The sequence below is a fragment of the Rana temporaria genome, chromosome 4 (genome assembly GCF_905171775.1).
Source record: "Rana temporaria chromosome 4, aRanTem1.1, whole genome shotgun sequence".
NCBI lineage: Eukaryota > Metazoa > Chordata > Amphibia > Anura > Ranidae > Rana > Rana temporaria.
In genome coordinates this window covers 50,418,344-50,490,432 of record NC_053492.1, presented here as the reverse complement: position 1 = coordinate 50,490,432, position 72,089 = coordinate 50,418,344, and the positions used below count along the sequence as shown (strand labels likewise).

Here is a 72,089-nt window from a genome sequence, read left to right as displayed (position 1 = left end):
ATTTGGTAAAAAAAAATTTCAATAAACATATATTGATTAGTTTGCACAATGGTTATAGCATCTACAAAATAGTAGATAGATTTATGGCATTTTAATTTTTTTTTTTTTTATTAGTAATGGCGGTGATCTGCGATTTTTAGCGGGATTGCGGCGGAGAGATGACATTTGACACTTTTTGGGAACCATTGACATTTATACAGCGACAGAGCTATACAAATGCACTGATTACTGTGTAAATGTCACTGTAATGTCAACACTAGGGGGAGATCAAGGGGATAAATGTATTCCCCCATGAGTGTTTCTAACTGTGGGGAGATGGCACTGACTGGAGGAGGAGACGTTTCGCTGTTTGTAATTACTACGAACATTAGATCTGTCTCTTCTCTCCTGTCAGAATGAGGATTTGTGTGTTTACATGTGGTCTAGTACCCACGGTCGCGGGTGGCCGGCGGCGTTCCCCCCTGCCGTGCCTGCTATGCAGAGCTTTTTTCTCAGAAAATAGGTGCAGGAACTCAACCACGACCCTCGTCAGATTTCACAAACAGTAGAAGGGTCTTAAAGGGGCATTAAATACCAGGATTGCATTACATACAGACTGCAGAGTTCAGGGGGGTTACACACAGAGTGCAGAGCTGTCACTTGTAAACACAGAAACCAGACTTCTGTGTTTACAAGTGATTGCAGTGAGCAGGCACCAAAGGGTCTGAGCCAAAGGTGGTGGAACTGAGTTCCCCCAAGTTCCCCCTGAAAAAAAGCCCTGCTGCTATGGCTCTTAAAGGAGCCAACGTACTGGTACGTCGATTCGTGGGAATGCACCACTTTACCGACGTATATGTACGTGAGTCGGTCGGCAAGTGATTAATTTCCTAATTTTCCAAACAATTTCTGACAAAAAATTACATCTAGCTATGCTTCTAAATGCCTTAGACTGTCTACTTTCCCAAAAGGGGTCATTTGTTTTTGTTTTTTACTATCTTGGCATTTTAAGGGCCTCAAAAAACAAGATAAACCGTCAGTACAGAATTGATCAATTTTCAAATATATTTTATTTGTTTTTTACATATTTTATTGGCTGAACTAGATGGACTTGTGTCCTTTTTAAACCAGACTAACTATGTATATACCATATTTTGTAGACTCTATCACTCTCACATAAATCAATTCATTTGTATTTGTTTTTTTATCAAAGACATGTAGCAGAATACATATTGACCAAAATGAATGAAGAAAGTTGATTTTATTGAATAAAAAACAATACCATCAAAAGAAAGCTCTATTTGTCTGAAAAATAAAATATAGATTTCATTTGTGTCAAATAGTTAGGTTATACAAGTCAAAATCCACTTGTAAATACCTTGGCCAGATGATTGCTACTTTGCATGCATTCTGAAAGGTAAGAAAAATATAAATATAAAAATATTCAATTAAATCTGACAGCTCAAAAAAAGGACAAATGCAACTGGTACAAGAAAATGTAACTTAGAGAACTTTCCTTTCTTCAAGAGCATTCTAATTCTTTAAAAACAGATTCCATTTCTATGAAAGGTTGTATAGATTTAATAAAAAATGTTAATGAAAAACAAGCATGAACAAAAGAAAAAAGGGCAAATGCAATTATATAAGAAAATGTAACTTAGGGGAGAACTTTTTTTTTTTTTTTTTTTACAAAAGCAAATGCTTCAAAACAGTTAATTTCTATGAAAGGTTGCATAGGCAAAATGTACAAAGTGAAAAACAAGCATGAAAAAAACTACTGTAGATTTGCTCCTCTGCACAATGAAGTTAAATACACTTGAAACACAAGTACAAAATAATTTTTTGGGTGAAAAGTAAATAATCAACATAGATATGTCATTTCGTAATGGCAATTTGTTATATAAAGGTAAATAATATTTCCCAAGAATATATAGCTAATGCTTGAACTCTGGAGAATAATTACTGTTGCAAGGAAGAAAAAATACACACTAATTATTAACAATTAACCTCTCTGGTTGTCCATGTTTTCTATATCTGCTCCTTTTCAATTGTTGCAGCCTCCATAAGACTCTTCCGCATTTAAAGTGATATTAAAGGCAGATTTTTTTAAAATAACAAGCATGTCATACTTACCTGCTCTGTGCAGTGGTTTTGCACAGAGCAGCCTTGATTCCTCCACTTTTTGGGTCCCCTGCTGGCGCTCCTGGTCCCTCCCTCCTACTGAGTGCCCCCATAGCAAGCAGCTTGCTGAGCACCTGAGCCGTTGCTCTGTGTGCCCATTCACACATGGAATGTGGCTCTGCCCGTCCCACTCCCTCTTCACTGGCTCATTGGTTGTGATTGACAGAAGGGAAAGCCAATGGCTCCAACTTCTGTCTTTGTTAATGAGGAGGAGAAGATCAGGGAGAGCTGCTGCTCTTGTGCACATCACTGGACTGAGATGGGGCTCAGGTAAGTATAAGGGGGCTGCTGCACACAGACTTTAACACTTCCAGGAATGGATGGCTGTGTCTCCCTGCTTCACCCTGTGATTCCATGCTCCAACCCCTATGTCATTACTGAGTCCTGTAGTGATATAGGCATCAGAGGATAGAACCACAATGCAGTGACCATGTCCTGGAGGTGACAGTGTCACTTAAAAGTCAAACTCCAGTGTTAAAATAATAAATAATTACCCCTCTAAGAAACAAAATTAATATGACAGTATGGAGTCCAAACCTGACAATCAGCTATTCTCTTAGAAATCTCAGACTGCTGATGAGTTTCTTGTTCAGGTGAGGCTTACAAACACATTAGATTTAACCTAGGCTGATTCAAGTCTTCATGGATACATTGCTCAATAGACTCACTAATCTTATCAACAAAGGTACAACGATCCAAATTTCTTCCTCATCATAATGAGGTTGATTTACTAAAACTGGAGAGTGTAAAAGCTGGTGCAGCTCTGCATAGGAACCAATCAACTTCCAGGTTTTGTTTGTCAAAGCTTATTTAACCACTTCCCGCCCAAGGACGTCATATGACGTCCTGGACTTTCAGTGGGGATATCTGAAAGATGCCTGCAGCTACAGGTACGGAGTGTCTTCTCCCCGCTATTATGGCCTATGACCGGTTTGTTGTTAGTACCCAGTTATATTCTGTGCATTTAGGAAAGTATCTAGGCCTTTCTTAAAGCAATCTACTGAGCTGGCCAGAACCACCTCTGGAGGGAGTCTATTCCACATTTTCACAGCTCTTACTGTAAAGAAACCTTTCTGTATTTGGAGATGAAATCTCTTTTCCTCTAGACGTAAAGAGTGCCCCCTTGTCCTCAGTGTTGACCGTAAAGTGAATAATTCAACACCATGTTCACTGTATGGACCACTTATATATTTGTACAGTAGGTGAACCTGATATTGTGTCAATCTCGCTCTCTTTCTCGGCGAGATTGAGCACCTACGAGCCCCATCGCGGGAGCCAGCGCCGAGCTGGCTTGCCGCGATGGAGACAGAGCCGTCATAGAAGCGACGGGAGATCCGACTTGGATTCCCGCCAATTCTACACGTGTGCAGCGTTTGTTATGAATCCTGAGGGGGAAGTCCACGCCGGATTTTAAATAAAAATCCGGCATGGGTTCCCCCCTCAGGAGCATACCGGGCCCTTAGGTCTGTTATGGGTTGTAAGGAGAGCCCCCCTACGCCGAAAAAAACGGCGTAGGGGGTCCCCCTACAATCCATACCAGACCCGTATCCAAAGCACGCTACCCGGCCGGCCAGGAAGGGAGTGGGGACGAGCGAGCGCCCCCCCCTCCTGAGCCGTACCAGGCTGCATGCCCTCAACATGGGGGGGTTGGGTGCTCTGGGGCAGGGGGGTGCACTGCGGCCCCCCCACCTCAGAGCACCCTGTCCCCATGTTGATGAGGACAGGGCCCCTTCCCGACAACCCTGGCCGTTGGTTGTCGGGGTATGCGGGCGGGAGGCTTATCGGAATCTGGGAGCCCCCTTTAATAAGGGGGCCCCCAGATACCGGCCCCCCACCCTAAGTGAATGGATATGGGGTACATCGTACCCCTAACCATTCACCTGTAGGAAAAATGTAAAAGTTAATAAACACACCACACAAGGGTTTTTAAAATAATTTATTTTTCTGCTCCGGAGGCCCCCCCTGTCTTCTTTATTAGCTCTGTTTACCAGGGGGGGCTTCTTCTTTGACGTCTTCGGGTGGGTGGGGGCCACCGTCTGATTCTCTTCCACCGCCGGGGGGGGTCGCTTTTAAAAAAGCCCCCACCCCCCGGCGGGTTTCCTCCGGCGTCTTCGGCGGGGGGGCTTCTTCTTCCGCTATCCCGACGGGTCTTCTCCGCTATCCGGGGGGTCTTCTCAGCTCTCCGGGGGTCTCCTTCTATGTTCGCCGATCTCCGCTGTGAGTTCTTCTTCCGTGCTGTGACGTCATGTTCTTCACTTCTCTTCTTCTCCCGATGTTGACACGTCGCCTCTCCTCGCTGCAATGCCGGGTGCGCGGGTGCATCGGACCTATATAGACCTCACAATCCCATCATGCTCTGTACCTACCCATGTGATACCTACCCACGCGGATCTCCCGTCGCTTCTATGACGCGCTTGCTGGGATGTGCTGTCACTATTCCAGTGAGTGCGAGATGTCGGCGAGATCTCGGCACCATGTCGCCGAGAATCAGCGCGATGCTGTCGTGCTAAAAACACAATATCACAAACACCTACTGTACATGTTGATCATATCCCCCTCTTAATCTCCTCTTCTCAAGAGAGAATACATTCAGTTCCTCTAATCTTTCCTCATAGCTGAGCTCCTCCATGCCTCTTATCAGTTTGGTTGCCCTTCTCTGCACTTTCTCCAGTTCCCCGATATCCTTTTTGCGAACTGGGGCCCAAAACTGAACTGCATATTCCAGATGACGTCTTACTAATGATTTGTACAGGGGCAAAATTATATCTCTCTCTCTGGAGTCCATACCTCTCTTAATACAAGAAAGGACTTTGCTCACTTTGGAAACTGCAGCACGGCATTGCATGCCATTATTGAGCTTTTGATCTACCAAAACCCCCAGATCCTTCTCCACTACAGATCCCCCCAGTTGTACTCCCCTAGTATGTATGACGCATGCATATTCTCAGCCCCCAAGTGCATAACTTTACATTTATTATCATTAAACCTCATCTGCCACATAGTCGCCCAATTAGAGAATTAGAGAGCATTGAGGTTGGCTTGTAAATTGGAGACATCCTGTAAGGACGTTATTCCACTGCATAGCTTGGTATCATCTGCAAAGACAGAAATTGTATTTTTGATCCCAGACCCAATATCATTTATAGGGATATTAAAAAGTAAGGGTCCCAACACTGAACCTTGGGGTGCACCACTGATGAACGGGGAAATGCTAATGTAAACACGCATTTCCAAGTTTTGCCTAGTGACAGGACACTGATCACCGCTCCCTGGGATCGGTGATCAGTGTCATGTCACACGTAGCCCCACCCCCACACAGTTAGAACACATCCCTAGGTCACACTTAACCCCTTCAGCACTCCCCTACAGGTTAACCCCTTCACTGGCAGTCACATTTACACATTAATCGGTGTATAAATGTGAATGGTCCCAAAATAGCACCAAAAGTGTCCGATATGTCCGCCATAATGTCACAGTCACGATAAAAATTGCTGATTGCCACCATTACTAGTAAATAAAAATGCCATAAAACTATCCCCTATTTTGTAGATGCTATAACTTTTGTGCAAACCAATCAATAAACGCTTATTGCAATTTTTTTGACCAAAAATATGTAGTAGAATACGGATCGGCCTAAACTGAGGAAAAAAAATTATATATTTTTGGGGGATATTTATTATAGCAAAAAGTAAAAAATATTGCTTTTTTTTCAAAATTGTCGCTCTATTTTTGTTTATAGCGCAAAAAATAAAAACCGCAGAGGTGATCAAATACCACCAAAAGAAAGCTCTATTTGTGAGAAAAAAGACTTCAATTTTGTTTTGGAGAGACGTCGCACGACCGCGCAATTGTCAGTTAAAACGACGCGGTGCCGAATCGCAAAAAATGCTCTGGTCTTTGGCCAGCCAAATAGTCCGGGACTAAAGTGGCTAACCACTACTCTCTGAATTATTTTTCTATCTATTTATAAACTGATATTTCCAAGCCTGTAGACTTTACCTTTACTTTACACATTAGCTGTGTGTGGGGAACGCTGTTGCAAAATCCAAGTATACCACGTCCACAGCCACCCCTCTGTCCAGGGTTTTACTTACCTCTTCATAAAAAGAAATCAGGTTTGTCTGACAACTTCTGTCTTTCATGAATCCATGCTGTCTGTTGCTTAAATAGTTTTTCCCAACTATTGAAGTTAAACTGACAGGTTTATAGTTACTTGGTAAAGACTTTGTTCCCTTTTTAAATATAGGCATCTCATTGGCTCTGCGCCAATCCAGTAGTACCGTTCCAGTCCGTAACAAGTCCCTAACAATTAGATACAATGGCTTTGAAATTACAGAGCTCAATTCTTTTAGGATATGTGGGTGTATACCATCTGGTCTAGGCCCACATAGCATGAATCTATCCATGGCTGCCGCTTCCACCCCCTATTTAGGTGCCTGTCCCCTTTTCGGGCCTCGGGCACCTGAATTCCAGTGGCGGGGGGTGTTTTTGAAGCACCTAATTAGAGCCATAGGCTCTAATAGGCATAAAAAAAGGTGACCTGCGAGCACCATGCTTGGCGATCGCAGTCCACCCAGGTGTGTTGGAAAAGTGAATATTCGCTTTCCTAACACTGAACCACCTCGCCACCAATCAGGTGCTCGGGTCTCTTACACATCGCCTGATTGACTGAAAGAACAAGCGCTGTGATTGGACACCTATCAGGAGGAGAGGACAGGAGGAGACACATGGAGAACACCGCGCACCGCCGTCTCCCTCGGCCCCACGAGACAGGGTAAATGCCGGGCAGATGGCGAGCGGGCGGGGGGTCACAGTGGTGGCATTCGATGGCACAGTGACAGCATTTAATGGCACAGCGGCAGCATTTGATGGGCACAGTGGCTGAGTTTGGGCACGCTGGCAGCATTTGATGAGCACAGTGGCAGCATTTGATGGCACAGTGTCTGCATTTGATGGCACAGTGGCTGCATTTGATGAGCACAGTGGCGGCATTTGATGGGCACAGTGGCAGCATTTAATGGGCACAGTGGCAGCATTTGATGGCATAGTGGCAGCATTTGATGGGCACAGTGGCTGCATTTGATGGCACAGTGGCAGCATTTGATGGGCACAGTGGCAGCATTTGATGGGCACAGTGGCGGCATTTGATGGGCACGGTGGCTGCAATTGATGGGTACAGTGGCGGATGATGCCGCGACCTCAGTTATAAAAGTACTGTCAGAAGAACGGGAGCGTCACATGGCGGGAACTTTAATTGCAAGCGGGTCGTCCGGGGAAGAAGAAGCTGGTGCAAGATGCGGACGAGAAGACCCAAGAAATAAGCAGAGGAAGAAGAAGATGGAGGAAGAAACCTGAATCAATGCAGAAAAGATGAAGATGGAAGAAGCGAGGAAAGAAGACATTAATAAAGGAATTGTCAAAAACCGTCTATTGTCTTTTTTTACATTCTTGACACTTTTTTGGTGAAATGGTAGAGGTACAGTGTACCCCATTACCATTTCACACGGGGGAGGGATCTGGGGGTCCCCTTTGTTAAAGGGGTCTTCCAGATTCCGATAAGCCCCCCGCCCCCAGACCCACACAACCACAGGCCAGGGTTGTGGGGATGAGGCCCTTGTCCCCATCAACATGGGGACAAGGTGCTTTGAGGGAGACTCCAAAGCACCCTCCCCATGTTGAGGGCATGTGGCCTGGTACGGTTCAGGAGGGGGGGGCGCTCTCTCGTCGTCCCCCCTCTTTTCCTGCGGCCGGCCAGGTTGCATGCTCGGATAAGGGGTCTGGTGTGGATTTTTGGGGGAACTCCACACCATTTTTTTTTAAATTTGGGGTGGAGTTCCCCTTAAAATTCATACCAGACCTGAAGGGCCTGGTATGGATATTTGGGGGGAACCCCACGTCATTTATTTTTTATTTGACGGCGGGGTTCCCCTTAATTTTTATGAATGAATTTGCTCTGAATTGCCGGGAGCCGACAATTCATTATAGCCGCGAGTCAGTTTTAAATGACTTTTTAAATGACTTTTTTTCCATCAGAATGTCATTTTGTGCAGAGACATGGAAACATGCGCTCATTTACAGGCATATTATACACCCCCCTAGGTACGAAATTAAAAGGAATATTTCATTTTATTGTTGCACTTTAACCCCTTAACGCCCGCCGCACGACTATTTACGTCCGCACAATGGCACGGACAGGCAGAAGGGTGTATATATACGTCCTTGCCTTCTAGCGGGTGGGGGGTCCGATCGGGACCCCCTCCGCTGCGTGCGGCGGGCGGATCCCCTCGGGGAGTGATCCGGGACGACGGCGCGGCTATTCGTCGCGATCGCTCCCCGGAGCTGAAGCACGGGGAGAGCCGTATGTAAACAAGGCTTCCCCGTGCTTCACTGTGGTGGCGTATCGATCGAGTGATCCCTTATATAAGGGAGACTCGATTGATGACGTCAATCCTACAGCCACACCCCCCTACAGTTGTAAACACACATAAAGTGAACACTAACTCCTACAGCGCCCCCTGTGTTTAACTCCCAAACTGCAACTGTCATTTTCACAATAAAGAATGCAATTTAAATGCATTTTTTGCTGTGAAAATGACAATGGTCCCAAAAATGTGTCAAAATTGTCCGAAGTGACCGCCATAATGTCACAGTCACGAAAAAAATCGCTGATCGCCGCCAATAGTAGTAAAAAAAATAAAAAATAATAAAAATGCAATAAAACTATCCCCTATTTTGTAAACGCTATAAATTTTGCGCAAACCAATCGATAAACGCTTATTGCGATTTTTTTTACCAAAAATAGGTAGAAGAATATGTATCGGCCTAAACCGAGGGAAAAAAAATGTTATATATGTTTTTGGGGGATATTTATTATAGCAAAAAGTAAAAAATATTGATTTTTTTTCAAAATTGTCGCTCTATTTTTGTTTATAGCGCAACAAATAAAAACCGCAGAGGTGATCAAATACCACCAAAAGAAAGCTCTATTTGTGGGTAAAAAAGGACGCCAATTTTGTTTGGGAGCCACGTCGCACGACCGCGCAATTGTTTGTTAAAGCGACGCAGTGCCGAATCGCAAAACCTGGCCTGGGCATTTAGCTGCAAAATGGTCCGGGGCTTAAGTGGTTAAGCATTATTAAATTTGCTGCTCCCGAAATAACGGCCGTTTAAAAAAAAAATGCATTGATATATGTCCCCTGGGGCAGGACTCAGGTCCCCAAAAACTTTTTAGGACAAAAACTAGCATATTAACCTTTAAAATGAACACTTATGATTTCTCCCATAGACTTCTAAAGGGAGTTCGGCGGCTTTAAATATTAATTGCATTGCACCCTCTGCTGCGCCGGTTCATGCGCTCAATTAAGGATTTATCCGGCGTGTCAATTAAGCCATGAACCGGCGCAGGGCAATGTTTTTACTAAATCAGCCCCACTGTGTTATATGTTCCAGGCCCCTGGAAGAAGTATGTTTTTTACGAAACGGACGTAGGGCGAGCAGCGCGCTGTCGTCACCCAAGAAGCTCCTGCCGTTCCCCCAGTGGACGAGTGCCTGAGAGTTTTGTGTACCGGCCGGCACATTAGATTCAAGGCAAATTTTAAACTGCATAACTGTAAGTGCAATTTTTACTTTTTAAATACATTTCTACACATTTAATGCACTACGTGGAGCTGTCACTGTTTTTTACATGGTGGGCATTGATATTGCTGGAATTTCCTGGAGAACGAGATCCATCAGGACTGTACATCTGAAACCGCGAGGTTGGGACCTATTATATGCTGTTTCTGATCCCCTGTCATAAGGGATCATGGGAATGCGGTAAGAGGCCAATCTATAAGTCTGGTGGAGAAGATAACACATTTTTTATGACACGTTCATAACTAATCCGCAATGTTGCACAGATGCACGGGTGTTTGATATACTACCTGCTATCCAATGGACTTTTTGCTGTCAGCATTTTGGACTGTGTATTAATTCATTCAGAGCCAAAATGTATATTCAGTTCATTCAAGTTTTTATTTTGTTTCGTTTATTGTATTTGTAAATCACCACCACTATGATTGTTGAGGGATTTTGAGGTAGCTGCATGTTGCACCTTAGTGGCCATTATAGGTCGCTTCTGACATAGCAGCCAACCTTTCACTCATATCACTATAGATCAACCACTTGCACATGTTTGTGTCTGGCAAGAAGGGTGGTTGAGGTAGCGCGATTAATATTTTTCTTATATGTTGTTTATTACTGCACTCAAACATGTTGTATGGACTGAAAGTGGAGGAGGTTGAACGGTGGAAGAGATGGGACTGGAGGAGAATGACATGGGATGCAGGAGATGGGACTGGAAGAGGACATGGGATGGAGGAGATGGGACTGGAGGAGGACATGGGATGGAGGATATGGGACTGGAGGAGATGGGACTGGAGGAGGAGGAGGGAGAGGAATTGGGATGGGGGAGATGAGACTGGAAGAGGAGGACATGGGATAGGGGAGATGGGATTGGAGGAGGAGGAGGATATGGGATGGGATGGGGGAGGATATGGGATGGAGGAGATGGGACTGAAGGAGGAAGAGGAAGTGGGATGGAGGAGATGAGATTGGAGGAGGAAATGGGATGGAAGGAGGAGATTAAACTAAAGGGGAAGGAGGATATGAGATGGAGGAGATGGGACTGGAAAGGGATATGAGATGGAGGTGAACTTGGGATGGGGGAGATGAGACTGGAAGAGGAGGACATGGAATGAGGGAGATGGGACAGGAGCAGGAGGAAGACATGGGATGGAGAAGGAGGAGGATATGGGACTGGAGGAGGAGGACATGAAATGGAAAAGGTGGAGGATATGGGATGGAAGAGATGGGACTGGAGGAGGAAGTGGGGTGGAGGAGATGGGATTAGAGGGGGAGGAAATGGGACAGAAGGAGAAGATGGAACTGGAGGAGGATATGGGACAGAGGAGATGAGACTGGATGAGGAGGAGGAGGACATGGAATGGAGGGATTTACCTTGCTTGTACGTGATTGGATGATGGAAGTTAGCAGAGATACTTCTCATTCGCTAAACTCTGGGGATTAATCCCTTGCAAAGTGAACAGCTTATTTGTAGTTAGTAAATCAACGACATTGTCTGTTTCTAGAGTATTAGAAAATATTTATAGTAACTGTGTGTGTAACTATGACTTGCATATTGTGTTGTGGTTTCGGTGTGTGTGTGTGTGTGTGTGCACACATACACATAAATGTTCAGCTACTGAATGTCAATTTCTTTATAAACTTTTAATAAAAATAAACTGTAAAAACTGAAGGCAAATTCCTTGTATGCCTGTGTATACCTTGTCAATAATGCTGATTTTGTTTCTGATATATGATGCTAGTATACAGTATGTCCCTACAATACATCAAAATAGGGAAAGTAAAGCATATTATCAATACTAAAAGTTCTCTTGAAAAAAACATGTTCACAAGACAATTTCATCCATCACAAGCATGAATTTTCTATTTTCCTGGAGGTGATCTAAAAGGAGTAAGGAAATGTTCCAACAAAGTTTTTTGGAAAGATCTATGGAGTTCCATTGCGTGTGAAAAGGCATTGGGATAAAAAATATTGTGGCAATGCTTGGTATGGAACTGTGGAGAGGGTTAGATGAGATCAATGTGTGTGTGTGTGTGTGTGTTTAAGTATGTGAATGGAGAGAGGCAAAAATCTGAAGTTTAATCCACCTATATTTTGTCCTGTATGGTACTTCCTTCCCACCTCACAGTTAAAAAATAACACATTTCATTACATATCTTACTCTTTTCCCAGTGGTGTCATCTCCTTGGTCTTTGTGATTCTCTACCCAATGCATGCAGATCATGACCTGTGGGAGGGGCCAGCACTGTTTTGTTATGTTTTTAAAACATCATAGCACTCTGCCTTAGAACTATTCATGAACCCTTAACCCTGATGCAAGCAATGGTCTCACTTTTGGAAGCAGTTATGCAAATATCAGAATGTCCTGATTGGTGGATGTCAGTTTGGAGAAGTAGGCATTCAATTAGTAGGCTGCGATTGCATGCAGTTCACCCTAGGTAAAACCCATGTGTGATGCTGATCCTCCATGTAACATTTAAAGCGGAGGTTCACCCTCAAAACTAACTTTTTTCCATGCTATCTGCAGCCTTAATAAAGGCTTGTAGTGTTGTCATTTTTTTTTATGTGGACACTTACCTGTCTTCAGCCTCACTTCCGTGTCTTCTTCCTTGCGGGGAGTGGGCGTGTCGCTCCTTTTCCCCGACGGGGAGCTCTGCACAATGTCTCCTGGGAGTGAGTGTTGATCCTCCCAGGAGACGATTGACGTGCGGGTAAAGCGTGTCACCTCATTCCGATAATATCCGACGGGGACTCGGCTCTTTACGGCGCCTGCGCCTTCCATGTAGAGCTGACTGTGCAGGTGCCGTAAAGTGCTTAGTCCCCCTCGGTTATTTTCGGAAGGCGATGACGCGCTTTACCCGCACGTCAATCATCTATGCGTCGTATTAGGAACGCCTACTCCCCGGGGGAGCGAGAACCCGGAAGCCGGGTGAAAACAACGAAAAAATGTAAGTACATCGAAAAAAAAAAAAAAATCCAGCATACTGTTGATGTCAGCAGTATGCTGGATGTAAAGGTATGTAGATGTTTTAGTGTGAACCCCCGCTTTAAATACAATGAATGAAAGGAGTGGACCACGGACAGTTAGGTTGGGTTGAAAAGGACTAGATGATGTTAGTATCTGTTCAGCCAGGAAATGTGGCAGGCTCTATCTGAACTGCTTCAACTTGTAATGTACACTATGAGATGATGACAGTGTGCAATTAAATCAGAATAAGTAATTTTATAGGTTCAGCTTCAATTCACAGCTCTACTCCAAATGCTAGGCAGGTTTTCTGACATCACATATCTGTGTCCACCACCGCCCTGAGAACCGAGTGATCAGCCGGCGGGGGAAAGTTACAGCATCAGACCAATGTTGCATCCAACTAGGTAAGTATGATTCGGGGGGAAAAAACTCCATACTTCTCTTTTAGTCCAGTAATAAAGCATTCAATATTTTATTGCAATTTAAACTTTACTTCACACAAAAATATTATACCAAAGTTTCACTTTGAAATTCATGATGTTGTGTTTGAAAGACGTTTCCTCAATGTTTCTTTCACTTCTTTGTTGTTTAGGCTGTAAATGATTGGGTTTAACATTGGACAAACAACATTATAAAAAACTGAAATATACTTCCCTTGGCTTGTCGCGTAGTCTGATGATGGTCCAAAGTACATAATCATCCCAGTCCCAAAGTATAAGGCCACTACAGAAATGTGGGAGGTACATGTGGAAAAAGCCTTGGATTTGCCTGCAGATTTAATCTTTAATACTGTGGCAATAATGCAAACATATGTCACAATGATATAAACAAAAGGGAGAAGGATACTAGCAAAACACAAAATAAGTATGGAGACTTCACTTGAGGGGACACGATCACATGTCAGTTTTACGATGGCCAGAAGCTCGCACATATAATGGTTGACCCGATTCGGATTGCACAAGGCCATGGGTGAGGAAAGTGATGGAAAAACAAAGAAGAAAAAGCTAATTATCAACAAAAGAGCTACAAGTCGATAACAAACACTCCATCTCATGAGAACGGAATAATGGAGAGGCCAACATATGGCAATGTATCGGTCGTAAGCCATAAGGGCAAGAAGAAGACATTCGGTACCTCCAAAGAGCATAACAGTGTAGAACTGAAGAGCGCAGGCTCCAAGTGAAATGGATCTCTGAGCATCAAATAAGTCAGACAGCAGCCTAGGAACCACAGACGATGAACTGCACAAATCCAGAAAAGACAAAATGCACAGGAAAAAGTACATTGGAGTTCTTAAATGAGGATTAATAATAATCATTAATATTATAAGACAATTTCCCATAAGAGTTATCACATAGATCAAGAAAAACAGAACAAAAAGTATAATGTTTGTCTTTAAATCTGTAGAAAACCCTAGAAGAATTATTTCAGTGATAATCGTCCTGTTCTTGAAGCTCATGACACAAACTTTACCAAAAAATTGATAATCACATAAAGATTACAATAAGCTCACTCTAGGAGTAGGCCTGTCCAATAGTAAGGTATGGCAACAATGGACTTGTGTTCAATATATTTTTTGTAACAATATTTAGTGGCTTTTATTATATGGATAAAAAATTGAATGGTTAGGAAAATGTATATAATATTTAATAAGAAAGCATTTGAAGTCTTAACCAACAAATGCATAAGCATAAAAAACAAAAAACACTCAAGGCACATAAATCATTCAGAAGTTTCTGGTTATTTGCAATAGATATTTATTGGAGACTAGCAAACCTTCAAGCAAATGTCATGATCCAATTTCCTTGACATTATTCACACTGTTTAACTCCCAAATCGCGATTAGCTTTTGACTTTCAGTAAGCCAGCTTATTTTCATTATGGGAGACATTCTGAATGATCATTTCCTTCCTTCAGAATATGCATAGAGTATTTAGATACCAAACATGTATCAATTACAATTTCAAAAAGTTATTTTAAATACAAATAATAGAACCATAAAAAAATTCACCATTTCTCCTCATTTAAAAAATTCCAAATATCATAATTAATCATCGGCAAAACATAACATGCTAGTCATAAATAGCAAATATTCAATTTGTTTTTGTTAAGGAGAAATAATGCCTAAGAATCTTGGTAGTCCATAATTTTACAATTAGAGTATTATTTGAAAAACAGACATTTCATCAATGCATTTTAAAGACAATGTTCACTTTATTAGGATGGACACATGGAGGTTAATGTCCAACATCTGCATTGCTCAAAAAAAAAGGTAATAATTAATATGGATATACAAACTTTCTTACCTACTGTGTTTTCATCTTGTTTCCTTTGTTTCTACCACTTCCTCCCTCCTGCTTATTGCCTATAATTTCTACATTTTACTATATTACATTACATAAAATATAACATTTTAATTAAACCCAGCTTGCTTATAAGATGTCAATAAAACAGACTGAACTTAAAAAATAACTTAAAACATATTGGCCCAGATTCAAGAAGCTATTGCGCCCGCGCAACCATAGGTTGCGCGGCGCAATAGCTGTTTTGCTCCCGCGTAGCGAATGCCCCTGATTCAGGAACATCGCTACACGGACTGCAGCCTAGGATATGACAGGCATAAGCCTCCTTATGCCTTCATATCTCAGGCTGCATTCTTGCGTTGGCCGCTAGGGGGCGCGGCCATTGTGATCGGCGTATAGTATGCAAATTGCAAACTACCACCGATTCACAAAAGTTGCGCGGGCCATACGGCGACTTTAGCGTAAGGCTGCCCCTTCTCATAGTAGGGGCAGCCAATGCTAAAGTATAGCCGCCCTTCCCGCTCGTGAAATTTAAATTTCACGTCGTTTACGTAAGTGATTCGTGAATGGCGCTGGACGCCATTCACGTTCACTTAGAAGCAAATGACGTCCTTGCGTCCCCTTTTACTCCACTTTTTGCACAACTGCTTATTACCTAACTTTTGGATTGCACATACAATTATATAAATACTATTTTATATTAAACCCAATAAAACAGATTGAACTTAAAATGAGGCAAATGGAGTAGAACACACACAAGGCAGAACAAGGTCAGATGTGTCAAGATGTGTCACTACAAAGAAATGCAAGATACTAACTCAAAATCTAACATTGATTAAGGTGACTTTTCACTTTACTTTAAAAGTTTACTACAATCTGCCTTCCCAAACATAGTTAGAACAGGTCAGTTGAGTACATTAAATGAGAAATGTCTGCAAGGAAATCCGGTCCAAACTGAACATGGAAGTAATTAAAATAGGGTACTTTTGAATACATTACCACCATAAACAGGTTTATGGGTATGGTATAGAGCAATTATATATACTGTAGAAGGCTTGAACATCTACAAAGACAATAAACAAAAGGGAAATATCTAATCTTGATTAAGGTGACTTAGCAAATTAAAAGATTACTACTATCTGTGTTTGCAAATATATCAGAACAAGTAAGTTGATTACAGTTACACAGAAATTTGTGTGAAGAAATTGGATTCAAACTGGACATGGATGCACTCAGAATCAGATGCTTTTGAATACATTGATACCAAAAAAAAGTCCTTAGAGCCAGATGTCTTTAAGAAAACAGGTTTATGGATATGACGAATAGCAAACTTATGCAGAAGGTTTGAAAATCTTCAAAAGAAAATGAACAGAAGTTGGAGTATTACTCTGTAAATGGCTGGGGCTCAAAGCTTGTCTGGGCATTTGATTAATAAAAAACTCACTATATCTGGTTGTCTGTAGTCAGGGATGGATTTCTGCCTAGCCAGCCTAGGCCATGGCCTGAAGCCTCGTACACACGATCAGTCCATCCGATGAGAACGGTCTGAAGGAGCATCTGAGCATGCATGGATTTTTAACTGATGGTCGTGCCTACTAACGATCGGTTTTGACCTACCGGTTAGGGATCCATCAGTTAAATTTAAAGCAAATTGGCTTTTTTTAACCAATGGTTAAATAACCTATAGGGCCCACACACGATCGGTTTTGACTGATGAAAACGGTCCATCAGACCGTTGTCCTCTGTTTAACCTATCGTGTGTACGAGGCCTAACACTACTAAAGTTGTCATAGGTAGCACACAACTATCCATGCATATTTCTGCTTGTTAGTAACTAAAGCCCTGTACACACAATCAGTCCATCCGATGAGAACGGACTGAAGGACCGTTCTCATTGGTTAACCGATGAAGCTGACTGATGGTCTGATGTGCTTTGGACCACCGCGTTGGACTCGATCGTTTTTTTAACTGATGGTGTGTAGACACCATCATTTAAAAAAACGATCGAGTCCAACGCGGTGACGTAAAACACAACGACGTGCAGAGAAAAATAAAGTTAAATGCTTCCAAGCATGCGTCGACTTGATTCTGATCATGCGCGGGTTTTTAACGAATGCTTTTGCGTACTAACCATCGGTTTTGACCTATCGGTTAGGCGTCCATCGGTTGATTTTTAAATCAAGTTCTACATTTTTGGACGGAAGGATAACTGACTGATGGGGCCCACACACGGTTGGTTTGGACCGATAAAACGGTCCTTCAGTCCGTTTTCATCGGTTTAGACTGATCGTGTGTACGCGGCCTAAGGTTTAGGGAAGACTTTGAGTTTGGTCTGAACTTGGGTTTGGACCAAGCGGTCACTTCCACACACAGCTGCGCATACACAAAGGGGCAGGGATGCTTGTGACACCATTGACCTAATATGGCCATAAGCCCATAAAATTTTTGTATGACCACTTTTCGCGTTGATGTGAGTGGAATAGTGTCCAGTGTAGTTATAGTTCACCCACTCTGACTCTGTACACCAGAACCAAAACGTTTTCTCTATTCCTTCAGTCATCAGTTCTAGCTGTATTACAGTCAGCAAACTGTCTCTTTAATCATTGGCCTCAGTATTTCCTATGTGGCAATGGTATCTGAACGTAATTTGATACTAAGGCTAGCTAGGTGATTGGAATAAGCAAAAGGCATATGCATGCCACATGCATCGCCATTGCTACTATGCAGGTCGAACCAGCGGTACTTGTTAAAAAAAATTGGGCTACATACAGGGATGGTGCCTTCTGTGACCTATGTGGATGTCTAGTGGGGTTTTCATCTTAAGCTATGATCATTATGCCCTCCCCTTACATTAACCTGGTCTAGGGGTTTTAAATAGGGCTATTCTTATGTGCAAGGAAACTATGACTTCTTTTGATACCATCTCTGTGGATTCCACTTTATCCGCCATTTTGGGTTATTATTTTGTGAACACCAAGTGGACCATGAAGAATCTCAATTTGTGTGAAACAAGTTGATCCCACCATCGGTTCTGTTGGTTGTATAACAAACTTGGCAACATTGTCCACATGATTTTAGATTGTACTGTTAGATTTTAACCCGTGTATCACAAATATTGTTGTTTTTAAGTACATTGTTATTTTTGTGTACTATTGTGACAGGCATGCTAAAAATCCCCCATATTAAAGGGACAGAAAAAGAAGGAAAACCTCCCTCAATCTAAAAAACTGATGTCATTAGTAGCAATTTCCTTTTAGAAACAACAGCTAATACTGTAATTCAAACAACCATAATAAAAAATAGAAAAAAACAGCAAAGAAACAATACTTATAAGTTATGACATGTTAAAACAGACTAAAAGAAGTCAAGGGCCACAGGCTATTAACATTATTGCCTATAGACTCCCTGCAGCTTGTGCCTCATTTTGCATTGTGCACTTAAAAAAATATTTTCGGTCAATGTACAAATGTAATTAACTTCCCTTAAAATTTTAATAGAACTAGATCATTTTTAAACTGTGAGAATTATGGGAGCTGTATCATAACGGGATACAAGTATATTTTCAGTATATTTATATTTATTTATAAGTGCAAACCTCAGCTCAAATACCAGCTAATTCTAAAAGCATATATATATATATATATATATATATATATATATATATATATATATATATATATATATATATATATATATATATATATATATATATAAGCCACACTCCACCCTTAGCTCCTCTTGCCATATTTATTAATTGTCAACAAAGTGACTGCATACAACAATGTCCCTAGAAACAAATCTTCCTTGATGTGTTTCATCACTCCTGGCTTGTTCACAAGGATAGGGGAAGGAGTTTCACCAGGAGTGCTGCTGTGCGGCTGATACATTTTTTTTTTTTTTTTTTATATTTCTTTATATCTTGAAGTGTAATTACCTTTTCTTTTCCTTAAGAATACAAATAAATTGTTTTAGCATCCAATACAAGAGAGAGGTATAAAAATAAATGTATTTTTTACAAAAAGGGTAGGTTAGAAAAATAGCAGCAACCTTTTTATTTCAAAATAGTAAAATTAAAAATCATAAGAAAAATTATAAAAGAAAAAAATATCAAATTTTGAAAACTCTGATGTTGCTCTGGTCACTGCCAGATTAGCTTATAACATTATCACTTATAATCACAGAATTTATAATCAGTTTCTGACCCCTTGAGATCAATTAATATAAAACGGTGCAATTTTGTTCATTACAAAACTCATTGTGATTTATTTTTATTTTTTAATCATAGTTAAACTCTTGGTAAATAATACCATTAAAATAACCTAAACGTATGAGTATGGGGAGTATGTTTTAGATTTCTAGATACTGTATTAGGCATTTTTCAAGGCTGTGTTTTCGATTCAATAGCTGTAACTAACCAATCCCCCCAAAAATTCATTAATTGACCTAACACTAATTAATGAAATAATCTGCCTTAATTAAAACACAAACCTATTAACTAACCATTGGAAATTAAAGTTTAATAACTACCGTATATACTCGAGTATAAGTCGAGTTTTTCAGCACATTTTTTTTGTGCTGAAAATGCCCCCCTTGACTTATACTCGAGTCACCTTTTTGCGCCTGATCTCCCGGATTTTGGGGACCTCGTACCGCCAAGTTGTAGGTCCCCTGGACCCCAAACTTGGAACACATGTATCCCCACTCTTCCTCTGCAAGTGTGCAAAGTTTGTTTTCTCCGGGGAACCTACGGCCGGGGAGCACCGATTCTTCCATAGACTCCCATGTTAAACGGTAATTTCTCCGGTGATTTTGGGGATGCGGTACCAGCCGGTCGTAGGTCCCCTGGACCCGGAACTTGCCACACATGTAGCCCCATTTCTCCTCTATACGTGTGCAATGTTTGGCATGCAGATGGACACCCTAGGCTTATACTCAAGTCAATATGTTTTCCCAGTTTTCTGTGGTAAAATTAGGTGCCTCAGCTTATATTCGGGTTGGCTTATACTCGAGTACGGTATATTAATTCCGAGTTTGTATTTTATTCTATATTTGTGCACTTTTTTCACTATGCCTACCCATTACACAAATCTTCTCTTCAACCGGCTATAACTGAAGTAAGTCAGGAAAGATAGCATGTGGCAAGGAAGGTCTGCATACTGTCTCTTCTCCCTGCTTTCTCTTTCTCTTAGTGATCACTAGGAATGAATCAAACACACCTGGGTTAGGTTCGAGGTGGGTTTAGCGAAGTACATTTTGTTTAAAAAATAAATAAATAATAAAATAAAAATGATTAAAGCGCCCCCATCCCCCCATGCTTGTGCGCAAAGGCAAACACATATGTATGGTAGGTCATGTATGCATATGCAAACTGTGTTCGCACCACACATGTGAGTATTGTCACAAATGTTATGGCAGCAGCAATAATTCTAGTACCACACATCCCATGTAACTCTAAACTGGTAACCTTTAACCACTTCAGCCCCAGACCATTTGGCTGCCAAATGACCGAGCCACTTTTTTGCGATTCAGCACGTGGCTCCCAAACAAAATTGACGTAATTTTTCCCCCACAAATAGAGCTTTCTTTCAGTGGCATTTGATCACATCTGCGTTTTTTATTTTTTGCGCTATAAACAAAAATAGAGCGACAATCTTTTAAAAAAAGCAATATTTTGTACTCTTTGCTATAATAAATATCCCAATTTTTTTTTTAAAAAAGCTATTTTTTTTTTCAGTTTAAGCCGATACGTATTCTTCTACATATGTTTGATAAAAAAAAACTGCAATACGCGTATATTGATTGGTTTGCGCAAAAGTTATAGCGTCTACAAAATACTGGATAGTTTTATGCCATTTTTATTATTATTAGTTTTTTTACTGGTAATGGCGGCGGTCAGCGATTTTTAACGTGACTGCGACTTTATGGCGGACACATTGGACACTTTTGACACATTTTTGGGACCATTGTCATTTTTACAGCGATCAGTGCTATAAAAATGCACAGAATACTGTAAAAATTACACTGGCAGTGAAGGGGTTAACCATTAGGGGGCACTGAAGGGGTTAAGTGTGTCCTAGGGAGTGATTCTAACTGTTAGGGGAGGAGCTACCAGTGACATGTCAGCGATCACTGTTCCCGATCTCAGGGAACAGTAGATCCCTGACATGTCACTAGGCAGAACAGGGGAATGCCTTGTTTACAAAGGCATCCCCCTGTTCTGCCTTTGCCGACCGCAATCGCGGGCCGCCTGGGAACATCGAGTTCCCGGGACCCACGGTGCACTCACGAGGTACGCGGTAGGTGCACGCGCGCACGCGTGTATGCTGGGCGGTAAATATAAAGGGACGTACAGGTACGCCCATTTGCCTGCCCGTGTCATTCTGCCGACGTATATCAGCGTATCGCGGTCGGCAGGCGGTTATAGGCTTATAAAGCGTCACCTATGGAGATTTTTAAGTACTGTTGTTTGGCGCTGTTCCACAAGCGTGGAAAATTTTAAAGTATGACATTTTAGGTATCCACTTACTTGGCGTAACATCAGTTTTTATATTTTACCAACCAACATTTACATATGAGTGCACAACCTACGTATGCTTTTGCACGGGGGGGATTGGGGCCACGTTACATTTTTTAACATTTTTTTTTACACTGTCCCTTTAAAAAAAAAATTAAATCACTTTTATTTCTTAACATCCCTTGTAATAGAAATAAGGGATTACAGGTCCTATTTATGGAGATAGCTGAGGTCAATAAGACCCCACATCTTTCCTCTACTTTTAAAAGCAAAAGATTAAAAAAAAATGATCTATTGATTTAAAAAAATTGAAAAAATTCTTCCACCCTAGACTGGAAAACAATTGCGTTTGAAAAGCTACTGTGCAAATACCATGTGACATAAAAAATGTCACCGCCCATAATCTTATTCTCTAATGCTTTTGCTTTTTTGAGGGTTTTAAGTAATTTTCTAGCCAAAAAAAATAGATTTTTCATACAGTATATGTGAGAAGCGTCAGAATTAGCCCATTGTTGAAGTAGTTAAAGTAATACTAAAGTCTAAGGGCCAGATTCACAGAGCAGATACGACGGCGTATGTCCTGATACGCCGTCGTATCTGTTCATAGAATCAGTTACGCATAGATAGCCATAAGATCCGACAGGTGTAATTGTTTTACACTGTAGGATCTTAAGATGCAATACAGCGGCCGCCGCTGGGGGGAGTTCGCGACGTAAACCAGCGTCGGGTATGCAAATTAGGAGTTACGGCGATCCACAACGGTTTTTCTCGTTCGCTACGTCGCCGCTAGTCTAGTTTCCCGTCGCAAAGTTTTTTTTGGTGCCTTAACTTTACACAGCAATCGTATTGCTGTATAAAGTATGGCCGTCATCGAAATTTAAAAAATAACGTCGTTTGCGTAAGCCGTCCGGGAATACGGAATTACGCTACGCGCGTCGCCGTTCGAAGAAATTACATCACTTCGCGCAAAGCACGGCGGAAGTTCGGAAACGGAGCATGCGCGGTAGGTCCGGCGCGGGAGCGCGCCTAATTTAAATGGCACACGCTCATTTGAATTGGCCCGCCTTGCGCCGGAGTAGGTTTTCATCGCAAGTGCTTGGTGAATCAGGCACTTGCGATGAAAAATTGCGGCGGTGTAACGTATCTACGATACGTTACGCCGCCGCTCTTCTAAGTGAATCTGGCCCTAAGCTTTTTTCTTTAAAAATAGCAAATATGTTATACTTACCTGCTCCAAGCAGTGGTTTTGCACAGAGCAGCCAAGATCCTCCTCTTCTCTGGTCCCTCGCTGGTGCTTCTAGCCCCTCCCTTCTGCCAAGTGCCCCCACAGCAAGCAGCTTGATATGGGGGCACCCGAGCTGCTGGCTCATTGACTTTGAGTGACAGCAGTGGGACTCAATGGTGCCACGCTGCCATCTCAGCCAATGAGGAGGGAGAGTGGCTGGCAGCCGAGACACTCCTGCAACATAGCATGATCAAGAGGGGGCACAGGTAAGTATTAGGGGGGCTGAGGAGGGCTGCTGCACACAGAAGGGTTTTTATCTTAATGCATTAAGATAAAAAAAAAACTTCTGACTTTACGACCCCTTTAAATTGATAAACGACAGCTCCCACTTACTTTCCTACTTTCCTGCCGATCGCAATAGGTATAAATACGTTGCCACTTGCAAGTGGTTTTCTGGGGTTATGGCTAAAGCTATCAGTCATAACCCTGGTATTTTCTTTCAGCCGCCAATTGGCTTTTTCATGGAAGTAGTCTGAGTGGCTAATTAGCCGCTGGATCGCTTTTCCCCCTTACGCCGATCGCCGGTGTTTCTCTGGGTTACCATTTTTACCTGTATATAATGTCTGGGGTTTCTAAGTAATAATCTAGCAAAAAATACTGTTTAAACTTGTAAACAAAAAGTGACAGAAAAGATTTTGTTGGCAAGTGGTAACTGTTTGTAAACAAAGCAGATAGGGATTCCCTTCATCTATACCATACCCTTATATTAGATGAGAGTCTGAGATAGGGTCAGGAGTCAGGAATTTTATCTTTCGGCGGAAGTCAAGTGTTATTCTTTGTGATTGACATGGATCTGCATTACTGGACAACATGATTAGCGATGGCTCTATATCATTGGACATTTTCTTTTAAATAAAGGACTTGTGAAGTCCATGTATATACTTTCACTATTTTTTGTGTGAATGAGTAGGGGCAGAGTCAGAGAAATGTGAGTCTTATTTAAAGTGTAACTATAGGCAAAACTTTTTTTTTTTTTTGGACAGAGCAAGGGAGGGTTATAACCTCTGTCAGGTTTTTTTTTTTTTTTTTTTACCAACTGTGTCCCATAGTGGAGATTCCCCTTCACTTACTGTCCCATAGCCAAACAGGAAGTGAGAGGAAATACCTTGAGGACCCCCAGGTCACCAGAACTAGTGTACCCCATGACCTAAACTAGGTGGCCACATGAGGAGCAGAGTGTATGCAAGGACCCCAGGAGAGCCAGAAAAAATGATAAGCTTAATCTGAAAAACTTGAAGACTGGTCCATATCAGCCTTTTGCGTCCTGATGGGAAAGGAGGAAGAGATGGGCTTTTAGGAACCCTAATAGGCTTAAACTGGTGTTACATAGTGTTGCTCACGAATATTCGCATTGCGAATATTCGACTCGAATATAGCATATTCGAGAAATCGCGCTATATTTCGAATTTCGCGGTGAATATTCGCAATTCCGAATATTCGCATTTTTTCAATTTGATTTTTAAAACAGATCACATCCCATCGACGTCTAAAAGCATTGCTGGTATGATTAGAGACCCTGGGCCGAGTAGCTAAGCTGAGGCGATCTTTTTATGTTGCCAAATTGAAAAAAAAAAAATTGCGATTTTTCGCTAATGCGAATGCGAAAATGATTGCGAATTTTCGATAACTGTGGTAGGAGAACTCTGATTGTCTCTGATGCAAAAGGGGGGGGCTTTGTGTATGTTTCTGTTATGAATATTTGTATGTTTGATATTATTTTTTTTTGTAAGAAGGAAAAAATTGCGCATACCTTAAAAAAAGGGGAGAATACAGCAGCAACTCAAAAATGTTATACAACATAATTTAATACAAGACAGAAAATGGAGTCGCTCTACAAGAATAAAAAATATGTCTAGTGACAAGACATGTGGGCAAATTATAAAATAAGCAAGCGCAAATAACTTGTGAAATACACAGTGAAACAAATATATAAAGAAATATAGTCCCAATAATAGAAAAATAATCTTTCATAAAAATGTCTTTGATATGTGAAGTGAAAAAAAGTCCAAAGCATGCAGCATGAACGTGTTCAATCTTCAAGGTGTTTGATTGACAAACGGCTGTGACAGATGGATAGAGTAAAGAATCACCACCAATGCAAAACACTTTTTATTTTCTATTGTAAAATATCACGAATATTCTGAGCCAATCAGAGTGCTCCTTCTGCATTTGCCGAATATTCGCAATTATTTTGTATTGTAAAATATCAAGAATATTCTGAGCCAATCAGAGTGCTCCTTCTGCATTTGCCGAATATTCGCAATTATTTTGTATTGTAAAATATCAAGAATATTCTGAGCCAATCAGAGTGCTCCTTCCGCATTTGCCGAATATTCGCAATTATTTTGTATTGTAAAATATCAAGAATATTCTGAGCCAATCAGAGTGCTCCTTCCGCATTTGCCGAATATTCGCAATTATTTTGTATTGTAAAATATCAAGAATATTCTGAGCCAATCAGAGTGCTCCTTCCGCATTTGCCGAATATTCGCAATTATTTTGTATTGTAAAATATCAAGAATATTCTGAGCCAATCAGAGTGCTCCTTCCGCATTTGCCGAATATTCGCAATTATTTTGTATTGTAAAATATCACGAATATTCTGAGCCAATCAGAGTGCTCCTACAGCATTTGTCGAAATTGCGCAGTAAATATCGCATTCGCATGTTGCGATATTTCGATAAAATATCACGAATATTCTGAGCCAATCAGAGCGCTCCTCCAGCATTTCTCGAAATTGCGCAATAAATATCGCATTCGCATGTTGCGATATTTCGATAAAATATCACGAATATTCTAAGCCAATCAGAGTGCTCCTACCGCAGTTATCAAAAAATCGCAATTATTTTCGCATTCGCAATAGCGAAAAATCGCAATCATTTAATTTCGATAAAATATCACGAATATTCGAATTTAGCGAATATATCTCGAATATTCGAATATATATTCGAGATATATCGCGAAATCGAATATGGCATATTCTGCTCAACACTAGTGTTACATAGTTACATAGTAGATGAGGTTGAAAAAAGACACAAGTCCATCAACTCCAACCTATGTGTGTGATTATATGTCAGTATTACATTGGATATCCTCACTTCCTGTTCTCCTGTCTGTAACTCCACACAGTAATGCAAGGCTTTCTCACTGGTGTGGAGTGCCGTGCTCGCCCCCTCCATTGGACTACAGGAGAGTCAGGACGCTCTCTATGTTGCAGATAGAGAAAGGAGCTGTGTATTAGTGGGTGTCCTGACTCTCCAGTAGTCCATGGGAGGGGGCGAGCACGACATTCCACACCAGGGACAAAAGCAAAATCGAAGGATGAGGTAAGTGAAGGAGGACTGCACTAAGGTAAAGGAAGCTATTTAGGAAAACAAATTGTACCTTTACAACCCCTTTAAACTCCCTTCCGTGAAAAAGTTGTATCCCTATTGTGGGGTCACCAGTACGGTATTTATAAATCTCAAGTGTCTCTTCTCAAGAGAGAATAAGTTCAGCGCTCGTAACATTTCCTCATAATTAATATCCTCCAGACCCCTTATTAGCTTTATTGCCCTTCTTTGTACTCGCTCCATTTCCAGTACATCCTTCCTGAGGACTGGTGCCCAGAACTGGACAACATACTCTATGTGCGGCCGGACACGAGTCTTGTAGAGCAGGGGAATTATCGTTTAATATCTGGAGTTGATCCCCTTTTTAATGCATGCCAATATTCTGTTTGCTTTGTTAGCAGCAGCTTGGCATTGCACGCCATTGCTGAGCCTATCATCTACTAGGACCCCCAGGTCCATTTCCATACTAGATTACCCCAGAGGTTCTCCCCCCAGTGTATAGATTGCATTTATATTTTTGACACCCAAATGCATCATTTTACATTTTTTCCACATTAAACCTCATTTGCTGTGTAGTTGCCCACCCCAGTAATTTGTTCATATTTTTTTGCAAGGTTTCCACATCCTGCGAATAAGTTATTGCCCTGATTAGCTTAGTATTGTCTGCAAATACAGAGATTGAACTGTTTACCCCATCCTCCAGGTCATTTATGAACAAAATAAATAGGATTGGTCCCAGTACAGAACCCTGGGGGACCCCACTACCCACCCCTGACCATTCAGAGTACTCCCCATTTATCACCACCCTCTTAACTTGCCCTTGCAGACAGTTTTCAATCCATATACTCACCCTATGGTCCGTGTCAACGGACCTTATTTTGTACAATAAACATTTATGGGGAACGGTGTTAAATGCTTTTGCAAAATCCAGATACACCACATCTACAGGCTTTCCTTTATCTAGATGGCAACTCACCTCCTCATAGAAGGTTAATAGATTGGTTTGGCAAAAATGATTCTTCATAAATCCATGCTGATTACTGCTAATGATACTGTTCTCATTACTAAAATCTTGTATATAGTCCCTTATCATTCCCTTCAAGAGCTTGCATACTATTGATGTTAGGCTAACTGGTCTGTAATTCCCAGGGATGTATTTTATTTTATAAATATTGGTGCTACATTGGCTTTTCTCCAATCAGCTGGTACCATTCCAGTCAGTAGACTGTAAAAATTAGGAACAATGGTCTGACAATTACTTGACTGAGTTTCCTAAGTACCCTGGGATGCAAGCCATCTGGTCCCGGTGATTTATTAATGTTAAGTAGGGATGAGCCGAACACCCCCCCCCCCCCCCAGAACCTTCGAATGGACCGAACGTTCGAGCGAACATTTAGAACCCCATTGACGTCAATGGGACTTGAACGTTCAAATTCAAAAGTGCTAATTTTTAAGCCCAATATGCAAGTTATTGTCGGAAAACATCTTTGAGAACCCGTATCAATGGACATGAACATGTATCAATGGAAAAAAAAGTTTTAAAATGGTCGTTTTTTCTGGAGCAGCGATTTTAATGATGCTTAAAGTGAAAAAAAAAATGAAAAATTCCTTTAAATATCGTACCTGCTGGGTGTCTATAGTAGTGGCACGTGTTTAGAACTGTCCCTGCACAAAATGATATTACTGTAAGAAAAACAGTCTGGTCCCTGCAATATGGATGAAAATCACTGAGAAAAATAGCATGGGTTTCTTTAGGTGCAAACTACATAGCACAAGTGCAGTACTGGTACACACCAAGTAACTTTAGGCGCAAACTACAGAGCACAAGTGCAGTACTGGTACACACAAATGGGTAGATTCAGGTACGAGCGCGCTAATTTGCGGCGGCGTAGCCTAGCGTGTTTACACTACGCCGCCTTAAGTAAGAGAGGCAAGTACATGATTCACAAAGTACTTGCCTCCTTACTTAGGGCGGCGTAGTGTAAATGCGGCGGGCATAAGGGCGCCTAATTCAAATGGGTTGGGGGGGCGTGTTTAATGGTAATGAGGCTTGACCTCACGTTTTTTACATTTTTTTGTCACTGCGCATGCGCCGGGCGACTACATTTCCCAGTGTGCATTGCGGCTAAGTACGCCGTACGGGCCTATTGATTTCGACGTGGTCGTAAACTACATAAATCCCGATTCGCGGACGACTTACGCAAACAACGTAAACATTTAGAATTTTGCGGCGGGAACGGCGGCCATACTTGACATTACTATTCCACTAGAGCCTAGCTCTAACTTTACGTGGCCTATCTCTTACGTAAACGGCGTAAAAGTACTGCGTCGGCCTGGCGTACGTTCGTGAATCGGCGTATCCCCTCATTTACATAATCTACGCCGGCCGCAATGGAAGCGCCACCTAGCGGCCAACAGAAAAATTGCAATCTAAGATAGGTCGGCGCAAGCTGCCCTATCTTAGATATGTTTAAGCGTATCTCTGTTTGAGCATACGCTTAAACATACGGCGGCGTAGATTCTGAGTTAGGCCGGCTTATCTACTGATAAGCCAGCCTAACTCTACCTGAATCTACCTAAAAGTAACTTTAGGTGCAAACTACAGAGCACAAGTGCAGTACACACCAAGTAACGTTAGGTGCAAACTACAGAGCACAAGTGCAGTACTGGTACACACCAAGTAGCCTTAGGTGCAAAATACAGAGCACAAGTGCAGTACTTGTACACACAAAGGGCCAGATCCACGTACATCGGCGCATATATAGACCGGCGTAGCGCATCTCATTTCCGCTACGCCGGCTCAACTCAGAGAGGCAAGTACCGTATCCTCAGAGCATTTCCGTCCAACGTTGCGCCGGCGCGACGTAAATTCATAGGCGTAAGCCATCGTAATTCAAAGTAGGAAGGAAGTGGGCGTGTTCCATTTAAATGAACCGTGACCCCATGCAAATGAAGGGCCGAACGAACGGCGCATGCGCCGTGATGCGGACTATGTCCCGCGCCCATCTGCGCATGCTCAGAACTAGGCCCGGCGTAATCTCTGAGATACGCCCAGGGCAAAAATACACCCAGACATGCGCCCGTCGAGCGCAAAAGTACATCCGCTTGTTTCCCCCCTGAAGCAAGGTACTTTTTGCTGGTGTTTTGAGTAGGCATGTGCACAAGTAAAAATTTCGTTTTGTTTCGTTTCGTTTTAATTCGTTATTAAAATAATTTCGTTAAGTTAGGTTCGTTACATGTGTTTAATTCGTTTTCGGAATTCGTGTTCGGAATTAGTTCGTTTTCGACCGAATTTCGAAAAATACGGTCGAATCCGTAAATATTTCGACTGGAGTGGATTCGATAATATTTCGACCGGATTCGAAACAAAAATTCGATTCGATTTGGTTTTCTGAAATTCATTAGAGAAAAGATTCGACATGATAGAAAAAAGATTCGACATGATAGAAAAGATTCGACATTATAGAGAAAATAGATTCGACATGATAGAAAAGATTCGACATTATAGAGAAAATAGATTCGACATTATAGAGAATAGATTCGTCATTATAGAGAAAATAGATTCGACATTATAGAGAGAATAGATATAGGGAGGGGCTCAGGGTGGCGGTTTATTATTATAGATTCTGAATCTCTAGTTTTATTTTTAGATTCTATATAGATTGAAATTCTAAGTACACATGTAGCCACTAGCCAATGCCATCTTACTTTTACTTAAAGTGGAGGTTCACCCAAAACAAATTTTTTAACATTACATTCAGACGAGTTGTCCTAATGACAATCTGCTGTTTTTTGTTTTCCTGTACATACCGTATTTCACCGCCGCTTCCGGGTATGTCTTCTGCGGGACTGGGCGTTCCTATCTGATTGACAGGCTTCCGACCGTCGCATACAGCGCGTCACGAGTTGCTGAAAGAAGCCGAACGTCGGTGCGTAGGCGCCGTATACACTAGAGCCGCACCAACGTTCGGCTTCTTTCGGCAACTCGTGATGGTCGAAAGCCTGTCAATCACAATCAGATAGGAACGCCCAGTCCCGCAGAAGACATACCCGGAAGCGGCGGTGAAATACGGTATTTACGGGAAAAAAAGTTGATTGTCATTAGGACAACTCGGCTGAATGTAATGTTCAAAATTTATTTTTGGGTGAACCCCCGCTTTAAACTTACGACGATTGCTAGCAGAGAGAGACAGACATACTCTGAATGATTTCAGAAGAGAGTCAATCTTAGCTGGTCTGTTTGTCAGAGAACCTGAATTAATAAGCACTTCAGCAATAAGCACAAGCTATTGTGTTAATGTGAATTGATCTTGATTTGATATTAGTGATACTAGTGAACGAACTTGTTGCTGCCTGCTTGTGTGTGATAGCCTCAGAGGCTGCCTGTGTTGTGGGGAGGGGGGCGATATTATTATAGATTCTATATTATAGATTGAGATTCTATATACCCTATCTTGTGTTACCTTACCTGTCTGATCCAGACTGTGATCACCACTACAGCAACAGCAATGTACCATTGTAAGGGAAAAGTGAAGGCAGGTCGTGGTCGCGTTCGTGGTGGACGCCTTGCTAAAAAAAGTGCCAAGGTCTCTGCTACTACTAGTGTCTCAGACATGTCTGCCGCCACAAACATGCTATCAGTGTCTACAACAGTGGCTGTCACCACCAATGCCACCAGCAAAGCTATTTCCACCACCAGTTCTACTAGTAGTAGTTTTCCTGCCAGACCACCAACATCTGCTGCTGCTTCCACTGCTAGTGCAGCGCCTCCTTCTACAGGTGTCATGGCTTTGTATTTTTATAGTAGAGGCAAGAAATCTATTAAAAAACAAGTGGAGTTGCCGTTACACCAATCACCCACACCACCCACCACCACCAATGACACCGCCAATGTGCCCAGCTCCCCAAAGAAGCAATTGAGGGAGACAGCAGCAGCCAGAGACAGAGAGTGAGACTTTGGGCCATATTCTCAAATAATTTACGCCGGCGTATCAGCAGATACGCCAATGTAAGTCCGATCCTATGTTTAAGTGTATTCACAAACTGAGATACACTTAAACATGCCTGAGATACGACGGCCTGCGCCGTTGTATCTTAGGCTGCAATATTTACGCTGACCGCTAGGTGGCGGTCAGCGTAGAATATGAAAATGACTAGTCACGCCGATTCTCTAACGTACGCTTGCCCGCCGTAGTGTTTTAACGTTGTTTCCGTAAGCGATACGCGGCATAAAGATAAACATGCCCCCTAGGTGGCGTACTCAATGTTAAGTATGGCCGTCGATCCCGCGTCGAAATTTGAAAATTTAACGTTGTTTGCGTAAGTCGTCCGTGAATGGCGCTGGACGCCATTTACGTTACAGTCAAAACAAATGACGTCTGTGAGACGTCATTTAGCGCAATGCACGTCGGGTAATTTACCCGACGGAGCAAGCGCATTACGATCGGCGCGGGAGCGCGCCTAATTTAAATGATCCACGCCCCCGACCAGGATCATTGGAATTAGGAGGGCTTGCGCGGGTGGACTTTACGCGACGCCGCCGCAAGTTTACAGGTAAGTGGTTTGGGAATCAGGCACTTGCCACTTAAACTTGCAGAGGTGTAACGTAAAGGACATACGTTCCGACGCCTCAGATGTTTAAGAATATGCCCCTTTGTCTTCTTCATTGCCCCATGAGAATGATTTTGAATGCGATGCTCCTCTTTCCCCAACCACTGCAGACATGTTATACAGTCTTACCCCACAAGACTTACAGAATGACTTGGGGAAAGGGCAAGAGGGATATTCTGTGAGGAGTAGGACAGGTAGCATTTCACTTTTTTCATCTGCTCCTAACTCCCCTTCTCCCTCTGTTATTGTGGAGGAAGAATTCTGTGAAGATGACAGTGACACCTAAAATCCCCAGCACCCCTGCCATGAGCAATAGCACTAGTTCACGAAGTGTAACAGTATTGGCAAGTGCAACAGCTTCCACCACTGGTGTGCTACCTGCTGCAGCTATATCAGACCTAAATAGAGATGAACAGGGTCAAGGGACTGGGTCAAGAATATGTTATCTTACCAACACAACATAGCACAAAGAAGCATACAGCTGGAAACGTGATTCTATGCAAGGTCGATTAGTTGGTCATTGCTGATCTGCATCCCGATGCCCGCCCGGGACCCCTCCCATTTGCCATCTCTGACCCTGGGGACAACAGGGCCCTCTCTGATCCTCCGCCTGTTTCATGACCATCTGTAATTGTCTCCAGTTTGAGTAATCTACCCTGCTGCCATGTTACTCAAGCCCTGGAAATGATGACTGCCCTTTGAACTGTTGACGAGTGTATGTGTATTCTGGTGGGGGGATAGCTGTATTGAACGGCGTGACTGGACACAATATGAATATACATGGGATTACCCTTTGCACATCAAAATAGTGTAGAGAAAAATCTCTTACATTTTCTAAGTTCAGCCTGATGATTAAATGTAAGTTAGTAACAATACATGGAATAGTTCATTTACATACAGTACATCACCTAATGAACCTAACAAGGAAAGCAAAAACTAAATAAAAAGAAAACAAAATAAAAAAATTACAAACTTTGGTTTCCTTCCAACTTGGTCAGTATGCATTCAAGTGTGGAGTTTATGGCTCTCATATTCTCACACGCCATCCTCCTCGTTGCCCGTTGGTACCTCTCCAGAGCCATATATTGCCGCATCTGCTGGCGATTGTGGAGGGCCAAGGAGTGAGACAGCCTCCTTAACTGTCTTTCTTGACAGTGGCACTTCACAATGCGCCGCAGAGGCTTGCATGGCTCTGGAGAGTGCGCGTGTCCTGGAGTAGGCTGCTGCATTGTGGAGGACGCGCCCGCGTCAATGGGTATGTCCTGGTTGGGGGATGCTGCTGAAGGGTGATGGAGATGATGCGCTGGAGAAACTGCTGGGGAGGAAGAATGGTGAGCCAAACCAGACACGTCCAGGTCTTCGTCCACTGCATGTAAATCAAGAATGATTAATTCATCTTGATCTGTGAAGAAAAGAAAATATATTAGATAGATAATACAATAGAAATACACATGGCTTCTTCACCCTAACATTATATAAACGCAATTATCTTCCAGCCCTTGTAGACAATCATGTAACATCTTGAGATCTTTTCACTTACATACCATTCTTCAATATATGATATTCAGTGATATGCACCTAATCAATTTGTGTGTAGGAGAGAGTGTCAATTCGCTGTGTCATCCCAAGTTTTCATAGCTGTGCAGGAAGGTGTAGTACTTTACTGTACTCTGACCAGGGCATAGCTGAGTGTCCTCCCCAGGCCAGGCGGCCAGAATACAAAGGGATTCCCCTCTACACATCAAGCAGTGTAAAGGGGAATCTCCACAAGATTTTAGCAGCTTGGTGGCATGGCGCATCCACTAGGTCCCTATAGAAAATCTAAAGGTGTAATGGACACCTAAGTGCTGACCGACCACCACTAACTAATCTACCTTATCAAGAAAGACTGACTGACTGTCGCAAATATGGAAGAAAAAATATGCACTTGCAAGTAGAAAAACATTAGCTACACCAGCTATTAACATTACATACACCAAAGAGAAGCCATTTAAGCCATTGCATTAGGGACGACTTAAAAAAAGTTGTTTAATAAAATATAGCCGGCTACTAAGTTTTTAAAGTTGATAATTTTGTATGGCCACTTGGCCACTGATTGAATAAGCCCCACTCCTGTTCTAGGCTAGGTAGGTTACTCACTCCTGGTCTAGGCTAGTAGGTATAAAAGAGAATTTACAATTACTGAGCCTTCCATATCCTGGCAGCTGGTGCTTCATCTGCTCCTCTCTGATACTGCATTGTTGGTCTGGTCTCTCCCAGAGCCTTTAAGACCTATGCAGGTCTCAATAATAATAACTTCAGAAGCCCTAGACCATTTAAGTGGAGGTGAGAGAGGGTGCATGGAAATGTGTACGACCACTGGGGATCCAAGGATCAGTATGTCTAAAACTTTTCAAACAAGACCACTAGACAAAATTGAGCAGTTAAATAAAAACTCCAGGATACATGTAAAATAAAAATATATCACTAAACTAAACAGCCTTCCCTATGTGCATTGCAAAACAATACACTGCAGAGTCTGAACTATAGCCTAAAGACTCAGACTTTTTATAGATATTTGACTTCACAAAGATCTACGAGGTCACAAGGCCATTTACAATTTTTTGCTTTAGATCAGGGGTCTCCAAACTTTTCAAACAAAGGGCCAGTTTATTGTCCTTCAGGCTTTAGGAGGCCCGGGTTGTGTCTGTGGCTAGCGGGGGTAGAAATGTTAGAGGCCCGGCATCAGTAAGAATAAATATGGCCTAAGGGTTAGTGGGCACTGGGCAATAGAACGTGTAGTGACCCTCTTAGTAGGAGGAATAATATCCCATCAATGGTATCAGTGGAGTAAATAATGCCCCATTGTTGGTGCCAGTGGGAGTAATAGTGTCCAAGGGATGGATAAAGGCTAACAAGGGGCCACATCTAGCCCTTGGGCCACAGTTTGGAGACCCCTGCTTTAGAGATGCCAAAGGTGAGGCACCAGACATCATGAGGAAAGTGTTAATGCATGCATCAGGGGCATTCCAGAGATTGAACATGTCCAGGGACTGCCAGCCAATAGCTGGAGATTTTTGTCTGACATACCCCCTTCAGCCAGCTGTGTTATTCACAATGGCAGTGATTGGCTCAGACTGGGAATCTTAACTGCAGCAAGAAGGTGGCGTGATCAGGGAAGTGACGTTGAGGGTTTAACAAGCACAGGTAATGCTAACAGGAAGACTGGAATCAACTGCAGAGGCGGACTAATAAATAATTAATAATGGCAGCTCAACCAAAGCCTTGCAGAAGACATTTTTCTAGGTATGCCATCAGCATTTCATATTTAAAATACTATATTTGCCTGGAAAATACAAAAAAAAGTTATACTACTTACTCCCTGGACCTGACGCGCCTGGCTGTTGGACACCATCTTGAGCATCCCCAGCACTGCCAGCAGCTTCTCCAGGGCAGATCTCTTCCACCTCCTGCTCAGCCTCAGTAGCTGTTAATTATGAATAATATAGAAAAGAACATTACAATCTGCAGTGTACAACAATCTCACACATTAGTACAAGAACATTGAAAGATGTACGGTATGATCAATGATCATCACTCAGCAGCAGATACCAGCAAGATTATTATACTAACTTACATGTGGTCGTTGCCGCCTCAGCCTCCTCCTCCTGCGTCTCCCCCTCTGACTGGATGGCACCTATTTATTTAATAAAGGAGAAATGTTGAACGTTACAATGTTCAATCTTCAAAGAAACAATAATACTATAAAATGTATTATATTATCTCTATTAGCATGGCAATACAGGGCAGGCCAGTAGTCACTGGTCACTAATCTACAAGGCATTCACCATTTATAAAAAATCACTTAAAAAAAAAAAAGAGGTACTTACCTGTCCTGGTTCCAGCGACCACCACTGAACAGGCGCCTTAGTTCAGACCGCGACGTTCTGTCAAATTGCGTAAGTTACGCAAACGCTTACGTTACCTGACAGAGCATCGCAGAGGCTCAACCTGAGGCTGTCAGTGCACTGCTTGAGCGAGAAGCAATGACACTGAAATTTACAATGGAAGGCTGGACAAATGGAAAAGGACCCACTGTATAGTCAGTCACTAGTACCAGTGGTGCCCCATCCATAGGGGGCGCCCGTGCGCCGCCCCCCCTCCTGTAGTCCAAAAAAAAACGGGCCCTTTAAGAATGTTTATTTCCCTTAAAATTTATTTTTTACTTATACTAACTGCAGTGATGGAGGTTCGTCTATAGAGGGCGCTGCAGCGCCACCCCCTCTGGCTGTCGCAAATAACATACATTCATGTATTGCTTGAATGTATGGTATTGTTGCCAGCTGCCGCTGGTTGGCTGTGCGGAAGTGCCTATCAGAGCCAGCGTCAACAATGGTCACAGAGGCGACAAAGGGCACAGTTGCATCAATGGGTACAGTGGTGACAATGGGCACAGTGGCGACAATTAAAGGGCACAGTGACATGCACAGTGGCAACAATGGGCACAGTGTTAACAATTGCCACAGTGGCTGCGTTTGATGGCATGGCACAGTGGTGATAATTGATGGCACAGTGACTGCATTTGATAGGCACAGTAAGGCTGCATTTATTTATTTTTTCGTTTGCGCCCCCCAAAAATTTGGAGCACCAGCCGCCACCGACGACGAGTACACTACTAGTACTACTACTAGTACACTACAGTACTTACTTCTTGGTGATGAAGAGGAGGACTCCAGCTCCTCCGCCCTCCGCTTCTGGCGGCGCTGGGCCTTGATACGATCTTTAAATAAAATCAAACACAACATGGTAAATGTTGGATGCTTGACAAATAAAATGCCCTGCACACAATGCAATCCTCAGACCAGGAAATAATATAGAAAAGAACATTACAATCTGCAGTGTACAACAATCTCACACATTAGTACAAGAACATTGAAAGATGTACGGTATGATCAATGATCATCACTCAGCAGCAGATACCAGCAAGATTATTATACTAACTTACATGTGGGCGTTGCCGCCTCAGCCTCCTCCTCCTGCGTCTCCCCCTCTGACTGGATGGCACCTATTTATTTAATAAAGGAGAAATGTTGAACGTTACAATGTTCAATCTTCAAAAAAACAATAATACTGTATAAAATGTATTATATTATCTCTATTAGCATGGCAATACAGGGCAGGCCAGTGGTCACTGGTCACTAATCTACAAGGCATTCACCATTTATAAAAAATCTGTTAAAAAAAAAAGAAGAGGTACTTACCTGTCCTGGTTCCAGCGACCACCACTGAACAGGCGCCTTAGTTCAGACCGCGACGTTCTGTCAAATTGCGTAAGTTACGCAAACGCTTACGTTACCTGACAGAGCATCGCAGAGGCTCAACCTGAGGCTGTCAGTGCACTGCTTGAGCGAGAAGCAGTGACACTGAAATTGACAATGGAAGGCTGGACAAATGGAAAAGGACCCACTGTATAGTCAGTCACTAGTACCAGTGGTGGCCCATCCATAGGGGGCGCCCGGGCGCCACCCCCCTCCTGTAGTCCCAAAAAAAAACGGGCCCTTTAAGAATGTTTATTTTACAAAAAATTTATTTTTTACTTATACTAACTGCAGTGATGGCGGTCCGTCTATAGAGGGCGCTGCAGCGCCACCCCCTCTGGCTGTCGCAAATAACATACATTCATGTATTGCATGAATGTATGGTATTGTTGCCCCAGCTGCCGCTGGTCTATTCAGATGGCCGGACCTTGGGCGCCGGCTACCTGAACAACGGCAGCTGGTTGTCTGTGCGGAAGTGCCTATCAGAGCCAGAGTCAACAATGGTCACAGAGGCGACAAAGGGCACAGTTGCATCAAGACTAATTGAACACCCCAACCCGTAACCCTTTGTTCGTCTCACTCCCTCGTACCTTAAATGACGACACAGACAACTTCTTAACCTTGAATGGACGTGGGGGTCGGCCACAGCTTTATTTTGTTAAACATAACGTAACTTGTTAACCTTTATTAACCTTCACATGGTTGATTACTAGGGGGGGAAGCACCAGCCAGCCGCCGGCCTAAGCCGACGGGCATAAAAACCTTCCACCCCTCCTTTCCATAATTACTCTCCTGTACCGCCAGCTGTGACTTAAATAGACAATATAACCACTCGCACATAAAAACAAATAAATAACACAGGGCCTGCAAGGCCAACGACATATCCCCGTAAACATGAAATTACAGCAAAACAGTCCAACGTGTCCGTCCGCTTATCTCATAATTTTTTTTTTTTTTTTTTTATCATTATTATTTATTTATTATTATTTTTTTTTTTTTTTTTTTAAAGAACAAACGTAAGTAAAATTGCAGACAATTCCAGACAGTAAGGGGCGGGAGGGCGGGGAGCTGCTCTGCTGGCGCTGCACGGTAAGAGGAAGTGGGGAGGGGGGAGCATCCCTGCTTTGTAGCCTCTGTCCCCTCCAAGTACTCCCCCCTCCCCTACTCCCACTCCATTGGTTCTTGCTGCCCTATAGTAAGCCTCCATCCCCCTTGAGAGAAAGGGGGGGGGGGGGGAGTGAGGCTCGATTAACCCCTTCCTGGCTGTCCTGCCTGTCACTCAGTCCGTGGCACCTAGCCCTAATTGGGCCGGTGCCAACCAGACTAATTGAACACCCCAACCCGTAACCCTTTGTTCGTCTCACTCCCTCGTACCTTAAATGACGACACAGACAACTTCTTAACCTTGAATGGACGTGGGGGTCGGCCACAGCTTTATTTTGTTAAACATAACGTAACTTGTTAACCTTTATTAACCTTCACATGGTTGATTACTAGGGGGGGAAGCACCAGCCAGCCGCCGGCCTAAGCCGACGGGCATAAAAACCTTCCACCCCTCCTTTCCATAATTACTCTCCTGTACCGCCACAGGAGGAGCTCAGCCCCTCAAACTGAGCTCCGACCCCCACCCAGAATATAAAGGGCCTGCTCAATGCCATCCTGCAGGCCAGATAAAAATATATCCAGCCCGATGTCGTTAAGGTGAACACCGTCTTGGCTCATAAGCCGTCTGTTGTCCCCTTCCAACTGTCTATGTCGGACAACTACCCCAGACCTGGCCCTGACATAACGGGACATACGGGAATTTATGGTCCTACGGGCCCTCTCTATGCCAGCAGCATCCCTGTCCTCCTGCCAAGTGACCCGAGGGACGATCTCAGACCAAACGATCAAAAGTTCTGAAAAAAGGAAAACCATTCTCTCCAGATCCATGCGCATGAGCACAATTATTTCCGGAACCCGTAGGGAACGTATGTCGTTCCCACCGGCATGAATCACCAGCACCACCGGCGTCCGAGACGCACCGGCAATCTGAAAAGCCTCCATAAGGATCCGGGACCAAGGGAGACCCCCAATACCTCGCCAATGCACCTCCACCGGAAATCCCAGAGATCTACCACCCGGCCGGCAAATGGCCCTCTGCGCGGCACGATGAATGTAAGAGTGCCCAACAATGTGCACAACTGGAGGGCGAGGACCTAAGAAGGAGAAAACATTAAAGTAACAATTCAGGGCGAACATAACCCGCATAGCACCCCGACTTCCACCGACCAATCCTCTGAATTTCACCCACCGAGAGCCCGGCCCTCGCTGCTTCCGTAGCCGCACCGATTCTAAATGAATGCGTGCCAAAATCAGCGGCCGAAACCCCCGCAGCCGCTAGACAGCTCTTAAACACCGAACTAAACTGGTACCGCGTAAGGGGGGCCCCAGAAGCATGTACTAGAAATTTTTCCCCAACTGGACTCACCTTCAGGAACTCTGTCACCATGGCAACCGGACAAAGGGTACCTCCCACCGCCCCCAGGCGCAGCCAGCAACCCTCGCTAAACTGATCTGTCTTGGACTTTCTAATCCGGACTTGAACCACCCCGTTGGCCAGTAAAACATCCTCCCTGAAAAGACCCCCCGACCCCTTGGCAGAGGCCGGCACCAGCTCACTTACCCTTAATGCGCCGAAAAACGCCAGGCAAAAAGCCACGGAAAAAAGAAGCCCCTCGTATGGAGAAGAGCAAACCCCCCCCGTGACCCCGACCAAGGAGTCTAACAAAGTAAAAGAAATCGGACGCCTGCTGTCCTTCTTGGTATGCACCTTACGCCAACCCTTTAAAGCCTGCAAAATGCCAAAATGTTTTGTGCAATCCTGCCAGCCATGCAACTTCAGGTGAAAACCAACACCTCCCAGACGGCGTTGCGCCACCGCAGCGGAACAGCCGGAATGCTCTAAGCCCAATAGGTATTCAAACGTGACTTGAAAGCGGACACTCCCGCTGGAAGCTATGTTCCTACTACCCGCCACTCCCAACCAGGCCTCCCACGCCTTACCATGATTGGCCCAGGTGGCCGGAGACACAGAGGAGGAGATGAGCGGCAATAGATTTACAACGCCAGGGTCCCAAGGAACTGCGGGCAGGGCAGGCCCTCCTGAGCCGCCCCCGGGCACAGCGTGCGAAACTCCTGGAAACGGAAACGAGACAATAAATCAGCGATCACATTGTCGACACCAGGAACGTGACGAGATCTAAACCATATATTAAACTCCAGGCACCTGAGAACCAGGTGACGGAGTAGGGCAAGGACCGGAAGGGAGGAGGAGGACAAACCATTAATGCAATGAACCACACTGCTATTATCAGTCCAAAAACAAATCTTCCTGTCCCTGAGCTTGTCTCCCCAAAGTTCGACCGCCACCACAATGGGAAAAAGCTCAAGGAGAGTCAGGTTGCGACATAACCCCTTATCCTGCCACTCTTGTGGCCAAGTTTCCGCGCTCCAATCGTTCCCGAGAATTGCCCCGTAACCCACCGATCCAGCTGCATCGGTGAAAAGGGACAACTCCTGACTGCCCACCTCGTCCGACAAAAAACACGTGCGACCGTTGTAGCGGCGCAAGAATTCACGCCAGACTAAAAGGTCCGCCTTTAGGCACGAAGTTAGTCGTATCCGATGTTCTGGCCTCTTGGCCCCCTTGGTAGCCAGCGATAGCCGCCGTGAAAAAACCCGACCCATCGGCATAATGCGACAGGCGAAAACCAAGAGACCCAAGAGCGACTGCAACTGACGCAGAGTGACCTTCCGAACTTCGCAGAAACCGTCAATCAAGCCCAATAGTTTCTCGAGCTTGCCCGCCGGTAACCGAAAAACCATCTCAAGGGAATCAATTTCAATGCCCAGGAAGGACAGCCTGGTAGTCGGACCCTCCGTCTTTTCAGCGGAAAGCGGAACACCAAACCTGCTCATCAGGGCACAAAAGGAATCCAACAAGTGTTGACAGTGAAAAGACCCACCCGAGGCCACGATCAGAAAATCATCCAAATAATGAATGATAGATCGACAGCCAGTGTCACACCGGACCACCCACTCTAAAAAGGAACTGAACATTTCAAAATAGTGGCACGATATGGAGCACCCCATCGGCAAACAGGTATCGTAGTAAAACAGGCCATCCACACAGCAACCCAGAAGATGGTAGCAATCCGGGTGCACAGGCAACAACCTGAAGGCGGATTCGATATCCGTCTTAGCCATAAGGGCACCCCGACCGGCCCGTCGGACCAACATTACTGCCCTGTCAAAAGACACATAGGAAACCGACGCCTCCTCCTTAGAGATACCGTCGTTGACCGATGAGCCCTTCGGATAAGACAGATGGTGAATCAGGCGAAACTTACCACTGTCCTTTTTGGGGACAACCCCCAAAGGGGAAATCCTCAAATTGGAAAACGGGGGGATGAAGAAGGGACCCTCAATGCGACCCAGATTAACTTCTTTACTAACCTTGTCCCGTAGGGCATCCGGATAGAGTGCAGCCGATTGCAAATTGTGAGCCAGTTGAGGAGAAGCTGAAGGAACAAAGGGGATAAGAAAAACCATACAAGAAACCTATGCGCAACTGCTCCGCCGCTGACCTATTGGGGTAACGCTCTAGCCAGGGCAACATCTCGTCCACGCTCACCGGCGTCTTTCCCTTCAGCAGGCCCTGCGGCCCTCTGAACCGGTTTTGCGCCGCGGGGGCAGCGGACTGCCCCATGGGCGCCACCGCAAGAAGAGCATTCGTGCTTAAACTTGCATAACCCAAAGAACTTGCAGTGGCCCTCGTTGAAGAGCCAGCAAGTTCCCGGTCTTTTTGCGGCCGCTGCGCTCTGTTGACCTGTTGAGGAAGCAGCGGCCCCCCCGAGAAAGGGAGTCTGCCTTTGCGCCATCATGAGTCGCAGCCAGACATCCGTCGCTTTACAGCCCCATCCCACCTCGGGCTGCAACGCTAAACGCCGTCGGAACTCCTCATCATATCTCCACCAAGCGCTGCCGCCATGAGATTTATACGCGTTGTAGACCGAATCCAGATAGATGAAGAGCTCCGAACAGCGTTCAGGGTGTTTTTCTCCCATTATACCACCTAGTACCGCAAAAGCCTGAAGCCAGTTACCTATCGTTCTAGCAACGCGGGGCCTACGCTCGACTGACCTGTCCGTAAAAAACTTGCGCTCCTTGTCAATAGTGTGCTGGTCCGCCGACACCAGGGACCAGATATCCACGTACTTGTTATCCCATATTTTTAGCTTAATGTCATCGCTAACATGCGAGCCCAACGGGCTAATCCCGCAGAAAAAGGACTCCTTATGCACACTGGCTCTTGGCGGAGACGGAGCCCGCTTGTTCGGAAGAGGCGAGACCGCCCCCTGGGAACCGGACTCCAGCTGCGCCAACAGTGCCTTCAGGGCCGGTACCAAAACCTGCGACCCACCCCCAGCACCCCAGGCCCCTGCGTAATCAAACTCACCAACCACGGCAGAAGACGAAGGAGGAGGCACCTCTGGAGAGACCACAGATGACATCGCGGAGGCGGACGCCGGAGCAGGCGGAAGCATCGCAGCTACTGGAGAGGGAGCCACTGGAACGGGCACAGCCAAGGGAGCAACGGAGGATGTGGGCGCGCCGGACATTATGCCCACGCGAGAAGGCTGCCTAGAGCGCCTCGAGGACCCCTGCCTGGATCTATGACGGCCCTCCGAGCCGCTGGGGCTCCTGGATCGGCTGGCAGAGGAGGATGGCGACCCCCAGCGGGAGGACATAGAGCGCCTGGAACTACTATGGCGCCTGGGGGACCTATGGCGACGGCTACGGCCGTATCTGTAGTACCTCCCCGAACTACGGGAGGAGGATCTGGAGTAGGACCTCATCTCCCGTCTGCGGGAGCGGTTGCGCCTGTGACTAGCGGTGCGGGGGCAGACATCAGTGGGAATGATTTGGGGGGCAGAGGAAGGGTTAATTAAATTCTCCCCTGCATCCACACTTGTGGATGCAAGGGGATCGCTGTGAGCAGCCTGGCCAGGGGGGGGCACAATATCCACATCACCAGAAGGCATGGAGGCAGCAGCAGCATCTCTTACATCATTTAGCTCTCTAACTAGGCCAGCCTCCTCACTAGCTGAGGAGCTGGATCCACTCGGGGCATTGGTATTGCCCATGGCCTCAGAGAATAGGGAGGGAGAGACCCAGGGGGTTAATGCAGGTCGGCAGGGGAGTGAAGAAGCGCCTCGTGGAGCTTCAACAGAGGAAGGGGGCGGGGCTACGGCGCCAACGCGCGCTCGGGCGGCGGCCCCGCCCCTTCCTCCCCCCCTCACAGCCACAGCTGCTGTGGAGCCTCCCCGACGCCGTGAAACCCTGGGGGGACTAGGACTAAGCCTAACGGGCGGACGGATGGCCCTGCGAGGGGCCAGCCGACCCCTTACCTGATCGGCGATAGCGGAGCACGGCGAGGGGGGCGGTCCCGGCACCCCCAAATCGGCAGCAACACGGGCTAGGAAGCTGCCATCGGACCGCGCCCTCTCCCGGATCAGAGCCATCAAATCCTCAGCCATGATCAGCTTGGAGCTGCTCTGCTGGCGCTGCACGGTAAGAGGAAGTGGGGAGGGGGGAGCATCCCTGCTTTGTAGCCTCTGTCCCCTCCAAGTACTCCCCCCTCCCCTACTCCCACTCCATTGGTTCTTGCTGCCCTATAGTAAGCCTCCATCCCCCTTGAGAGAAAGGGGGGGGGGGGGGAGTGAGGCTCGATTAACCCCTTCCTGGCTGTCCTGCCTGTCACTCAGTCCGTGGCACCTAGCCCTAATTGGGCCGGTGCCAACCATGGGTACAGTGGTGACAATGGGCACAGTGGCGACAATTAAAGGGCACAGTGACATGCACAGTGGCAACAATGGGCACAGTGTTAACAATTGCCGCAGTGGCTGCGTTTGATGGCATGGCACAGTGGTGATAATTGATGGCACAGTGGCTGCATTTGATAGGCACAGTGAGGCTGCATTTTTTTTTTTTCGTTTGCGCCCCCCAAAAATTCTGGCGGCGCTGGGCCTTGATACGATCTTTAAATAAAATCAAACACAACATGGTAAATGTCGGATGCTTGAAACATAAAATGTCCTGCACACAATGCAATCCTGAGACCAACCTTGATGAGCCTGGAGCTGGGTGATCTCATCCTCCCCTATCCCCGTTAAAAGGTCTGCCTCATGGGGCAGGAGAGACACCCGTTTTCCTCCACGCCCCGGCTGTCTGCGTTTGCGCACAATAGATCTGCAAAAAAAAAAGAGAAGAGACACGGGTTCCATAATTAAACTAGAATTGTAATCTGAAAATGACATCAACACATGATGAGACACATGTAGAATGAACCCATAGAATGAAACATGCAAATGGAATTATTGGATTAGGCGCATTTTTTCATGTAGCTTAAGATTTGTAAAAAAAGTGTTGGGGAAAAAGGGCGTGAATTTGATTTGGGTATTACATCGCAGGAGCGTGCAATTGTGTCATTTAAAGCTGCAGCACGCTAAATATAAATACAACAAGGTGGCCTGGTCAGAAAGGGGGCATAATCTACAGGTGTTCAAGTGTAAAATAAAAGCACTTACTGCTCTGATTAGTGATAAACTAAGAACAAATAAAATAACTGTCATGAAAATATTCCTCTTACAATGATCGTGGCGAATATATTTAACCGCTAGCGCCTGCACTATTGTCAAATGACAGCTACAGCACAGACCCCAATTGCTGGGAGGACATCAATATATGTCCTCCCCTTTACGTGCGCTCCGAGTGCCCCCTGCACGGCGCGCTGTGATCACCGAGTCACTGAGACTCGGGTGATCACGGATCCGAGTAAGGGGCCCGGTCCATGTGATCAGCTATCAGCCAATGACAGCTGATCACATGATCAAAACAAAGCTTGGTAATCTTTTTTTTCTCCTCATGGTCACAGCGTGAGTAGAAAAAAAAGGCGCTCACTGGCTGTTCAGTAAGGGACATCGATCCCCAGTGGAAGAGGCAATTCTGCCTCAGTGGACATAAGTACCACCTGTCAATGCCCACAGTGAACACCAGCAGTGCCACCTGTCAGTGCTATACTACCACCTATCAATGCCCATTACTGACACCTATCAGTGCCACCTATTAGTGCCAATTCTCAGTGCCCACCAGTTTCACCTATCAATGCCCTTCAGTGCCACCCATCTGTGCAAGCTCTGGGTGCCCACCAGTGCCGCCTTATTGGTGCCCACCAGTGCCGCCTTACCAGTGCCCAGTGGCGTTGCGTGGGTTGTCAGCGCCCGCCAGGGGCAAGGTAAGTACGTTTCGGCCCCCTAATCCGCTGACTTTTCGCACGCCCCGAGTCCATTCCCTTCCTACAATAGTACTGACCTGCCTGATTCCTATACTGACCACTATACTATACACTGACCTATCTTATTCCTATACTGACCCTTACACTAACCCACCTGATCAACCACTACTCTACACACTGACCTACCCGATTCCCCACAGACTGCTACACAATACACACTGACCACTACACAATAAACTAACCACTGACCGCTACGCAATACACACAGTGACCGCTACACAATAAACTACCCACTGACCGCTACACAATACACACTGACACTACAGCATTGGTGCATTTTACTATAAAGGCATTGGTGGACTACAAAGCCCAGCATTTTACTATTGGAGGCTTTGGTGGACTACAAGGCCCAGCATTTTACTATTGGAGGCATTGGTGGACTACAAGGTCCAGCATTTTCCTATAGGAGGCATTGGTGGACTACAAGGCCCAGCATTTTCCTATATGAGGCATTGGTGGACTACAAGGCCCAGCAGCTGGGCCTTGTAGTCCACCAAAGCCTCCTACAGTAAAATGCTGGGCCTTGTAGTCCACCAAAGCCACCTACAGTAAAATGCTGGGGCTTGTAGTCCACCAAAGCCTCCTACAATAAAATGCTGGGCCTTGTAGTCCACCAAAGCCTCCTTCAGTAAAATGCTGGGCCTTGTAGTCCACCAAAGCCTCCTACAGTAAAATGCTGGGGCTTGTAGTCCACCAAAGCCTCCTTCAGTAAAATGCTGGGCCTTGTAGTCCACCAAAGCCTCCTACAGTAAAATGCTGGGGCTTGTAGTCCACCAAAGCCTCCTACAGTACAATGCTGGGCCTTGTAGTCCACCAAAGCCTCCTAAAGTAAAATGATGGGCCTTGTAGTCCACCAAAGCCTCCTACAGTAAAATGCTGGGCCTTGTAGTCCACCAAAGCCACCTACAGTAAAATGCTGGGGCTTGTAGTCCACCAAAGCCTCCTACAATAAAATGCTGGGCCTTGTAGTCCACCAAAGCCTCCTTCAGTAAAATGCTGGGCCTTGTAGTCCACCAAAGCCTCCTACAGTAAAATGCTGGGGCTTGTAGTCCACCAAAGCCTCCTTCAGTAAAATGCTGGGCCTTGTAGTCCACCAAAGCCTCCTACAGTAAAATGCTGGGCCTTGTAGTCCACCAAAGCCTCCTACAGTACAATGCTGGGCCTTGTAGTCCACCAAAGCCTCCTAAAGTAAAATGATGGGCCTTGTAGTCCACCAAAGCCTCCTACAGTAAAATGCTGGGGATTGTAGTCCACCAAAGCCTCCTAAAGTAAAATGATGGGCCTTGTAGTCCACCAAAGCCTCCTACAGTAAAATGCTGGGCCTTGTAGTCCACCAAAGCCACCTACAGTAAAATGCTGGGGCTTGTAGTCCACCAAAGCCTCCTACAATAAAATTCTGGGCCTTGTAGTCCACCAAAGCCTCCTTCAGTAAAATGCTGGGCCTTGTAGTCCACCAAAGCCTCCTACAGTAAAATGCTGGGGCTTGTAGTCCACCAAAGCCTCCTTCAGTAAAATGCTGGGCCTTGTAGTCCACCAAAGCCTCCTACAGTAAAATGCTGGGGCTTGTAGTCCACCAAAGCCTCCTACAGTACAATGCTGGGCCTTGTAGTCCACCAAAGCCTCCTAAAGTAAAATGATGGGCCTTGTAGTCCACCAAAGCCTCCTACAGTAAAATGCTGGGGATTGTAGTCCACCAAAGCCTCCTACAGTAAAATGCTGGGCCTTGTAGTCCACCAAAGCCTCCTAAAGTAAAATGCTGGGCCTTGTAGTCCACCAAAGCCTCCTAAAGTAAAATGCTTGGTAGTGGGCACATAGACTTTCCGGCTTCGGCTGCTCCCTCCCTAGTCTCCCCAGCTGAGCAGAGTCCCAGCCTCAGCCTGTAGCAGAGGCAGGGTGTGCGCTCCCAGGCCTTCCCCAGCGCACACTCTGCTAAACCATTCTCCCCCACCCGGCATCACGTCCCAGCGAGTCACGACACGACACTTACTTGGCTGAGCGGGAGACCGGGAGTCCCTGCAGGCGCCGCCAGACTGCAGAGCGCGTCGCCATCTTGGAGCCTCCGCAGCGTGCGCCGTTGCTATGCCAAACAGGGCATCCCCTGCTTCCTTACAGGCGCGCCCGTGCCGGCCGTTGCGAGGTACTGGCGGGGGGGGGGCTGTGCGCACAGTGGAGGAGCCGCTCACTGTAATATCAGCAGAGCTGCCGGTTGCCGGCGTCCCCCCTCAGCTCAGCCCGGGGCAGACACACCCCCTGCCCCCCTGGTTGTTACGCCACGGCCAGTGCCCAACAGTGCAGTCCATCAGTGACGCCTTATCGGTGACCATCAGTGCAGCCCATGGGTGCCCATTGGTGCAGCCTTATCAGCGTACATCAATGAAGTGATCAAATACCACCAAAAGACAGCTCTATTTGTGGGAAAAAAAGTGCTTAAATTTTTTTTTGGAGCCACACGCAATTTTCAGTTAAAGCGACGCAGTGCCAAAACGCATAAAACTGGCACGATCATTTGGCAGCCAAATTCTCTGGGGCTGAACTGGTTAAAATGTAAAAAAATAAAAATAAATCAGACACGTTACTTACCGTTTTATGTCGCTGAATTTTTTACGACAGGCAGCCGGGTCACGCCGATGGTGATACATCTCCTCTACCTTTTTGGAGATCTCCTCCCACTTCTGCAATTTCCATTGCGGACTAGTCTCCCTGGAGCGGGGGCCACACAGCTGCATCCAGCAAGGAAGCGTTTCATTCACAAGTACCTGACACTCAATATGAGTCCAGGTAATGTTACGCTTCCTGCTGGATGCAGCCCTCCTGGAAGCTTTTTTTTTTGGTGATGGAGGGGCTGTGGAATGTGTTGCAGCTGCTGCAGCAGCAGTACTAGGCTCAGGTACCTCAGCCTCCATGACTGGGTCGAAATCCATGCCGTGGGATGCCGCCATATTGGTTGTGTTGGAGATGTAAAGCAGGAGATGGAGACTGGAGAAGATGGAGAAACGAAAGTGAAACCACGAAATTGAACGTGGAAGATTCGATGACGCTTCGAATCGCCGATTCTGACATCGAAATCACCGATTCTATCATCGAAGGCTTATGGTGTATATCGAAAGTGCTAGGCAGAGATCTACATTTTTAAATTTCGATGTTCCGTCGATTTTCAGACGACCGCGTTACAGCGAAAAACAAAATAAATCAAAACGATTTTCGGGAGTAACTAACTAAAAAGGTTTATTAAAAAAAAAAAAAAATTCTGACGAAAACGAAATTACAAAACAAAATCTTTCAGTTTCCGCCACGTGTGAAAGGGGCATTAAACATTTATAGCCAGATTCATAGAGACGTTTAAGCCGGCGTATCAGTAGATATGTCGCACATTGTAGCGTATTTCTGGAAACCAGATACGCTTAAATTAGGCTAACATATGAGCGCCATAAATCTCCTACGCCGTCGTATCTTAGGGTGCAATTTTTCCGCTGGACGCTACGTGGCGCTTCCGTTGAGTTTGGCGTAGAATATGTAAATCACTAGATACGCCGATTCACAAACGTACGCTTGCCCGTCGCAGTAAAGATACGCCGTTTACGTAAGGCGCTTTCCGGCGTAAAGTTAGTCGAACAAATAGTTGGCCTAGTCAATGTTAAGTATGGCCGTCGTTCCCGCGTCAAAATGTGAAAAATGTACGTTGTTTGCTTAAGTCGTCGGTGAATGGGGCTGAACATAATTTACGTCCACGTCAAAACCAATACGTCCTTGCGGCGTACTTTGTAGAAATGCACAGCGGGATATGTACACGGACGGCACATGCGCCGTTCGTAAAAAAAAACGTCAATCACGTGGGGTCACCAATTTACATAAAACACGCCCCCCTCATCCTCATTTGAATTAGGAGCTCTTACGCCGGCCCCATTTACGCTACCCTGCTGTAAGTTAGGAGGCAAGTACTTTGTGAATACAGCACTTGCCTCTCTGACTTAATGCGGCGTAGCGTAAAAACGATACGCTACGCCGCCTCAAAGATGCGCCGATCTCTCTGAATACAGCTATTATTTAACAGTTTTTGTTTTACAACAGTAGTATGCAACTAAGCTGATAGTATTCAGGGCCAGTTTTGCTGAAATGACAAACCGCTCCGAATAGGAACTATTGTCCCCCTTACCTGGGACTCTACAGTCTGCTGGTAGTGGTTATGCAGATATACCACATTTGTGTTCTTCTGCAGTTTACAACCCTGATAACAATGACAATACTGCTGTCTATTTAGTGGCAGAGAGTGTTAGTAGACTGTTCTCCTTTAAAAAAAAAATACTAAGCCAGTCATTTGTGAATGGATGGATTAAATCTTCACCTGATATGTAAAAAAAAATCCATGGAGTGCCCCCAATCCTCCTCCTCTGGTGTCCACCCACCACTGTTGCTTCTAAGTCATCCTTTTCAGTGATTTCCCCCAGTTACTAGGTGGTTCTTACAGGGATGCTCATATGGAATTTCTTTCTGTTGATCCTAGCTGCCATACTAGCAGACAGTGTGTCTTGTCTATAAGTCTCACGTTTTGCTTTGTTGGCCAGGTGCATCGTCTGCATGCCAGGGTTCCTCTCTCTCCCGAGCCCTAGTCGATCATCTGCCCATTCTGGTAAGTACCTAAAACGAATAGAAATGTTTTGCACTCTTGAAGATTTATTTTTACAATTCTTGTTGTACAACAAAACGTAGTATGCTACTATGCTGATAGTATTCAGGGCCAGTTCTCTGCTGAAATGACAAACCGCTCCGAATTGGAGCAATTATCCAACTTACCTGGGACTCTACAGTCTGCTGGTTAGGCAGATATACCACATTTGTGTTCTTCTGCAGTTTACAACCCTGACAACAATGACAATACTGCTGTCTATTTTGTGGCTGAGGCCCGGTACACACGACCGAGTTTCTCGGCAGAATTCAGCCAGAAACTCGATCGGAGCTGAATTCTGCCGAGAAACCCGGCCGTGTGTACACTTTCGGCCGACGAGTTCCTCGTCGAGCCAAATAGAGAACATGTTCTCTATTTCCTCGTTGTTCAATGAGGAAAGTTGGCTCGCCGAGATCCTTGGCGGCTTCACACAGAACTCGACGAGCAAAACGATGAGTTTTGCCCGTCGAGTTCCTCGGACGTGTGTACGGGGCCTGAGAGTGTCAGTAGACTGTTCTCCTTAAAAAAAAAATACTAAGCCAGTCATTTGTGAATGGATGGATTAAATCTTCACCTAATATGGAAAAAAAATGCATGGAGTGGCCCCAATCCTCCTCCTCTGGTGTCCATCACTGTTACTCCAAAGTCATCCTTCTCAGTGATTGTCCCCCAATAACTAGGTGGTTTCTTGGATTGCAATGGGGCTAAAGAAATTAAAACTGGAGTATTTCGGAGGTAGGAATCTCATCAACTAATTTATTTTAAGGGTTAAAGTTCAGAGATAAAATGCAGTAAGGTTTAAAAAAAAAACTGTACACTTCATTTTTTTTCTTCATTAATATTAAACCCAAAAAAGTTAATGTTTGGGTTAATATCCCTAAAAGTTTACTGTATCTACAACATTACATTACCTTTTCATTTTTCCTTAACAGAGAGCCTTTATCGTTGGACATCTGTGCCAGGGATAACTTTCACTTTACTGGGAAAGCGAGAGAGAGAGATAGTTTGTTTGCTACATCAAGGGATATGGTTGAGAGAAAGTGAGAAGAAGAAAAGAGAGTGTTACATACATAGTGGACACAGTGTTTGGCGAGGGAAAGAGCTGGATCCATAAGAGGAAATGGTGGACAGAAAGAGATAAAATAGGAAAGTGGTAATAAACAAAAAGTGTATATTCAATGATTGACAAGACAGTAAGTTGGCAATGAGAAAGTTAATTACCTTTTATGGTAGAATCCAGAGGGGTAAGCTTTTCCGGTCTTGCTATGGACTGGAGTGTGATTTTCAGGAGTGCCCCAATCTGTGGCCAGCTAATGTGATGTCATGTGGTTGTTTGACATTATGGCAGCACATAGCAGCAGGCTGTCATCACAATGCCACAGGTCCAGTTCAAGGTGACACAAAGTAACGTTGTTTCTGATGTAGTGGGAGGGAGCAGTGGGAGTCGAGACAGTAACTATTTACTAGCCCATGCATGGACTTCTGATGTCTGTGTTATTTTTAATTTATTTAAAAAAAAAAAGTTATTGAGCACCACCAGTCCACCACTGCTAAGTTGTCAATCATGCTGATGTAAAATTAGAAGTGAGAACCGCTCACCTCATAGAACAATATCTGTGCAGCTGCACCACCAGAGTACTGGTACTGCAGGTTTAATGCAAACACTACATTTATTCTCGTTGGAGAAGCGACGATTGAGAGGAGGGGCCATGATAACGATCTACAAATACCTCAATGGGGATCCCAGCATAGGAAAAAAAAAAAAAGTCTCATAGACTGTAATAGGACACAGAGTCATACAATGAGAGGAGAAGCATTTTAAACTTAAACTTTGCAGGGGGGGTTTCACTATCAAGGCAATAAGGATGTGGAACACTTCCACAACCAGTGGTGGCTGCGGGGAGAATGATGGATACTTTTAAAAGAGTTTTGGGTATATATCTTAGGCCTCGTACAGACGAGCAAACATGTACGATGAAAACGGTCCACCATTCCAGTTTCAGCAGACATGTTCGGTCATCTGTACGGGGCCTTAAAGAACACACATACAGGGATATGGGAATTAATTATAAACACACGTACACTACACCTACAAAGGTTGAACTAGATGGACTATTGTCTTTATTCAGCCTACTGTAAGTAATAAGTATTCAAAACTAAAACATTTTTTTTTTTTTTTTTTACTTTTTATTGTTTTTTTGTGGCATAAGACTCCATTGTTTAGACTGTAAATGTGTTAGAACGCTTTATGTTAATCCTTCAAAAACGTGTAAGGAAACATAATAGGAAAAATGTAACGTAACACAGTGAACACAAATATGAAAAAACATTTTTGACTTTTATTCAGTATCATAGCTGAGAACTGGGTATTCCAGCTTGGGCAAATTGACTTTTAGGAATGCAAGTTTTTCCATTAGCTGGGGGGCCAGTTGAGAACGTTGGGGGCACAATATGTTCCCAGTAACAGAAAAAACACGTTCACTTTGAACACTGGTTGGTGGGCATGAGAGGAGTTCCTGGGCTACTTGAGAGAGAGCTGGCCAAATATCTCTTTTGTCATCCCAAAATTCTAAAGGATTTACGGTGGGGGGTAAAATGGCCTCTGCAAGGTATGTAGTTACCATGTCCTGCACACCAATTTTTTTATGGGAGGGAAGTCTGATGGGTCCCACTACGCTGCCTAGTGCCGGAACTAAAACAGAGGTAGACTGAGGAGTGGTTGCACTATTGCTATGGCTGCTGGACAGAGACACAGATTCATTTTCCTCCAGCTCTGCTTCTTCGTCCTCTTCCTCACGTCGAAGCCTGGAGATTTTGTAATGTTTCTCTCTGACCCTCTCTACCAATTTATCTCGCCAGAAGGTCAGGGAATTGGATGTCAGGGCCATCTTGCCCTTCATCCGTGGATCACAAAGAGTGGCCAACATAACTTCAGGGCATGAGTCTGTGAGGTTTTTCAGCCGCCTATTTAGTTCAACCTTACACCTCTTGAGCAGGGCCATTACTTCTGGCACATGTCCCCCAGGCAACACCTCCTTATAGGACAGAAGAGCATCGATGTTATTTACTAGATACGTCACGAGTGGTACTACTTCAGATATGCTGGCACTTTCTTGGCTCAGTTGTTCCGTGACAGCCTTGAAAGGCTTGAGTACTGACACAAGCTGAGCAATCATTGACCAATCCTCCCTAGCAAGCGGTCTGTCAATACCAATGTAATGTTCGTTTGACATTGCATGAAGTCCCTTCTGCTGTTCGAGTATGCGTTCCAACATATCCAAAGTAGAATTCCATCTCGTGACAACATCAATTTTGAGGCGGTGCTCGTTCAGCCCTTGTTTTTTTTTGCTCCTTTCTAAGGATATTGCTATCTTTCACACTGCGATGAAAGTGTGCTGCAATCTTGCGACATGAGTCAAGTAGTGTGGCCAGCTTTCCAGATGTGTTGTCCTCAGAAAGGGCATCTTTCACCACAAGATTTAGCAAATGGGCTGAGCAGCGCACACTCACATATTTTCCATCCCTTACAGCTTTAAGCATATTTGCCCCACCATCTGTAACGACAAAGCCCATCTCTGCATGAGTACCTGCCTGCTCTCCCAACCACTGTGCCACCATCCTCTTCAGAGATTGGAGAATGTTGTGGGAAGTGTGTTGCTCATCCATGACCTCAGCATGGAGAAGGAAGGAACGGTGCCCTTGCTTGGCTAAGGTGGCTGAGCCTCTTGGCCCAGAACATGCAATGTCTTGCGGCACCTTAGGTTGCCACCAATGTGCCGTCAGGGACAAAAAGGCATGCTGGCCACTTGGAGCACTCCATATATCTGTAGTAAAGTGCACCAACTGCCCAGGAGCCTTTGCCAGCTCCTCCTTCAACACTCCAACACATGAGCTGTAAAGCGATGGTATTACAGTACGGCTAAATGTTGTACGAGAAGGTACTTTGTAGCCAGGGGCCAAAGCTTGCATAAGTTGTTTAAAGGGCTCCCCTTCAACCAAATTAAAAGGAGCCCCTCCAACTGCTATGAGCTGTGCTATCAATCTGGTAACTTTACGGGACTGCTGGCGGGACAGGACTTTTGAATGAAAGGTACCAACTTGTTCAAGAGTCGCCTGTGTGTAAGTGGAATGGCGGGTATGTGACATCTGACTTGATGATGATGATGCTGTGACAGAAGTGGCATGAGAAATCTGTGCCTTAGCCTGGGTAGTACTGATAGCAACATCCAAAGCTGAACTTCCCCTAGTGGTGCATGGAGTAGAAGCCACACCATGTTCCTCCCTTAGTAGCACAGGTTTGTGGTGAGAGCGCATATGCTGATTCATGCCTGCATTTGTTAGATGTCCTATCTTTTGCCCACGGCTCACCTCCCGACTGCACAGCTTACATTTGGCTATGCGACCATCACCATTTGCTACAAAATGGTTCCATATTTGGGAACGGCGAGTGGAAGAGCCACTGGACGCAGGTGCTGAGGATTGCTCTTCTGAGGTTTTAGCAACCTGCTGTGCTGGGACAGCTGTTTGCGTGATGTTCCCTGCTGTGGACTGTGACTTGACCACAGGGGGCATAAAGATAGAGGGAATGGTGGGCTTGGTGGAAATGTCAGGCTTTGGAGGCCTACCCTGAATGGTGACACCAGTAGCATAACTTTTAGATACAAGGGCAGGAGACTCCAATATTAAAATTGGAGAGGATGGAGAGTCCATTAGAGGTGACATTTGTGGTGACGGTGACGAATAAAGTAGGGGTGATTTACTGCTACACTCACGTCCATAGTCAGGCTGCTGAATGTCTACTTCCCCCAAATGAGTTCCCTCATTAGGATATATACTGATACTCTCAGAAATGGAAGAGCTTGCAGCAAATGTTGTGTTAGTGGCACTGGCAATAGAATTGGAAGTACTGTTGCTTGCTGTGGCAATGTCAGCAGAATTCTCCAAATGTAAGACCTCCATTTTTGGCTGTCTGTGTGGATTAACAGGCCATAAACCGTGTGCAGTCATTGCACGGCCTTTGCTGTAGAACTTGGAAGTTGTTACAGCTATGTTTGTACTGGTGGTTGTGTTTGTGGGTATGGGGTTACTAAACAGACGGCGCTTAGTAGGTGGCTTACTCTTTTTCTGCACACTGGCAGTATTAGCAGCTCCTCCAATTTTGTTAGTGATTGTTCTTTTTAGCTTAATAGGTGGGCTGCTCAGCTGACAACTCGGACTGTTTTCTCTCCTCCTTCTAACAGCTCGGCTGGACATCTGTTCAAGGTCAGAAGAAATAACACTAGTACCAGGCATGATATTATCTACTGCTGGACTGGTGGTGCTGCTGCTTGTGATGGTACCATGAGCGCTTTTGCTCAATGTGTGAGCAGTCTGACTCTGAGAAGGCTTCATCATAAAAACACAGCCAGAGCCTGTCCTCCTCAATCAAACAACTATGGTATGACAATCACACTGTCTGAAACAGTTACTCCACCACTTCACACACGACACAGCTATCTGATGATTACCTGACTTTATGACTGCAATTATTGTAAAAAAATAAAAATAATCCTGCCACTATCTCTATCCCACTTTCTCGCTCCAAAACATCAATAGCACTAATACTTGTCAATTAATAAATTTTAAGACAGAGTCTATTCAAGGCAAATATAAAGGAAGGTACACCTCACCACACACAGGAGGACAGGACACTCTCTCTATCTGTGGTAAACCCTGCCATGTGGCATTATCTTAGATAGATCCTAGCCCCACCCACAATGAGAAATGAAAGTAGCTGATTGGGAGAAATGAAAGTAGCTGATTGGACATGGACAACATTGGACAATTCTTTCTGAATAAAGTGAATAGCACATTTTTTTTCGAATTCGAATTCGAATTGTTTTTAGAATTCGATTCGAATTTTTTTTTTTTTTTTTCGAATTCGCGTCGAATAGAATTTGATTCCGAATTAGCGTCGAATTTCGTCCGCTGGTTTTCGACGTTCGTTCGGATTCGGTTAATTCGTTAATATTGTGATTCGGCCGTTCGTATGCATACGAATGTCCGAATAATGAAAAATTCGTCCGAAATTCGATTCGAAACGAAACGAAATGCACATGCCTAGTTTTGAGTCATTTCTGCTCCAGGTTCAGAGAAGAGGAGGAAGCTGAACTATTCTCGCTAGGAGAAGGAGGTGATCATCAGGGCCATGTCCCAGTTTGATGTGTACCTCCATGGTGCAGAGAGTGCCAACACCACAAAGGCCAGGAAGACGGAGATCCTAGCGCAGATTGCGGCAGATGTTAATGCCTTAGGATACGAGGCCAGGACCTCCGATGACATACAAAAAAAAATCAACAGCCTGCGTCGCCTGGTCAAAGGTAAGATGGCAAAGATGAGGGCTCATGCCAGTGGCACTGGAGGGGGACCAGCAAATAATTTGACGCTCACTCCTGATGAGCAGGTGGTTGCCCAGTGTCTCCACAGGCATCAAGTGGGGGGAGTGGAGGGCTTTGACTCCATTGAGGATGCTGTGAGGACAGGTAAGTGTGTTTTATCTCCTATCTGGTGTGTAGCATGTGTGGGAGTGGAAGGGAACATGTGACAAGTGTGTGGGTCCTCCAACATGTGAATGTTTTGTGTCATCCACAGATGTGCAGGAGGGTGTTGGGCCATCTGATGCTGGTGGCCAGTCCACACCATCCCCCGGACATCAGTCAGAGTCTGACCCCCTGGCAAGCCGTGACTCTTCGGTGGAGGGGAGTGGCCACACCTCTTCTCAGGAGGTGGTTGAGGAGGAGGTGACCAGTGACAACGAGGTCTGCCTCTACTTGGAGGAGTCTCCCCCTTTGGCTGGGACCAGTCAGACCTCCATCAGGGGAAGCCCCTCAGGCTCCTCCCCCCTCAAGGGTCCCCCCTTCTCGACGGCCCCAAGCCTCTTCTGGCCACAGGAAGGCGACCAGGAAGACTAGGGGGGTGTCTGACGTCCTCCCGGAACACCTCAGGAGGGAACAGGCCCGCCAGACCGGCCATCTGGGTGAGGTTGCCGTGCAGATGGAGCATATGGCAGACAGCATGGCCTCCTATGTCACCATGACTGAAGCTGTCCAGGATGTTGGCTCCAATTCTGCTGCTGTGGTCACCTGCCTGGGGGATCTGCAGGCCACCACAGCAGGCCTCGTGGAAGAGGTCCACACCCTGGCAGAGGCTGTCAGGGAAAACACTGCAGCTATCCAGGTGGAGGGGAGGCAGTCAAGGCTGCTGCAGGCCGAAACCAATGCGGTCCTCACCCGCATTAGAGGGTAGGCAGCCAGCCATTGAGAGACCAGGGGATGCTCCTCCTCCTCCTGATTCCCCCCCATGAGGAGCCGGGGCCGGGGCTGTGGCCGTGGCACGAGGCGTGGGCCACGACAGCGCCGTTGATTTTTTTTAATTGTTTTTTAATACTCAGGTTATGAGTTATTTTTGTTTTTTGAAAACTCAGGTTATGAGTATTTATTTTTTTTGGTAGACCCAGCACACGGTCAGTAGTGAAAGCTACAGTGTGACTGGTGTTTTAATGTGGGGGTGACATTCCTGCCGGCAAAGGGGTGTCACCCTCGGTCGTCAGGGAGAAGTGATCCCCAGGACTGTGTGAATGTGGTATGAATGGACAGCGACATAATTGGAGCCTTGACGTGGCGTTGCTGCTCCCAAGTCCTGCATGGTGGACTTGGGCTAATTCAATGTGATGTGGTGTGTGTGAGCTAGGAACTATAGTGGTGTGCATGCGTGCATTCTCCTTGTGCCATGATGAATGTGTGTGTTTAACGTGCAAAGATGCCTACTGTGAGGCATCTCCTGAGTGCTCTTCCCTCAGCAGACGGGGTAGCCTCGGTTAGGGGGGGAATGTCTGGTTCGGGGGTCAGATCATCACGTATGTCAATCTCCAGGCCCTTTCTCACGGCGAAGTTGTGCAGCATGCAACATGCACCGATGATCTGGCACACAAAGTTTGGGGAATACAACAGGGTCCCCCCGGACTTATCCAGGCATCGGAAACGGGACTTCAGGAGGCCAAAGGTGCGTTCCACCACTGCACGGGTACGTGTGTGTGCATCATTGTATTTTTGCTCTCCTCTGGTTTGGGGATTCCGGAATGGAGTCATGAGATGGGGCCCAAGTGCATATGCAGAGTCACCTGGAAGGGAAAAGACAGAGGATGTTAGTCGTGTATGTGCCCCTCGTGATGTCTGCATCATGGGGTCGGACAGTCATGCCTGACACCCATGTCACTCACCAACCAGCCAGCTGTTTCCGTACACATTCTGTTCGAATTCCGTTGGGATGTTGCTTTGACGGTATATGTAGCTGTCGTGGCTGGACCCTGGGTGTTTGGCACGGACGTGCCATATAAGGCATTGGGCATCGACTATCACCTGCACGTTGATGGAATGCCAATGCTTACGATTGCGGTATATGTGCTCTGTGTCGCGGGGGGGCCGTAGTGCCACATGTGTGCAATCAATGGCCCCCATGGTTCGTGGGAATCTTGCAATACTGTAGAAATCACGCATTGCCTTCTGCCGCAGATGCTCATGGGTGGGTCTGATGATGTGGTGGGACATGAGTCTGAGGATTGCGGGGACAACCTGGTGCACACATCTGCTAAAGGAGGATTGTGCCATTCCAGCCACAACTCCACTTGTACGCTGGAACGAGCCACTGGCAAGGAAATGGAGTGTTGCCAGTACCTTGACCAGTGGCTCCACTGCTTGTGAGCGATCTGTCTTGCTGGTGATGTCATCTTGCAGGGTTGTGGCTAATTCCAGGATGGCATCAGGGCTGAATCTGAAGATGTGATACACCTCTGATTCCCCCATGCCAAAGACGTTTAGGCGCGGTCGGTATATCCTCTCCCGTGCCCTCCTCCTACGTACCTGTGAAGCCAGTAGAATCGAAGGATGAGGTAAGTGAAGGAGGACTGCACTAAGGTAAAGGAAGCTATTTAGGAAAAAAAATTGTACCTTTACAACCCCTTTAACCATGGATGTGCTTCCCGTGATGTGTCATAAGGATAAACACTGCAGTTTTGGTTACTGAAGCCCCCCAATTCCCTCATGAAGACTGAGGAGAAGAATAGATTGAATACAGAAAAATTAAGTAGAATGTACACCGCTCCACGGCTGTCTGCAAATCTTGATACTGCTGTGGTAACAAGACTGGGTGCATGCCGAGGTCCACAACCTGGAAAGTTCATGCAACACAGAGAAAAAGAGATGAAGAAAAATGTGTTGGTTTATTGTAGAGTCAAAGGTTTAAAAAACATGACACATAAGGAATCCAAACTGTTCAGCAAACGCGTTTCACACAAAGTGCTTATTCATTGCTCATTATTCAATACCTTTGCCATCTCCCCATCCTTTGTAAACAGATGTCCTTCCTCATTCTTATTGGGGCCAATATGGTCTGTCCTCCCTTTTCTACTGTTTACGTACTTAAAGAATTTCTTGGGATTTGTTTTGCTCTCCTCCGCTATGTGTCTTTTATGGTCCATCTTAGCTGCCCTAATTGCACCCTTACAATTCTTGTTGCATTCTTTGTAAAATCTGAATGCTGATTATGCTCCCTCAACCTTGTATTTTTTGAAGGCCTTCTCCTTTGCTTCTTTGGGTCTTTTGAAATTCAGTGTCTTTGTATTCCCCTAATTGTTCCTATTTGTGTGATTTATTCTGAAGCCTGTGATTGCTGTTTCCTAAATTGCCCCATATTTTCACATCAGTGATCAGGTCTGTATTGTTGGTAATCAGTAGATCCAATAACGCTTTATTTCTAGTTGGTGCGTCTACTATCTGAACCATGAAATTGTCCTGTAAGACATTTAGAAACTGGCGAGCCTTTTGATGAATGCGTGGTTTCCTCCACCCAGTCTATATTTGGATAATTAAAATCCCCCATTATGATAACACTTCCCATCCTTGCTGCTAATCCAACTTATGATAGGAGATCTGTCTCCCCCTCCTCCCTCAGGTTAGGAGGCCTATAGCATACTCCTAGTATTATTTTTAGCTTCATCCCTTTGGAGCTCTACCCATAAGGATTCCACCTCCTCCCTAGCTCCCTTAGTGATGTCATCTCTCACATTCACTTGTACATTATTCTTGATATATAGGCATACCCCTCCCCCTTTTTTACCATCTCTATCCCTGCGATAAAGGGTATACCCTTGAATGGTTGCCAGCCAGCCAATCATGAGAGCTGTTGAATAGGGACCCCGCCAGAACATGCGAACAGGCAAAAAATTCATTTGAACACCGTTAAAATCTATGGGACATGAGCATGAAAAATCAAAAGTGATAATTTTAAGGGTTAATATGCGCAAGTTATTGTCATAAAAAGTGTTAAAAACTGAAGTTTGTTTGGGAGCAGTGATTTTAATAATGCTTAAAGTGAAACAAAAAAGTGAAATATTTAAATATCGTACCTGGGGGGTGTCTATAGTATGCCTGTAAAGTAACACATGTTTCCTGTGTGACCTTTTTCCTTTAGAAATTACATTTTGTGCAGGGACAGTTCTAGATACAGGAAACATGTGCTACTTTACAGGCATACTATAGACACCCCCAGGTATGAAATTTAAAATAAATATTTCACTTTTATTGTTTCAATTTAAGCATTATTAAAATCACTGCTCCCAAACGTCCGTCTTTAAAACTTTTTCTTGCATTGATACATGTCCCCTGGGGCAGGACCCAAGTCCCAAAACACTTTTAATGACAATAACTTGCATATTGACCTTTAAAATTAGCACTTTATATTTCTTCTATAGACTTTTAAAGGGTGTTCCGTGGCTTTTCAAATTTGCTGCGAACACCCCAAATTGTTCGCTGTTCAGTGAACGGGCAAACAGACAATTTTCTAGTCTAACTCATGTTCGACTCAAACAGATAGCCCATCCCCACTATTGAACCAGGTCTCTGAAATTCCCACAAAATCCAAATCCTCCTCGTACAACAGTATCTCTAGTTCACCCATCTTGTCCGCCAGGCTCCTGGCATTGGTAAACATGCCACGTAGTTTTGACTGGTCGCATACTATCCTCTTATTGGGTGTTCCGAGATTGCAACTAGGACTTGTTACTATACTTACCTTGGGTTTATGTGCTTTAGTCAACCTACCATTAATGCCCCCAATACTACCCTCTGGAATATGTTCCTGACTATCTCTACCTCTGGACCCTCCCCCCAGTCGCCTAGTTTAAAAAATCCCCTCTAACTTTTTGGCCATCTTTACTCCCAGCTGATCTGCACCCTCCTCATTTAGGTGCAGTCCGTCCCTTCTATAGTAATGGTGGTCGACTGATTTTTAAGTTCCTTTAGCATACCTTCAGCACTGTTTAGCAAGCCTTCACTGTCATTGCAGCTTACATATTCAGAACCAATTTCTTGTTTCTGTTTCAACATGGCATCTCATGGCAAAGAATTTGCTGAGGATCTGAAAAAAGAATTGTTGCTCTACATAAAGATGGCCTAGGCTATAAGAAGATTGCCAAGACCCTGAAACTGAGCTGCAGCATGGTGACCAAGACCATACAGTGGTTTAACAGGACAGGTTCCACTCTGAACAGGCCTCACCATGGTCAACCAAAGAAGTTGAGTGCACATGCTTAGCATTATATCCAGAGGTTGTCTTTGGGAAATAGACGTATAAGTGCTGCCAGCATTGCTGAAGAGGTTAAAGGGGTGGGGGGGTCAGCCTGTCAGTGCTCAGACCATACGCCGCACACTGCATCAAATTGGTCTGCATGGCTGTCATCCCAGAAGGAAGCCTCTTCTAAAGAGGATGCACAAGAAAACCCGCAAACTGTTTTCTGAAGACAAGCAGACTAAGGACATAAATTACTGGAACCATAAGTATGGGGCTGCATGAGTGCTGCCAGCACTGGGGAGATACAGTTCATTGAGGGAACCATGAATGGCAACATCTACTGTGACATACTGAAGCAGAGCATGATTCTCTCCATACAGATACTGGGCCACAGGGCAGTATTCCAACATAACGACCCCAAACACATTGCCAAGACGACCACTGCCTTGCTAAAGAAGCTGAGGGTAAAGGTGATGGACTGGCCAAGCATGCCTCCAGACCTGAACAGTAATGATCATCTGTGGGGCATCCTCAAACAGAAGGTGTAGGAGTGAAAGGTCTCTAACATCCATCAGCTCCATGATGTCATCATGGAGAAGTGGAAGAGGACTCCTGTGGCAACTTGTGAAACTCCATGCCCAAGAGGGTTAAGGCAGTAATGGAAAATAATGGTGGCCACACAAAATATTCTCACTTTGGGCCCAATTTGGACATTTTCACTTAGGGTTGTACTCCCTTTTGTTGTCCAGAAGTTTAGACATTAATGGCTGTGTGTTGAGTTATATTGAGGGGACAGCACATTTACACTGTTATACAAGTTGTACACTCACTACTTTACACTGTAGCAAAGTGTCAATTCTTCAGTGTTGTCGCATGAAAAGATATAATAAAATATTTACAAAAGTGTGAGGGGTGTACTCACTTTTGTGAGGTATTGTGTGTGTGTGTATATATATATATATATATATATATATATATATATATATATATACACATATATACACACACACACTATATCACACTGTATATATTAAACCTCAAAATATAAGTATAGAAAAAATATAAGTACTGGTAAATACACAGATGGAATATACAAGAACACATCCATCTGGCCCTGAGATTTACATAGATCTGCCATACAGGTACCACACAGTCATCCAGATGACACCACTTTCTCCATAACAGTTATAGACTATAGATGCATAGAATACAGTTGTGTTTACTTTCCACCCACTGTCTGCTGACTGGACAGTGTATGGACAGCCTCTGACTGGTGAGTTCATACTTCTGCTCACTCGTCTCTTTCCTCCTATCAGCATCTTCTTAGTCAGCACATTTTAATGAAGCACACCTGACTAGAGATGTGCGTAACAAAATAAATTGTTTTGTTTTCGATTCATTAACTTAATAATTTTCCTTGTATTCGTTATGTTAGAATGATTTGTTTTTTATATTCAGATTTGTTTTGTACATTCGTATTTTCTGAAGTTATTTTGGAAGATTTGGATTCATTTGTATGTTGTATTTCGGGTTACTTCAAACATTAAGGCTCAGTTCACACTGCTGCGACCCCAAAGTCCTGCGGCTTTGCATTGCGGCTTGCTTGCAACAAAGAAAATGTCATGCAACTTTGATGTCTTGTAACTTTGTCTTTGGCAAATCATAACAAAGAGTGGGACGCATATTATTGAACTTACAAAATCCTCTGAAATCGCAAACAAATTAAACAAATGAATTGGATGTTTTTGTTATAATTTATTTTGCTTTGTTGAAATCTTGTAGTATTGTGATTCAGAGATTCATATACATCCAAATCTCTGAATAATTAAATATTTGTCCAAATTTCGATTTATAACTAAATGAATTGTGCATGTCTACACCTGCTTGGCCCTTAGGCCCCGTACACACGATAGAATCCATCCGCAGATAAATCCCAGCAAATGGGTTTCTGCGGATAGATCCTATGGTGTGTACACGCCAGCGGATCTGTTTCCGCGGAGAAATCTCCTCTGGGATGGATTCCAGCAGATCGAATATTTGTTGTGCTGCACAACATATCCATCTGCTGGAATCCATTCCAACGGATGGATCCGCTCGTCTGTACAGACTTACCGGATCCATTCGTCCAAAGGGATTCCCCGCACGCGTCGTAATGATTTGACGCATGCGTGGAATTCCTTATATGACAGCGTCGCGCCCGTCGCCGCGTCATAATAGCGGCGACGGCGCGACACGTCATCGGCAGAGGATTTCAGCGGGGATTTCAATGCGATGGTGTGTACACGCCATCGCATAGAAATCCTCTGAAATCTTTGAGAGGATTTATCCGCGGATACGGTCCGCTGGACCGTATCTGCGGATAAATCCTCTCGTGTGTATGGGGCCTTAGTCTTGGACCCTGACAATACCAGCCTGAGTGATGCAGTCACATTGCAGTAGTTACAGTACTTAAAAATGTATTTAATGACAAGAACAGAGCTGCATTGATTTATGATATTTATATTTGTCTGGTGTTCTGCTGTCACTTAAAATGGTATCTGCCACTTAAATTTCTATCTATGCAACTATGTAACAAGAAGCAGGCAGATGATCAGCATGGGTTACTGACCGCAAGTTCCAATCTGTTTGAGGCCTGAATGATAAAGTTAAGTATCTCCACTCAGGGCCACCAAACCAATATACCTTATTAATCATACTGTATATGCCCAGATGGTCAAATGCCCCATAGCTCAATCTTTCCCTGGATCTTATTAATGCAAGGAGTGAGAAACAGATTTTCTCAACAAAAATGCCTTTTTCACCTCTTTGTTCTTTAAGCTATACAGTATATGAGAGGATTTAACATGGGAATGACAATGACATAAAATACAGAAATACATTTTTCTTGGTCCGTTGAGTATTGAGATGATGGACCGAAGTACATAAACATTGCTGTCCCAAAAAAGAAAATCACCACGGTAATATGCGACGTGCAAGTGGAAAAGGTTTTAGAACGTTCAACAGAGTGGATTTTTAAAATTGATAATATGATACAAACATATGAGCAGATAATAAGCATAAAAGGCAGGAGAAGGGTAAAAAAAACTGATTGAAAATATCACGAGTTGATTTGTATATATATTGTCACACGATAACGTAATAACAGCTATAATCTCACACATAAAATGGTTGATCTGGTTTGGGTTACAAACTCTCATTGGCATTAGCAGCGATGGAACCACAGATATTAAAAAGCTTAAAATCCATACAAAAGAAGACAACCATAAACACGTTCTCCACCTCATAATGATGGGATAGTAGAGAGGGTTATAGATGGCAACATATCGATCATAAGCCATGAGGGCAAGGATAAAGCACTCTGTATCGCCTAAGAAAATACTGATATATACTTGAATGCCACATCCAGTGATTGAAATTATTCTATCTTTAGATAGGAGGTCTGCTAGAAGTTTGGGCATGGCTGTTGAGGAATAGAAGAAGTCAATAAAGGATAAATTGCAAAGAAAAAAGTACATAGGAATATGCAAGTGACTGCTTATCAAGATCACGCATATTATAAGACCATTTCCAATGATAGTTATAAGGTAGACCACAGAAAACAATACAAACAGTGTGATGTTAATTTTAGGATTTTTCGAAAAGCCCAGCAGAACTACTTCAGTGGCCAAGGTCCTGTTGGTAACTTCCATCATAAAGGAGCCTTAAAAAATATAAGATCAATTAACAAAAATATGAGAAGTTTAGCAGCATACCATACAAAGATAGCAAGGAAAAATATGTGAAGATCAGCACCAAAATTAGCACATTTAAGGCAGTTAGCCAACTTGCCAGTGTATATTTCTGGGCTTTTTTGTTGTTGCTTTATAGGTAAATTAACAAAATGTTCTTCCCACCCAGCAATATATGCAGTACAGGTCAAAATAAATACTGCCATTTTCAGCCTTCTGTACAATTGTCTCTCAATCTTAACTTCTTGCACATTTATTCAAGCAATTAAAGTAATTTTGTTCCTGAGCAGAGTGGTACACAAATTGAACAGCCCTGAAGAAAGGGGTGCAGAACCCTGAAATGTGTTAGATTAAATCTAATTAAAGATTACATCTATTTAAGTTAAATATTTATTAAAATACCCTCCAAGGTTAATGAGACTAGTTTCTTAAAATCATTTTGTCTTTGCAAAAGCGGTTATAATTCTACATTCTTTCTCTGCTAAACTGAGCCTTACCTGGTCTATTCCATCCATAGCCAGTGCGCCTTTTACAGTACACTCATATCTCATTCTTAAACCTGTGTAGAATTAGCAAATGGACAATACACCGGGATACTTTTTATAAAGTCAAGCATACATTGAAATAAAAAATGTTTAGTTCTTTTATTCTGTGTGACAGTTTGTCTCTATGGTATTCTGTACTTGCAAAGAAAAAAAAAAATTAAATACAATTTGATTAAAGAAAAATAATAAAATTGCATTAAATGAGTAAACGTGAACTGATAATATACACATTGGATACAAAAATTATTAAAATTTTCGAATCAAAGTGATATAAAACAATAAGCATAAAATACACAACAGAACAATTGAAAAGATTTTAAGTGTGGTACAATTTACATTCTGTATCTCTTTATATAAGGGCTAACGTTAGCAATCAGATGATTTCATTGAGGGCCCTCAGTGAGTTACACACTCATGAGATCAATAATTTATTTGTAAATATGACATAAAAATATACACGGATAGTAAGGATTTTCCTTCTTGATTGCATAATTTGGAATGAACTTAAAAAAAAAAATTGAAACTTAGGATCAACATATTCCTTGGATTACAAAATTAGGAAAAACAGGTGCACCATTGTTTTAAACTGAAATTATAAGTGTGTTTAACTTGTGAGCAGAGGCACTTAGCTAATTTGGTTGCCGTTTATTAGAAACGGTTACTGCACATGTGTTGAAAATACATTTAGATGTTTCCACTAAATCTTCATGCAACATAGCTTGCTAAATGTTTAGTGAGGTGAGAGGGACTCTTGACTGGTAGCTTCCATTCTTCTACAGGTCCAGGTAAGAGGATCCTGTAAGAAGGAACCCATAAACCTGAAGTTTGGCACAACACTACCCGCCGTGATGTGTGAAGGCTGTATCTGCTATTTTTACAGCTTTCCTGCGGCGGGGATAAAGTAAGTGAAGATATATATATATTTTTTAATGTTGTCTTCTGTGAGTAAGTTGTCTTACCTGTCTCTGCCACCAGAGGGAGTAAGAGACATACCTAGTGTACTCTTACATGCCATCCAGGGACACGCTCAGTGAAGTCGGCCTGTTTAAAAACACCACTCACCTCCTCTTAGGCAGGCTCTGCCACATTACGCATACGAGGGGTCCCACGAAGCCCCCAGTAGTCTCTTCTTCTCCCCTTCACCCCTGGCTGCCACCATGATGGATGGCATGTGCGCCAGGAGCACGCTTTGACTGTCAGATGGCAGGGGAAAGAGGGGGGCGTGGTTGCTCATGCCCATGCGCGTGCATGGCTCTCCAGTGTGCAGGCGCCAAGAGGCTTGCGTTTAACAGGATGAGCATGTACCCTTGACAGGCTTTGCAGCCTCTCCTAATGTTGCAGGTCCTGTATAATGTCACTGAGGACACTTTGAAAGCTGCTTTGGATGGCTTAGAAGGAAGGATTACTACATTAATCGCAACCTCCTCAAATAGTGGCAGAAAACAGGGTACAGTAGGTGCACGCGATATTGTGTCAATCTCGCTCCCTTTCTCGGCGAGATTGACCACCTACGAGTCCCATCGCGGGAGCCAGCGCCGAGCTGGCTTGCCGCGATGGAGACAAAGCCGTCATAGAAGCGACGGGAGATCCAACTTGGATTCCCGCCAATTCTACACGTGTGCGGCGTCTGTTATGAATCCTGAGGGGGAAGTCCCCGCCGGATTTTAAACAAAAATCCGGCATGGGTTCCCCCCTCAGGAGCATATCGGACCCTTAGGTGTGTTATGGGTTGTAAGGAGAGCCCCCCTACGCCGAAAAAACGGCGTAGGGGGTCCCCCTACAATCCATACCAGACCCTTATCCAAAGCGCGCTACCCGGCCGGCCAGGAAAGGAGTGGGGACGAGCGAGTGCCCCCCCTCCTGAGCCGTACCAGGCTGCATGCCCTCAACATGGGGGGTTGGGTGCTCTGGGGCAGGGGGGCGCACTGCGGGGCCCCCCCCACCCCAGAGCACCCTGTCCCCATGTTGATGAGGACAGGGCCCCTTCCCGACAACCCTGGCCGTTGGTTGTCGGGGTCTGCGGGCGGGAGGCTTATCGGAATCTGGGAGCCCCCCACCCTAAGTGAATGGATATGGGGTACATAGTACCCCTACCCATTCACCTGGAGGAAAAATGTTAAAGTCAATAAACACAACACAAGGGTTTTTAAAATAATTTATTAGTCTGCTCCGGAGGCACCCCCTGTCTTCTTTAGCTATTTTTACCAGGGGGGGGGCTTCTTCTTTGACGTCTTGGGGGGCGCTCTTCTTCGCCGCCGTCTGGTTCTCTTCCACCGCCGGGGGGTCGCTTTTATAAAAGCGCCCACCCCCCGGCGGGTTTCCTCCGACGTCTTCGACGGGGGGTGGTGTGCTTCTCAGGGGGGGCTTCTTCTGCTATCCGGGGGGGTCTTCTCCGCTATCCGGGGGGGTATTCTCCACTCTCCGGGGTCTTCTTCTATGTTCGCCGCTCTCCGCTGTTGGCTCGGCGCACCCTGGTTCTTCCTCCCGCTGTCCGGTGCCTTCTCCTTCAGGGCTGAGCGTCTTCTTCTTCCGTGCTGTGACGTCTTCTTCTTCTTCTGGGCTGTGACATCTTTTTCTTCTTCTCTTCTCCCGATGTTGACACGTCGCCTCTTCTCGCTGCAATGACGGGTGCGCGGCTTGCATCGGACTTATATAGGCCTCACAGTCCCATCATGCTCTGGTACCTACCCATGTAATACCTACCCAGACCCACGTGGGTAGGTATCACATGGGTAGGTACCAGAGCATGATCTCCCTGCAGAAGAAATTGAGGTTTATGTTGAGGTTTATGAGGACCCTCCTAAGGCCTTATGTGTTACGGTTGATGTGATTATAGACTCCTGTTTGGGGATGATTTGGACAAATATATCCAAAAGATTACCGGAGGCAAATCTAGACTGTTACCGGTTAAAAGAAGAGTAAACGTCCCTCAAGCTTTAGCTTACAAGCTAAAGCTAAAGTTCCAGGAACTTCTGCCATCCCGTTTTTTCTGAGATCAAGAATCTCAAAGAACCCAGAAGAGGAGGGCTTTGCTTTTGGCCCTAGAACGCCTATTGGCCCAAGGGGTAACCATAGAAACAGCCCCAGAAAATCAGGGCTCAGGATTCTACTCAAACCTCTTTACGGTTCCAAAACCAAATGGGGATCCTAGATCTGAAAGACTTGAATCACTTTATGAACATTTGCTCCTTCCGCATGGAGTCTGTCCATTCAGTGGTCTCCACCCTTCAGGGAGGTGAATTCCTGGCATCAATAGATGCATATCTTCATGTGCCAATATTTCCCACTCACCAAAAATGTCAAAGGTTTGGCATGGGGCAGTAACAGCCTATCTGGACAATCTGTTGCTCATAGATCAGTTCGTAACACGCCTAGACCGCAGCGCGCAGTACAGTGGAGTATTTAGAGTACCTAGGCTGGGTCCCCAATCTGGAAAAATCCTCATTACAGCCTCAAAGAAGGCTAGATAATTTGGGAATGATTCCTACCCATACCAAAGGCCAAAGCCATAAAAGATTTAGTCCGAGTGATAAAGGCAAGGAGAAAACCTTCCATCCATCTATGCATGAGGTTGCACAAGGTTATTGGGAAAGATGGTAGCCTCATTCGAGGCTGTTCTTTATGCCTAGTTTCACTATATTCGCTTAGAACAAAAGAATCCAGGCCCTGGACCTTCCAATAATACTGTCTCCACAGGTTCGCCAGAGCCTCAATTGGTGGTTGCTCCCCCAAAATCTTTTAAAGGGAAGATCCTTTATTCTAGTTACTTGGAAAATTGTAACCACAGACGCCAGCCTTATAGGCTGGGGAGCGGTTATGGAAGAGGCATCTGCCCAGGGAAAATGGTCCAGAGCCAAAAAGCTCCTGCCCATCAACATTCTGGAAATTTGGGCAGTTCATCTGGCCCTCAGAGTCTGGTCTTAAGACTGCAGGGTTGTCCTGTTTGGATACAGTACGACAGCGCCACAGCAGTGGCTTATATCAATCACCAAGGGAGCACCAGGAGTCTGGATGCCCACATAGAGGTGAATCACATTTTTCTTGGGCAGAAAGGCATATTCCTTGCCTATCTGCGGTCTTCATTCCAGGGGTAGAAAATTGGCAAGCGGATTTTCTAAACTGCCAGCAACTAAGTCCAGAAGAATGGTCTCTTCACCCCCACATATTTCAAGCCATACAGTATGTCAGAAATAGGATACCCCAGATGTAGACCCTTTGGCTTCCAGGTTCAACATAACACCGGACAACTTTGTGTCAAGGACAAAGGATCGATTGGCTCAAGGGTCGGATGCCCTGACAATTCCGTGGGATCGGTATTCTCTGATTTATGCGTTCCCTTCAGTTCTGCTTCTCCCAAGATTCCTTCATGGAGTCAAGAGGGAAGGAAATCTGGTGATTTTGGTCACCCCGTATTGGCCCAGGAGATCCTGGTGTCATGATCAGGCGTTGACTTGAAGACCAGTAGCTATAGCAGTTGCAGGACAGGTATACAGACAGTCACTTCTGGTAGATGACACAGGCTCATCTGAGGTGCGGAGTCTAAGTACTAGCTGGTATTCACCAGAGCTCCTGATGGTGGAGATAGATTTAGCTGCGAACTAGTACCAGGTCACGGTCCTCAGGTTTGCCCCACCAGGGTGTGAGAAAGCCGGGGTCCAGTAGTGGATAAGCAGATAAGGGTTAAACAGCAGCGTGGTCAATAAACAAGCCAGGAGGTCAATCACAAGTGGTTGCAGGTTGAGATCAGGCAGTAGAGTAGTCAAGAGTCAATCACAAACAGTAGAGAATGCAGATGTCAGCAGGGCAGACAAATGGCAAGGCACAGACAAAGAAGGCACAATTACCTGGCAAAGAGGAAGTGCTGAGACAAGGCTTTTATAGGAAGTTCATGGGAGGAGCAAGGGGTTCAAGGTTCAACAGCAATCAAGACATAAGCCGGGTTGTCCAACGGATCAAATAGGTTTGTCCAGCAGATCAGGCAGGGAGCTGTTCAGCATCCCAGATAGCTCAGTGGAAAGAGTCAATGCCAGACACAGAAGAGGTCGCAGGTTCAAGCCTAGGTTCTGACACCTGGTATGTGGAAATAGTAAAGATGGCAGAGGGGACACCTTGGGTTCTCCCACTACGCTCAGATCTACTCTCACAGGGTCCAATATTCCATCCTGTCTTACAAAGTCTAAATTTGACAGTTTGGCTGTTGAGACCCACATTCTGAGGAGATGTGGGCTCTCAGACCCAGTCCTATCCACTCTGGTAAATGCTAGAAATCTGGCCCCCAGGCTCATCTACTATAGAATCTGGAGGGCATATGTTTCCTGGTCTGAACCCAGGGGGTGGCATCCTAGGAAGTATGCCATTAACAGGATTCTTTCCTTTCTTCAGTCAGGCGTAGAAATGAAGTTGGCCTTGAGCACTATCAAGGGCCAGATCTCGGCCTTGTCTGTATTTTTTCAAAAAACCCTTGCCTCTCATTCCCTGATCCGGGCCTTTGTTCAGGGAGCGCTGCACTTAAATCCACCGGTTAAGTCTCCCGTGTGCCCATTGAACTTAAATTTGGTTTTGTCTGTTTTACAAAAACAACCTTTTGAACCATTGCACCATGCTTCTTAAGTTCTTTTGAAAAATAAACTATTTGTTTCTTGTGGCCATATCCTCAGCAAGGAGGGTATCAGAAATACGAAGGGAACTTGGACAACCGCACTCCAAAAACGTTCCTTTTATTAAAAATCGATCACAAAATAAACATGCCACAGCAAAAATTGGAACAAAAGCTAACGCGTTTCGCACTGTAGCTTCAGTGCTTAGTCATAGCTAGTACTAAGCACTGAAGCTACAGTGCGAAACGCGTTAGTTTTGTTCCAATTTTTGCTGTGGCATGTTTATTTTGTGATCGATTTTAATAAAAGGAACATTTTTGGAGTGTGGCTGTCCAAGTTCCCTTCGTATTTTTGCATTACCACTGCATTGCCGGCACCCATGGTTTGGTTTCAGTGAGGAGGCTCTTTGAATACTACTGAGCGGTTATTTTTTCTTTCTAAGGAGGGTATCAGAGTTGGTGGCT

General features: G+C 44.7%; 1 protein-coding gene across 1 annotated transcript; it reads right to left on the bottom strand.

The window, feature by feature from the left end:
• Nucleotides 1-32,758: 32,758 nt before the first annotated feature.
• LOC120935616 lies at nt 32,759-48,641 on the bottom strand. The gene is made up of 6 exons (XM_040347666.1): nt 48,069-48,641; nt 44,259-44,383; nt 36,481-36,552; nt 35,410-35,469; nt 35,152-35,259; nt 32,759-33,195 (listed from the first exon to the last, which is right to left on the bottom strand). The coding sequence occupies exons 1-6, from the start codon at nt 48,425-48,427 to the stop codon at nt 32,759-32,761; spliced, it is 1,161 nt and encodes a 386-aa protein (XP_040203600.1). The 5' UTR covers nt 48,428-48,641.
• Nucleotides 48,642-72,089: the final 23,448 nt, after the last annotated feature.

Bases quoted from the DNA above. Each gene is read 5' to 3' on its own strand.
- LOC120935616 (XM_040347666.1), bottom strand. From the start codon at position 48,427: ATGGCGGCATCCCACGGCATGGATTTCGACCCAGTCATGGAGGCTGAG. The intron at 36,553-44,258 runs GTTGGTCTCAGG...TTTTATTTAAAG, and splicing joins CCAGCTCCAGGCTCATCAAG to ATCGTATCAAGGCCCAGCGC. The intron at 35,470-36,480 runs GTAAGTACTGTA...TTAAATAAATAG, and splicing joins CTCCTCTTCATCACCAAGAA to GTGCCATCCAGTCAGAGGGG.